At 37.6% G+C, this 63,433-nt stretch overlaps 1 protein-coding gene across 1 annotated transcript; it reads left to right on the top strand.

Moving 5' to 3' along the window:
• The first annotated feature begins 7,475 nt into the window (after positions 1-7,475).
• Positions 7,476-59,060, top strand: IFIH1 (interferon induced with helicase C domain 1). Its single transcript, XM_057746869.1, has 16 exons — positions 7,476-8,291; positions 14,602-14,770; positions 18,689-18,832; positions 30,619-30,723; positions 35,958-36,178; positions 42,842-43,052; positions 44,113-44,330; positions 45,506-45,622; positions 47,676-47,799; positions 48,348-48,617; positions 49,922-50,181; positions 53,095-53,244; positions 54,058-54,219; positions 57,413-57,603; positions 58,321-58,414; positions 58,515-59,060. The coding sequence occupies exons 1-16, from the start codon at positions 7,836-7,838 to the stop codon at positions 58,692-58,694; spliced, it is 3,072 nt and encodes a 1,023-aa protein (XP_057602852.1). The 5' UTR covers positions 7,476-7,835; the 3' UTR covers positions 58,695-59,060.
• The last annotated feature ends 4,373 nt before the right edge of the window (positions 59,061-63,433 follow it).

Here is a 63,433-nt window from a genome sequence, read left to right as displayed (position 1 = left end):
GTGGCCCGTGCTGCTCTGTGTCTGCCGGCTTGGCTCCGCTGGGTCATCGAGGTTCCAGGGAACTTAATAAGCCACAGGCAGTACTTGGCCCCACCTGAGACCCTGGGTCGGCCTTTAGAATTCATTTTGTAAGGAAGCCCAGGTTTTCTCTACAGTTCATTGTGATATTCTACAAACACTAAATGTTACAATTACCCTTAACATATTTTTAAATCAATCATTTGTAGGGACAGAATAATTTGGACCACGCTATCACTGAAATTTAAAACATTTCCCACATAGTACAAGATGTCCTTCTTGAGGTTTTTACTGCATTTGAGGGAGAAAGAATCAATGAAATGAAACTCTCTGTGCTAATTAAATTCTAAAATTCTGTACCAGTTCTGAGGGGTGGGAAGGACCATGCAAGCTCCCCTAGAGCTGTTGAATCTTTATACCCTCAACGCAAATGTGCATATAGACGCACGAAAGCAACGCACAGATACACACATTCTGATTAGGAGTTCAGAGGAGAAAAACTAAATTCTGTTAGGTGTAATCACGAAATAGTCTATTTAAAATATTTTAAAATATTATAAAATTTAATTTTCCCAGCTGAGGTTGAACAAGGGGATGCTCTACTTCTTGTTTCAGTTTTCATCTTGCAAACCAGTGTCCTTTTCATCATATGTCTAGTGCTAACTTTTCATATTTTTGTGCTTTTTGTTGGTGGTTTCACTGCTTAAAATGGCCCCAAGCATACTCCTGAAGTGTTATCTAGTGTATCCGAGCACTGGAAGGCTGTGATGTGCCTCGAAGAGAAATATGTGTTAGATAAGCTTCATTCAGGTGTGAGTTACAGTTTTGTTGACCCTGATATAACGTTAGTGAATTAACAATATATGTTAAATAAGGGGTCTTTAAACAGAAACACACACAAAGCAAGTTTCTGCATTCGCTGGTTTTAGAGATGTTGTGACTAGAGGCTCTCAGGAACCTAATTCCACACTTCCCCAGGAGCAGTGGTTCAGTATTTGTGAATTCAGTGTGACTTTATAGTGAATAATGAGACTCCACTGTACTCTCCATTGGCCCTGGGCTGGCAGAGGCCAAATTCCTAGTTCTCAACTCTGCTGCAAGTTCTGCTGCAAAACTCCTGGGACATTTTTTTTTCTTCACTGTTGGGAGAAAGCAAGTGGGAGAAACTATGTTCCATCCCCCTACAACCCGCTTTAAACTGGAGTTGTAGGAAGAAATGATGTTTGGAGCTCTAGTAGCCATTTTGCAACCAGGGGAGAAAAGCCAAGAAAATTACAGGACACGTCCCAGAGTTCTGACCTCAATGAATCATTCATTGGCTCTTCTTGTTATGTGAGAAAAGTCAATCCCTGTTGCTGGGCCACATTTACTCAGGCGTCGTCTTTACCTCGCAGCTGAAAGCATATCTACTGAGATGTCCCTCCGTATCCTGCAGAGCATGGTAAGTCTAGCACAGTTCCTAAGATGTTTGACAATTTCTAGAGGTTATATACTCTCATTGTCTCCCTTGGATGGAATTCTCAATCCATGCTCCCTGTTTCACTTTCTACAGATACTTTTCTTTCTGTGTAGCTCTGCTCCACCACATGGGGCCACTGCCTCTCCTTTATTAACCAAAACACCACAGCACAAACCTATTACACGTGGCAGACTTTCATGGAAGACCTGGGACTAAGACGGGTCAGTACAGCAAATGAAATACAGGAATAAACTTGTTATATCTTGGCCACCCCTGCCATAGGGAATTTCTTTCTCCTCTTGGAATGCCAATACGATCTACCTAGGGCGATCTCTTCCTTGGAGATCTCTTCCTCATTGTTGAGACCATCTCAGCTCACTCTGATGAACAGATGTTGAGTGTGTGTATGTATGTGGACACACATGCATTTACGTATATTTGTGCAATAAAATATTGGTAGGAAATACATTTGAGATATTAATAATGCCTATCTCTGGGTGATGGGATTATAAGTAATTCATATAATCTTCTTTAACATGATGTGATTGCCCCCTGAAATTTCTACAGTGAATGCAAACTATTTTTTAAATAAAAATAAATTTTATTACAATATTCAATTCAGGAACAATTCTGCTGGGCAGCATGTCTGGCAATAGGCTATGAACTATATTCAGGTTCAATGTGTTAACATACCTGCATTCGTCACAAAGAATAATAACACTAGCAATTTAAAATGTTCTGCTTCCAAGATCTAAACACTGAAATCTGTTTTCCTCCCAGAGCTCTCTCTGCTTTCACCTCCACACCTTCCTCCTTCATTCTTATTAATACTGCTCTTCAAATTTATCCCAATCTCTAGCCGTTGGGAGGCTCTCTAGAGCTATAGTCTCCAAGTACTTTGCTCTTGATGCCTATCAGCTAAAATATTTGAACACGGACCCCAATATGTATATACAGAAAATCTTTACAGGTACAAATATAATGACGTATCACAAAATACAAACAAAAACTTAAAAGTAAGGGATCAGACAAAGATCAAATAGACTTTAAAATGTAATTGATATAATCTACTGCATTAATAAAAACAATTTGTAATTGACAATGCTTTATTTTTTTTTTTTAAATCTTAGTGTAACCATGTGATTTAGCAATTAAAAAGTTAGGTTCAGGGACTTCCCTGGTGGTGCAGTGGTTTGAACTCTGTGCTCCCAATGCAGGGGGTCTGGGTTAGATTCCTGGTCAGCGAACTAGATGCCACATGCATGCCGCAACTGAAAGTGATAGGCCTGGGGCTTCTCTGGTGGTGCAGTGGTTAAAAGTCCGCCTGCCAATGCAGGGGACACGGGTTCGAGCCCTGGTGCGGGAAGATCCGTGTGCCACAACAACTGAGCCCATGTGCCACAACTACTGAAGCTAGAGAAAGCCCATGCACAGCAAAGAAGACCCATAGCAGCCTAAAATAAAATAAATAAATTTAAAAAACATTCACAGTCCACAAGGAGCCCATGTGCCACAACTAGGGAGCCGGTGAGCTGCAACTAAGGAGCCTGCCTGCCACAACTAAGACCTGGCCCAATCAAATAAATAAAACATTAAAAAAAAGTTTAGTTCAATTTATCTCAATATTTGATGTCAATAACTCATTCTACAGCCATAACTCATTCTACAGCCATAGCTCATGTCTCCTACTCCTACTTCAAGACTTTGTCAGCTATATTGGAGCAGAGGTGAAATGAAAATATTTAAGTATATGGGGTGGGTATTAAGCAACTAGAACAGCCACTCCTCAATCAGAATCAACACAGGCCAAGACATCTAACCCCACAGTGCTCACCAGCTAAATGTCAACCAGGATTTCAAGGAGAAAACAATGGCACTCTACCTACATTCGACTATAGTTTGCTCTTGAGCATTTATTATAAAATAAAGTAAAAGAAGCTCAGCTAATCTATGCCTTTGAGACAAACGTGTTGTTCTAAAGGTGTGCAAGTATACAAGTAACTGTTTTTAAAAGGACTTAGCTATGGAGGAAGCGTTTAGAAAAATGGATGTTTGGAAAATGTTTCACTGACACCTGATTTTTTGGCCAAAACTTTCCTTATGTAGAAAATCTTTCACATGTGCACTCTTAAAACCAAAAATATATAACTGAACTTTTGGAAGTAATTAAGAAATGGGTATCATGATCTAGTAAACTTAGAATGTTTTTCAATTTTCCACCTATTTATGTTTTTGAAATATAAACAGTATCCTTTTAAACTTTTCTGCTAAATCAGCCAGTTAGTTTCTGTTTCTCGCAAAAAGGGATCCTGTGTTAAGTATCAGTTAGATGGCTAGTTATTATATAATGTTTATGTGTATAACTAAGTTACATTCTTTAAGGGCTAGCACCATTCCTTACTCATCTTTTGTATAAAAATGCTGGCAGTCACGTATAGGGCAGGTATGACACGCCAGGATTAGTGCTAAGTGCTTCCAACAACCTTATGACATAGTACTGGTATCATAATCATTCTCATTTTACAACTGAGAAATTTGAGGTTATTTTCCTAAGATCACACAGCAATTAAGAGGCAGTACTGAGATGTCAGTCCTGATACGCTGAGCTTGCAGTCTCTAAGCTTAATCACAACTCTATTCTGCTAGTCAAAGGGCCTCTAACTGTAAATTACACAGAGTAGGCTCTTTATTGATGCAATTTAGTAAACAAGTGAAAAAACAGAATAAAAATTCTAGAAGCATTTCCTCATTGAATTAAATTTATTCTCATTTTCTTTGGAAAAAGTATTACTGTCATGTGTGGCCACTTAATTGTAGTTCTAGTTTGTCAAAGAAGTGGCAGTTATGATTTTTACTACTTCTTAATTGTAGAACACTCAAATGGTAAGTTTGATAACAGCAAGAATCTGTTATCTAGTATCTTCCTGAATTACTATTTAAAAAACAAAATGCTAAAAGGTGACTTTTAAAATTGATGGAGACAAATATTTCTTTGGGGCTTAAAAAGAAAAGGCAGCTCTAGAAAAAAGGAAAAGATATAGGTCAGTATGATTTCCTATGTCAAAGGAGAAAGGAAACAGAAACTAATGTTTAGAAGGGAGGATACTAATGAAAGTTAGCTGAAGAAGCTTGACAGGGGAAACCCCTATAAAAGCCAAAAACAGAAAATAAACTAAACGATGGTACAAAAATATAGATGAAGAAAAGGATACATTTCGAGAGACTGGCTTTCTTTTCCCTCAACTTCTTTCTTCCAGCAGTGGCCCTATCAAGACTATGGTAGCTTCCGGAGGGAAAAAAAAAAAAAAAAAAAGATTTCTTTCTATTTTCCCTCAGGATCAGTCCTCATCACTCAATCTTCATTCAGCAAAGGGACTCTTACCTGAAAGTAAATATATATTGATACTGTTATTGATGGGTATTATGTGATGCTAACGGTGCGGGTCGGGAGAGGGCATCTATATGGAAAATCAACTAGTGAAACTGCAACATGCATTATTATCTAGATCTTAGATCTAGATCTAGTCCTCATAGCACTTGGCCTTACCTGGCACACTGTATATTTTCTATTATTTATTTTCTGTCTTCCCACTCCTGTTAGAATATGAGATCCACAAAAGTAAGAATTTTGTTTAGATTTATAAACTGCCCCTAGCGCAGCACTGGTCACATAGAAGGTTCTTTTTTTAAAAAAAATAAATTTATTTACTTATTTTTATTGGTTGCATTGGGTCTTCGTTGCTGCATGCGGGCTTTCTCTAGATGAGAAGAGTGGGGTCTACTCTTTGTTGCGGTATGCGGGCTTCTCACTGTGGTGGCTTCTCTTGCTGTGAAGCACAGGCTCTAGGCGCACGGGCTTCAGTAGTTGTGGCACCCAGGCTCAGTAGTTGTGGCACACGGGCTTAGTTGCTCCACGGCATGTGGGATCTTCCTGGACCAGGGCTAGAACCTGTGTCCCCTACATTGGCAGGCTGATTCTTAACCACCGTGCCACGAAGGAAGTCCCACACATAGTAGGTTCTTAATAATTATTTTTTAAGTGACTGAATGAATGAATTATATAATCTAAGTACCAAACATTTAAACTTTCACTTTTGACCCTCTTTCACCAGGATAGTAATTCTGTGGTGTTAAGAAGATGACATGATTTCCCCATATTTAATCAGCAACGCCTTTTTATTCCCCAATGTTTGAAACTAAAGGACGGAAGGATGGGTACCAGGGGACAGAACATTTTTTGGTTTGTGTGTTTGTTTGTTTGTTTGTTTTTGCTTTAACCTACTGAATAAAACCTGCCAGCACCTGAGGGGGTGAAGGGGACTTTACCGTAACAGCCCTAACAGATATCTTTGTAGACACACAACTAAAATTAATCATTTGAATACTTCTGTAGAAATGCCTAATGTGGTTATCGTCTACCTACAAGACAAACTCCCCAAAGTAAGTAAAGAAATGGTAATATTTTATGAAGAGACAGCAAAGAATAGCATAAATCAGGCTCACCTGCAAGGCCAAGGTTCCATTTCACTTCAACAACTTTCACTGTGTGTTTGACATGAAGCCAGATGCTAGAGCCAAGGCAAATAAAATTCCCATTCAGGGGGAAAATCAGTAAGGGCTTACGACTTGTAGAGTACTGTACTGGTCCTGTGTAAATGTGTCCTTTCTTCAAGCAGCTTATAATCCTTGGGGAAGAAAAAAGGCTTAGCTACAGAATATAATTAGCAAATAAAATAAGACAATAGCTATAAAGTACTCAGTTGGGTATTTTCTATGCCTCTGGTAAATACTCACAAAGATTCTGTGTTTCTCTCATCCAGTCCCAAACACCACCAAGCTTCCCTGGCCTATCCAAACTGGTACACTGCGAACAGATTACTTTTCCTAAATATATCTTTTTGGTAGCCTAAATGATCCCTTCCTCCTCCATTTAATTCTGGACCATGAGGTTCTCATTATGAATCAGATAAACAACCACCCACAGTCCCCCAGGGCTGCAGGATGCCTGAGTGAGTAGCAACCTGAAGGACTCACACTCATGTGGCTTTTGTACTGAACCAGGGCTGCCATTTTTCAGTGTGGGTGTCTTTTTTTTTTCCCTCATGACATAGACAAATGTTGATGTTTACTACAAGTTGGTACATTAGTTGCTAATTAAGTTCCTAGCTGCTTCAGCCAAAACTTGCTGTATTGAATCCAAGAAAAGAATGGCAGCTACATCAAAAATAAGTTGGTGGGGATTTTGTTTTGTTTTATTAAAGGAAAGTTGTATATTAAAGAATAGGGAGAACTTACGCACTGGGAAATAGGAAACCTTCCGTCGTGGCTTCCTCCTAAGCTGATTGGTGCTTCAAGTCCTTCCACATCTATCACCAGGCCTTGGTCAAAGCCAAGTAAATACTACAGTCTATGCACGAGGCAATAAAGTTAACTGTTTATCATTACTTCCTCTTTTTCATACCCACCCACACATTCCCAAAGAGTTACTTCTTGGGGTCCCCCAGAAGGGCAAGTTTATTCTGGAAAGGGTACAGAGGTCACTTCATCCTGGGGCTCTGGACTTACACATCTCTGAAAAGACGCCGCCTTAGTTTCATCTCTTTGCCTGTCCCCTGTAATCTTACCACTCAGGCAAGGCCAGGGGCTGCCTGCCTTCCCCAGCCAGCGCTAACACCTTCCTGCAGACATCAGGGTCTGCGGCAGTTTCTCTGCCCCTCTGGGCTGGGAAGTCCCCAGTCACGCGCTTGGACGCCCTCCAACATCTCAGCTGACAAGGGGTGAGGCAAGACGGCCCTGGGAAAGAAGTCTGAATTTTAAGGCGGACCCCTGCAAGGTGGACAAAATCCTCGCCTGCATTGCTGGAGCGCTGCTCCTACCTCGGTGGAAGAGAGGATTCCCTTTCCTTTTCCCTTTCCCACAGGGCCCTTGACCAGCACCGACCAAAGGGTGCCTCCTCCTCGACCAGACACTCCCCGCCCAGCAGATTACGTGTGGAAACTCCAGAAGAAGAGAATCGAAACAGAAACCTAAGGCAGGCAAACTATATAACTGGCTGGCGGAAGGCTGGCCTTGAAGCTCCCATCGGAGTGCCCCCAGAGGCTGCGCCCTGCTCCCCGGCCCTGGCGAGGGCCCGCCGCCGCCGCGTCCGGCCCGCCTGCCCACCTGCCCACCTGCCCAGGTGCGGCCGCGCCCCCGCGCGCCCGCCCGGGGGTCCTGCAGGCAACCCCGTCGCTGTCGGGCGCATCGCTGCAGACCCTGCCGCTCCAAAGCAGTGGGACACACATCTCATCCCTTGAGCTGAGAACAGCGTCTTGTCCGTTTACTTGGGAGAATCTTCTCCCTCCTCTGGGAAGGAAAGATGTCGTCGGATGGGTATTCCGCGGACAAGAATTTCTGCTATCTCATCTCGTGTTTCAGGGCCAGACTGAAAATGTACATCCAGGTAGAGCCAGTATTGGACTACCTGACCTTTCTACCTGCAGAGGTGAAAGAGAAGATTCAGAGGATGGCCGCCACCACTGGGAACATGCAGGCAGCTGATCTACTTCTGAACACCTTGGAGAAGGGGGTCTGGCCCCTCGGCTGGGCTAGGATGTTTGTGGAGGCCCTCCAGCTAGCAGGCAACCCCTTAGCCGCCCGCTACGTAAACCCTGAGCTCACCGACTTGCCCTCTCCATCCTCTGAGAACGCTCACGATGAGTGTCTCCAACTGCTGAACCTCCTTCAGCCCACGCTGGTGGACAGGCTTCTAGTTACAGATGTCTTGGATGAATGTGTGGGGGAGAAGCTGTTGACAATTGAAGACAGAAATCGGGTAGGTGTCAGTTCAATGGAGCGGGAGTTTTAGGCAAATACAGGTATTGCAACTCCGGGTTGTTCCTCTATTTGGCCCATTTCAAGTGTTCTTTGATATCTTTGGGTAAATTTGGATCCCTCCTTTCTTGAGAAGAGAATATCTAGGCTTTTAAAAACATAATTTTGAAAATGGCTATTTTTCTAATTCTTTCACTGAAATAAACTAAAGAGGAGTTAACTCTAGAATAATAATGTATGCTAATAGACAACATTTATTAAACACATGTGTGCAATTAGTTTCATTTGCAAAATGTATTATCAGAGTTCATGCTCGCAATTATCTATTGAGGTTTTTTTTATGTTATTAACTGTGCCATTTTACAGATGACAAAACTGAGGCAGTTTAAATAACTTGCCCAGGGTTTCCCAGGAAGACAGTGGTAGAGCTAGGGATTTAGTTCCCAATGGTGTGAAATTTTATGTCTTATTTTATAAAGTTCCATAGAATAGGGGTCAGCAAACCATGACCCGTGGGCTAAATCCAGCTCGAAAGCTAAGAATGGTGTTCAAATTTTTAAATTTTCAGTTCATAAAGAAAGTTTTGTTGGAACACAGCCATGCTCATTCATTTACATGCTATGATTGCTCTTGTGCTTTCAGAGCATTTGAACAGAGACCATATAGCCCACAGCGCCTTAAATATTTATTATCCGGGCTTTAAGCAAAAATTTGCCAACCTCTGGCCTAAATTATGCACTATGCCATTTAATTTTGGTCCAAATGGGGAAATTACATAGTACACACACACAGACATACACGTGCTTTTTTGTTTTTTTCTTTAATCAAAGTTACAGAATTCTCTGGGAATGAAAAATTGGAGATAATTAATTGAAAAAAATATGTCGCTAGTTGCAGTTTTCCATATTAGTAAAAGAACAGTGGATTTTTCGGGTGGCATTTTGACAGGATGAATTTTACAGGTGACTTTACATTTAATGTTTGTTCATTGTTTTTTAATGAGTGAAGATGTACTGTAGAGTACAGAAATGCTGACCTCTTTGAATCTGACTTATTCAGAGTGTATATCGAAAAGTCTTATTTTGAAAGGCATGTAGATAAATAAACTCATTTTGGGGGTCAAAGTTTAACATGCTATATTTTTTGACATTTTCTTTCTTTCTCTCTTTCTTTTTAATTCATCAATTGTTTGTAACCTCGTTACAAAGTTCTGGGCACGGGACTCCTATCAGCCTATGATGTGACTTGGTCTTTAGTGACTAAAGTTAATGTTCCTTTGTCAACTTGACAGCCATAGGGCCTGTCCAAAGACCCAAGCGTGCATCTACTTTTGACGACTGCTTTTCCCAACAAGTAAATTACTTTACACTGTTGTCAGTAACGTTTATGTAGTTTTGTGTATTGAGAACCAGCTAGAACGCATTATAGTAGTCCAGCTGGATATGACAAATGTGTACATCACTGTGGCAGAATCTTAATTTGGAAGACAGTACGCAGCCTTCAAGCCAGCTGGAGATGGAAGATGGCATTTCCAGCCACAGTAGCTGTTAGGAAGTCCAGAAGCAACAGAGTCCAGTAACACCACAAAGCTGTTTATGTTTGGTGGGTATGATGTCCCGATTGCCAGCGAAACAGCACTTCTTCTTATTTACTCTAAATACGTCTGCCTATCAGCATCACTTTTGTCTTGCCTGGACTGAATTTCCGCCAGCTAGATTTTATCCAAGTTCTTGATTCTGGCAAGCTTGGAGGCAGCTAGCAGGAATGCAAGGGATTTGACACAAGAAGATATAGAGTAAAGGGACATTTGTGTACTGGTAGCAGTTAAGGCCTAAGCAACCCAAATTCTCCCTCAGATACATATTTCAAAGGAGGCTCTGAAAGCTAGAGGAGCTATGTATCTGAGGCTTTCTAAAGAGCTATAGTGTCTGCGTTAAATTCTGGAATAGTTTTTGTACACGTCATTTTACAGGTATCATCAGTCTGAAAAGTAAGCAATGGCGGATGATGGGAAGGGAGCACAAGGTTTAGAAGAATCCACAACACGTTGATATGGGGTCCTTGAGGAACGTTTATGTTATGATAGCCAAGTGTAGTGGGGAAAGCATGGGAATTTGGAATGGCAAGACCTGGATTTGAGATCTATCTCTGTTTCTTACCATCTGTGTTACTTTGGACCAAATTATTTAAGTTTCCTGATCCTAAGTGTACCCATGAAATTGGACATAATAATAATTTCCTCTCTCATTCACAGTATTTTATTGAACATGAGTGAGAAATAGTATTTATGAAAAAGAAAAGAGCTGTTTTGATAGGATGATGACTTCTATTATTTATTTGGTTACATTTCCTTGTGAATTTAAAGTTTCGGGTATTTAGGTAAATACCCCATGTTGAAATTGAGATCTGCCTCCTAAAGTCCCTGGATTAAACTGTGATATGAGGAAGAAACTATGTTTTTCATCTAAGGATGAAACCAGCACCTAGTTAGGACTAAGTATAACATTAGTGCTTAATAAGTGTTGATTGCTTGAATTTATTTCCAAGGAGTTGTCTGGAATAAGAAAGACGCTTGGTGTAATGCATTGCCTTGCTAGGCAGTGGGGAATGGATGGGTGGATGGTGAGTATAAGATCTCCAAATCTGCTTTTTTTGACGCCTTAAAATAGCATTTAACTAAGAAATCAGGACTTCTAAAAAATATTTTATTTTAATACTTTTCCTGTTTTCCAGACATTTTCTACTTGGTTTTGTGTTCCCACCTCGCCCTCCCAATCCCTGCCCCTCTTACATAAGCGCTTCTAAAAAAAGATCCTAGATTTAGTTTTGTGACCAGCAGGTACCCAAAGAAAAATTTATTTAATTGATTGATTATTCATTCATTTGGTTTAAATTTATGGAGTGGCACCTGGCACCATGCCAGTACTGAAAAGATTGGAGAATAACACAAATACTGTCCGTGCTTTCATGGAGTTTATGATGCAGTGTTGATCAGTGTTCATTCTTCTAACAAATAATTAATGTCTAGTATGTGTGAGGCACTACTGTAAACCCTGGAGATTCAGCAATAAATACAAGAATCCATTTATAGATCATTATAATAGAATGATCCTTAACGGTAAGGAGGTGCCCCTGTACCGACCTGCTTCTATTTAGGATGCTAAGTGACATCGTAGCACGTCCATGACAGACAGCCATGAACTCTGGAACATGTAAACATTTCCATAGTGTCTTAATATCAATCTGAACAGCTTAAGTAAAGCTGCATGTTTCAGCCCTGCCCAGTTCAACGCATTACATATCTATAGTCCTGGAAGACCCTCTACACCTTTCACTTACCCAGTAGAACCGGAGATAATGTCATCAAGTCCAGCTAGAAACCCTCCAGTTCTGTCTACATGAAGTTGAGTATTAGAGTTAGTCTCCTTCCAGCTCATTGTATTGTCAGATAAATTAGGATGGATAAGAATTTCAGTAGCAAGATAAAGTACTCATAAGAAATGTCAATGTGACAATACGTATTCATTTAGAAAGACATGAACTGTTGGAGGGAACTTGTTCTTTAAAATTCTTTGTTTTTAACATGAGTTTTGCTTCCCTGATTTTTGCTGAGTTTTGCTTTCTCTGATTTACTGGCACTGAGGGTTGAGCTCTGCTATGTGAAAAAGTCGCCATTATATTTAAATAGCAATCTAAGGTTATTCTGAGAGGGAGAAAGCATTTTTATCGAACTTTACAATTGCAGAGGCAAGCCAGTGCTTAAAAGAAATACCATTGATTTCTCTACTGATTTCTGTTAGAAAGAAAAAACATAGATCAAAGAATTCAGAATATGAAAGCATTGAACTGTATTACCCACAAATTCATATTTATTTTACACTCCATAAATTAGTTGACAATGTATCCATAGACATCTTTCACTTCATATTCAGAGAATACAGTCAGTGGAGAAGGAACATGAGTGGGAATCATTATATGTCCTGTTTCAGTCTCAAATCTAAATATTCACTTGCCAAGAATTTCTTATGGGATCTTATGTATAGGAGAACAGATTAAGTTAAAAAAATTGTGTGGTTGCTTTAAAGGGAATTAATATACTTTCTAGCACCCAAACGGGGAAGATTTTTTAAAAATTTAGAATCTTGAAGACACTGCTAAAATTACGCAGGTATTATATGTAGTTCCATATTCAAATAATAAAAATACTTATAGGAAATAATGGCATACTAATTCTCAAATGCCTGAACTCAGTAAGGACAAAGCAAGCTTGACAAGTACAATTCTACAGTAAAGATCAACTAACTGATTAACAGTCAAAGAAAATTTAGTGGATATAATATGCTTAGGTTTTTAAATACAGGCATTTATTACAGTGCTTCACTTGTTCATTAATGAAATGCTTTCGGATTACTACTTCTGTGGGATGAGTTTAAAGCTGATTAAAGGCTGAGATAATTAAAAATGGGAATGGTTGAATTAAAAGAAGGTGCTCAAACCAGTCTCATTTAGCATCTTTAGAGACTACTGCTTAAATTAGCAGATAATAATAAAGATGTTACAAACATCAGAGAAGACAAAGAATTTCCATTAGAAAATTAATGAAGTTAGAGAAAAGTAGAAAATGAGCAAGAATCTGCTTAGAAATGCTGTGGGGAGATGGACGGAAATCACCGAGATTTTATTAAGTCAAGTAGTCATTTTAACCACTTTTTGTCAGAAAGTGAACTTAAAATTGGAGACAATTACCAGCTATAATTATAGCTAGGTAAGGCAGTATTCAGTCTCTGAAGCCAATTGCCTGGGATCAAATTCTACCTCTACCATTTACGAGCTTTGTGGCCTTAGGGAGGTAACTGGACATCTCTGAGCCTTGGATTTCTGATCTGTAAAATGGGCTAATATCAGTATCTTCTTCAGAGTTTTTGGGTTGATATATGCAAAACCTTGATAATAACATAATTAACTATTAGCTAATGAAACAAACGTATCCTTGGGGTAGAAATCATATGGTATAATCTTGTACTAAGTAGTGTCTGCTGGTGAAATGTCTGTAAAGATAGATGCTTTTCCCAGTCAGCCATAATAATAGCTAACACTGAATTTGTCCCAGACGTTGTTCCAAAGATGCGAATTCCTAAGATTAAATGGCTATGGATATGTTTATAGGGCTAGAAAATACACAGATTTGCAGGAAACAAGTAATCTAACTGAATAGTCCATATTATACATGCGGAAAATAGGCAAATGTTGAGCATGATTTGAGAGTATGGAAGTTAGTATTTCTTACCTAAGCTGCTGATTAGAATCAAGAGGTGCTTTTGAAAAAAATTTCTGGTTTCCCACCATGGACAAATCAGAATCTCTGGGGGCAGATCTTAGACATCAGTATTTTCAAAGCTCTTCAGGTGATTTTAACATGCAGCTAGGATGGACAAACCCTGTCATTTCATTTCGGTCACTTCATTTTACACATGTAGAAACTGAGGTCTAGAGGGGAAGTATCTTACCTAAGGACACAGCAAGCTAATGGTGTCCTGCTTAATTTCTTTCTGGTCTAAATGTGATCTTTTCTCCAGATGTTTGGTACTGTATTAAGAACTGAGGAGATGCACAGTAATAATAATTACACAAATGATTCACATTGGAAAAGATTTACTAGATTAATCTAAAGGAAAAATTAAATGAAGGCTAAAATAGTAATAAACGGATATAGAAATACTTCTGCCCAATATTTAAAAAAAGGAATATAGAAATAAATTTGTCTTATGATATTAAGTAAGCACAAATTTAAGAAAAATTGTAACAGTAATAAAGAGTACAAATATTAAAGAATATAAATCTGCAATAGTAATTATTTACTCCATACTGCTAATAGTGAAGAAAGAGAGATCAGATAAGAAATGTTTGATTTCCCATATATAGACTTCATGAGTTGACAAGAAATAGCAAGCCTAGATATACAGAAAGAAATTGATGCAAAGAGACATAATGTGGCTAGAGATTAGAGACACCTTATTTTGCACAGCTTATTCGGAATGCCAGAGGTATGATATCTATTTCCTAAGTGTCAGGTTTGAATATCTCAATAGCTTAAAAAAATGATGTATGTTTAAAAGGGGAATTGGCCCAGGGATTTTTTTCCCCCACTAGAATCCAGAATTTCTGCAAGTGGCATTGCTGTTTTCTTTAGTATTTGAATATCAGCCTTTATACATATGCTTCATTGTTCAATTTTTCTAAAGGCTAGTTCCTGTTTAAATTTATTCATAAGATAGTTTGACTTCTTTAATTCTACTTTTCTCTTAAAACAGGTTTCAGCTGCAGGAAGTAATGGAAATGAAGCAGGGGTAAGAGAGCTACTGAAAAGGATCGTGCAGAAAGAAAACTGGTTTTCTACATTTCTGACTGTTCTGAGGCAAACTGGAAACGATGGGCTTGCCTGGGAGTTAACAGGCACCGATTGCTATGAAAGCAATGCAGGTATTGCTAATTCTGCAAAGGAAGGGTTTGTGCATTTTGCCTGGTGTTTGAGAGTTTAATGAAGCCTATAGATACAGTGCCAAATACTAGGATATTTAGAATCAAAATTTCAAGCAATTTGAGAGATCTGTTTTCTTCTCTTTACAAATGAGGAAACTGCTGCCTGGGAAGAGATGAACTGGGCTAGAACATTGGCAGCTGACTCCTCATCCAATATGTTTTCCATTTGCCATCTTATTTTGGAAACAAATTGTCTGAGATTTTTATCAAGATGAGTTTAACATTGTCTAGACAAATTGGAAGAAAATACTTTAGTGGTTATTACAACTCTGCTGCATAGTCTTCTGGACACATATACATTGTTAAGGTATTTATTAAATATTTGATAAAAGGTCTATAATTGCTAACATATCACAACATTACTTTCTGTGCATTTTTAAAAGTATTCAATTATAAAAATAAAAATAACATCTTATAGCTCTTTCATATATATCATTTGTAAATCTAATATAAGCTGCCCTCATTTTTTTTTTTTAATTTTTAATTTATTTTTGGCTGCATTGGGTCTTTGTTGCTACAAGCGGGCTTTCACTATTTGCAGCTACTGGGGGCTACTCTTCGTTGTGGTGCACAGGCTTCTCATTGCAGTGGCTTCTCTCGCTACGGAACACAGGCTTTAGGCGTGCAGGCTTCAGTAGTTGCAGGATGCAGGCTCAGTAGTTATGGCTCACAGACTTAGTTGCTCCGTGGCATGTGGGATCTTCCTGGACTGAGGATCAAACCTGTGATCCCTGCATTGGCAGGCAGATTCTTAACCACTGCACCACCAGGGAAGTCCCTTATTTTTCTTTACAGAGTATGTATCTATGTTTTCAAAAATATCATATGTAAGACAAATCGAAATTTAATTGGTGTTGAATGATTAGCAATTTATAATTGGTATAATTTATTCACAATTATATATAATTTAAATGATTGTAATCATTTCAAGCTTACTTTACTTCTTTTATTCAGTCAGTCATTCAGTCAACATGTAATGAGTACCAACAATATGCCAGACACTGTTCTAGGTGCTAGAGATATGGACTTAAATGAGGCATACAAAGTCCCTATTCCCATAAACCACACTTCCCAAATAAGAAACACAGTAAACAATTTTCTAAGTTACTTCTGCAAAAGAAGAACAGATAGTTACTAAATTATTAGAGTAAACAGCATATTATGATTTTATGCTGTATTATTAATGAAATAGCTTAATTTTGCTCCGTGGTTAGAAATACACACACTATATATATACACACACATATATTTTTGTGTGTGTGTGTGTGTGTGTGTAGAGAAAGAGACAAACACAAACACACACAGATATTTTTACTATGGAATATTAAAAAGCCCTAGAGAATTACAAAATGGTATTAATGGGCTTGTGTGTAAAGGAACCACAGGGAGTGACGTGTAGTCTACTTTTAGGGAAGGTCTTTTTGCTTCACCCCAAAGCAAGTGCTTTGAGATGGCCACAAAGTGAAAAGCTCAAGAGCCTCCCCCTTCTTTTTGAAATTATCTAGGGATTTGAGGGGGGTTTATTCAGCCAAAGGTGGTCAACCCAGCTTTCAAAAGCTAAGCAGTAATTCCGTGATCTGTCCACTGCAGACTCCCCAGTTTCTACTGTCATTGTTTCGATTTCCACAGCAAGGTGTAACCGTATAAAGAAAATCGCTCTCAGCAGGAAGCATCTTGATTTTGCTTCTGTTCTCTGGAATGGGCTTGGTGGTGCCCCTTGCTTGCACTATCAAGAGTATGGGTTCTTCTGCAAATGCACATGTATCGGCTGGCCAAGGCCAAGCACTTTATAAGAGGGATAAAGCCCTTCTGAAAAGAAAAAAGTGACATCGTTCTTTTTGTCCTCTCTGGTCCCCTGACAAGATCCTCTTACATTTGGGGCTTTTCCTTCTTTCAACCAAAGTGGGTGATGGTGGATGTTGCCTCAGATATGTGGGCTCTTACAAAGGCAGGGAGCGGAGAGAAAGGGGTTTCTAAGCTTCTTTTGAAGGTTGGATGGAAGATGCAATCACTGTCTGGGACTCAGAATCTATACACTCTCACCACCTCTACCAGCACTGAGGGGGCTTCTGATCAACTCATTCCAAATAAGTAGGGCTTACTTCTTATGTCCTCAGAAAATCCAATCAGTAGAGTCAGGAATTTAAATATTGTTTGCCGAACTGTACATTTTATTAGGGAAATCTAATCATTTTTCTAGCAGGTCTTGATGCCCAGAACAAAGTTAGCTGTGATTATTCATGTGGTAGGAGCTGTTGTGGACGGAATTGTCCCCTGTCTCCCTCCCCCCCGCCCCCCCCCCCCACAAGCCAAATTCATATGTTGAAGCCCTAACCTCCAGTGTGACTGTATCTGGAGCTAGATCTTTAGGAGGTAATTAAGGTTAAATGAGATCTGAAGGGTGGGCCCCAATCTGATAGGACTTAGGCCTTATAAGAAGAGAAAGAGAGATCTCTGTCTCTCTTTCTCTCCCTACCATGTGAGGACCCAGTGAAGAGGCAACATTCTGCAACCTCAGGAACATACTCTCACCAGACACCAACCTGCTGGCACGTTGACACTGACCATGGACTTCCAGTTTCTAGAGCTGTGAGACAATACTTTTCTGGGACTTAAGCCATTCAGTCTATGGTACCTTGTCATGCTGGCTCACGCTAATTAATACAGGAGCCTGGGCTCTGGATCCTGACACTTACTGAGTCCTGGCTCCTTCATGTGCCTGGATATGTGACTTTCACCAGGTACTTACCCTCTCTGTGCCTCGGTTTACTCCTCCGTGAAACAGGGATAATGATATGACTTATGACCTAGGATTATTTTGAGGATTCAATGATTTAACATTTGTAAAGCACAAAATAAATTGACTCTCATTATTATAAACCCCAGACGTACTTAATATATACCTACAAATATTGTCAAATCACCTCGTCTAAAGACAAACGCCAAAGTCAGAGCAGTTTTCTTCAGGAAATTCTCCATACAGCACGCGTTTTCTCCTTATTCTTTAAGATGGGTTAATCAAACATGATACTTAAAGAAATGTTTTTATGACATCAGTCTCTGACAGATTGTGCTTCAGAAGGGCAGACACTCCCGTTTTTCTTTGTAACCCACAAAAGTCCTTAAGAAAACACTCAGTACATGTTGGTTGAAGGGAAAAAGTCCAGATGAAAGAAATGGAGGGACGGAGAAAGGAAGGATTCAGAATATTTCATGAAATTTCTTAAAAATCTCCAGAAATTCAGAATACATGAATGTAGGCTGACATTAAAGCATATGTACATCTCGTGTAGAACACACAGTGAGAGAACAAAATGGCAAGAGCACAAGCTAAAGAAAAACTACCACCAAATTTGCATTTTCATTAATGCAGCCTTACATGTGACTTTGTATCCCTGAATAAGTGGCTTACTTCCTAAAGGTGATGGTCAGATAGGAAATCGTCACACTTGTCTTATGATTAGCATAATACTTATTCAGTTGGCTTTTTAGATAAAATTTAGTCATCACAAAAGAATTACTCACTGTGTTCATATTAAAAATAAAAATACCGTGTCAGAACATGAAAACATGTTCCAAGCCTTTTGAAATGTCAAAGTATTGAAGTATATTTAGGCAGATCTCTACCAGGGACCCCACTTGGTTTTCAAAATAAAAATAACAGCTCTTCATATTGTTTAAAAACTTGCTTTGCCATACAATTTACATTCTGTTTAGAATTTCAAAGTATTTAAGTATATTCAGGTTAATGTCTATTAGGAACCTCTATTTTGTTTTCAAAATAACAGTGACTGTTGTGTATACCATAGAAAAACCTGCATGGCACTGTTGTTTACATTCTAATACTCTAATTCACAGAGTCTGAGAATTTATCACAAGAAGATGGTCCTGAAGTCAGAGAGCCACCACTCCTTTTAGCTACAGATCAGCCCAGTCTGGAGGTCTGGGACATAAAGAATAATTCGTCGGAATCGTCTTTTGCAGATTCTTCTGTAGTTTCAGGTACTTGGAACACACACATACTTTACACGCGCTAATTAACTACTTATGGAAACATCAGTCATTGCATTGATGACATTAAGATCTATGCAACAGAGGGAAAAAATTGGGGCTTTGGGGTTTTGTATTTGTATGAAAATAATATTTCTGGAGGAGATTAAATGAAAATAATTGCTCTTTGTGGCTAAAAACGTTTTAAAACTAATGCAATATTAATAGGTTATGAATATGAACATGTTGGGTTCTAATTTTATTTTATGAGATATCCATGGTCCTTGTCACGTGCTAAAGGTCATAAGCATGTCCTGCATTTCATGATTTTCGAAGTACTTTCAAACACGAGTTGGTTTTTTTTTTAAAGATTATTTATGTATTTATGTATTTATGTATTTATTTTGGCTGCGCGGGGTCTTAGTTGCAGCATGTGGGCTTCTTAGTTGCACTATTCAGGATCCCCCACCAGGGATCGAACCCAGGCCCCCTGCATTGGGAGCTCAGAGTCTTACCCACTGGACCACCAGGGAAGTCCCCATGAGTTAATTTGACTCATCCAAATTTTTGAGAATTAAATGAGGCCATTCCTACCCCATCCTGTTTAATTCTTAAAAACACATTTCATAATTGAAATTTTGGGATCAAATGACTTCTACAGTTTTAAAACATTTGATACTTAATGTCATATTTCACTCCAGGAACTTGTACCAAATTACATGTCCTCTAACAGTATAGGAGAGTACTTACTGCCCTGAAGTCTCTTCTACAAGAATGGGTAATATTATTTTTGAACTTTGCCAATTCGGTGTTTTACTACTTGAACTTGAATTATTTTTTCTAATGAAAAATGTTTTTACAAATTCATTCTTTTTGTTGTTGTTGCTAATTGTCTATTTTTCCATTAGGGTGTTTATATTCTTCTTGATGGTTTATGTGAATTAGCTAAATACATAGGATAGCACTCCTTTGTCATAAATAGTATCAAGATTTTTTATAATTTGCCTGCTATTTATCCTTGTTTAAGGTGTTTGTTTTTTTAGTGGACTACTTCTGAAGCTTTAATCTGCTTATGAGTCACCTGGAAGCGGAGGTCTTATTGGAATGCAGATTTTGATTCAGGAGGTCCTATATGGAGCCTGAGATCCTGCCTTTCTCACTTGCTCCCAGGTGATGCTGCTACGGCTGGTCTTGGACCACACTTTAAGTAGCGAGGCTTAATGTACAGAATAGCAAAGCTTTTAAACCTGAATTCTAGAGGACCCCCCCTCCTCTTTTTTTTTCATCTGAGCAGCTGCACTTTCTTTCAGAAATCACGATAGTATAGGAATGCCAAAACTACTACCTGAATGTGGGTTTTTCACGTTTTAATAGACTTCCTTGGTAGGCTACCTGAGATCTCTGTGGGTTACTGGCTATTTTCTAAATTCACACTAGAAAGAGTTGAAGCCAGGACTGAGGCTGGGAGTTGATCCTGCATCTCAAATGAAGGTTTTTCATCACAGGTTGCCAGACTAATGCATCCTGTCAGCCTGTCGTTTATTTATCTATAGAGCATTCTGAGTCTCAACGAGGACAAAATTAAAGGCAACACTTAAAAAAAAAATCTATTTTCTTACTAAAAGTTGCATCATGTGAAAAAATCTGGATCTTAATAATGGCCTTAAGGGACAGAAAGGGGCTTGGTTTTCCCTCTTGCGGTCCCCTCCCTCCTTCTCACTTCTTTCGTTAAACAAATCTTTATGAAACTCTTATCGTGTGCCAGGCATGCACTATCCAGTGTTCAGCACTGTAAATTGTGGTGGAACAAAATAGAAGTGGCTTCTCTCCCCGTGGAGCTTTCAGCTGATGGGCTTGTCAAACAGTAGTCACAGGAAGCGCTGTGGAAGAAAAGTACAGGCTATTAAAATGTGTACTAGTCTGAGAACCTGTGCGAGTACAACAAAGTGTACAGTAATCTGAGGACTCCATCCAATTCACAGACTTTAACAATCTTCTAGTCGGTAGGGTTCTTGTGGTGTCTGGACTTCTCACGTGGATTTGGGAACAGGTTCGTCCAATCCGTTCTGGCCCTTTCCAGAGCAGTAAGAAAGGGTAACTGATCCGTGAAAATAGAGTGCCTTTGCTTTAGGCCTTTGACTCTGCTTCTGGCAAATGTTGTGGCTCATCCCAAGTATTTGCTTCTTTTCTTGCTGCTCTTCGGAACTAAGAATTACTGATGTAAATGACTTGTAAAGAAACATTAACCCAAAGAAGTTACTGGAGTTTTTTTGACTGAAGGTTTTGTTGTAAAATTAACTATAAAAGGATTTTGCCTGTGTTGGCATTCTTTTACAGGATTAACAATCAAAATAAATGTGAAAATATTTGATCATCTCTAATATTTGCATAGTTTTGTTTTGTGTATCATATTGATATTGACAACATATAATCTTTATTTTGAATTTCAGTACATCGGGTTAAGATTTCAAATACAGTTACCAAGGTAGCATTGAAAGAAATTTATTACTTAAGCTACACATGTTCTATAAATGTGAATTTTCATATGTAAAAAGAAAGTGACATTTCTAATTTTAAATTGACTTCTCTAATTTTTTATTTCCAAATCCGTTTCTGAAATAGTTTTTCAGTACATAATAGTCTTTGTGGATACAAATGTTATTTATAGTTTTAATGCAAAGATTCTTTATATGTTGTTTTTAGCCTTTTTTACTCCTTAACACACCTGACAGATAAGACACACTAGTATTAATAACAGTGGCCCACCCTGAAACCAGCTTTAATCACATCACTCCTTCAGCCTGCGAGTGATAGATCAGAATTCCCTAATGAGCAGCTCTGGCATTTCTTCTTCCTTTCTCCTTTCAACTGCCTCCCATTTAAAAGTGGTTAATAATTAAGATATACCCAAACTTTTTTTTTTTTTTTTTGCTTTTTTCCACATTAATACAATCATTTCTAAAGGACATTTGAATAGTTCTCAGACTATTCATAGAATTTTAGTGCTGGATGTAATAGTTCTGCTTTCTGAAGTCACTGGTCATTTTCTAACAAGAAATTATTGGAAAACTTCGGTGTTTCTACAGACCACACTTCTCTAGAAAACATCAGAGGGACGCAAAGCCCACATTCACTTTCTTCCATTAAAAATATTTTAATTATAGCAAATACACAGTTATCTGGTTTATGTTAATTCTGTAGGCTTACAGTAAAGTTGGTTGTGCAATCATTTTTAATTGTCTGCTACTGATGCTTTGTTAAAACAAGTGAGTGGTTATTTTACATTGACCTTTTAAATACACTGTTTTAGGAATTAATAAAATGAAAATAAAGCAAATGAGGTTCAAAACGAAATAATAAAATTTATCGTATTTGGAAGGAACTTACTTTTATGCAGAGTTCCGCAGAAAATCCCCCAAACTTCTTTTCTCATTCTTTGTTGGATCTCCCTGTCATGAAACTAGAAAATGCAAATACCTCAGATTGGCCAGCAGAGGGCGCTTTGACACTTATAAAGAGAATGGAATGTCACCGTTCCAGGGTGGACGATTATCACGTACGGGGTGAGTGTGCCGTGTGTGAATACACACTGCGCATGACTGTGAGTGCATGTGTATATTTTGATTTATATATTCGTTCACGTGAAGATTTTAAAATTCCACCCAAGCTAATGAGCTTACCAACCTGCTTGTTTTCAGACTTTAATACCTTCTTTTTCATATTCCCCCATATGTTCCACTCCTTAGGTTTATCCGGTGACATTATGCTTGGAATATATTGTGGATATATTTTGCATAGATCATGTTCTGTAGGAGGGGTTTAAAAATTGACCTTTATAAAACAGCCTCCTTCTTTCTGGCCCAATCTGTTAGTGCACTTTTTTTGTTGTTGTTTTGTTTTCCCTTTTTATAGACCAAAGTCCAATCTTAGATTTGGTCTATAGTAATCTCTGTAAAAATGCCACAAAATTTATCCTTGCACTTGAGGACCAGAATAATGTTCTATAGTACTAACCTCTAGAAATTTAGAGATTTTTAGAATCTCTAGAAATACATACCACATAGCCCTTGAGAGCTTAGCGGGAAAGATAATTGATACCGCAGTCTGCAATAATACTGTGAGAGATCACCATACTATTACAGCATTGCTCTGAATTAAGATAGCTCTCCTTTACATCTATATTTTCTTCTAAATTTAGTTACATTAATTTTGGGGAAGTAGAAATACTACTACGGCAATCCAAAAGGCAAATATTATTTTGAGCTGAGACAGAGAGAGAGAGAGAGAGAGGGAGGGAGAGATGCTGCTTCGGATGCTGATATCCGTGTTTGTTCAAGGATCACATAGGTTTGTATTTTATTTGAAACCCACCAAGAGCCATCTAGGTTAGTTATATGACCTCCAATCACGTAATAGTTCTAGGAGGGTGACTGTTCATATTTCAGGAGTGAGAACATAAGTATTTTGATGGCAAGAAACCTCCCTACTGTGCAGCTAATACATGTTGGATTTATTTTCATGACATCTTTTTATGACTTCAAGCCTAAAGCTTTTGTAGCAGGGTTTTAACAAAAGCGGTGGTTTTAATTTTATCATTAGACCTTACCTTCTCTATTTTGGCATATGAATGAGGACTAGAAGCTGAGAATGGGTTGGTCAGGTCATATTATTGAGAAAACCAAGCATTGAGGTATTGTCCTCACCCTCAGAGAGTTTATAATCCAGTTCAAGAAAACAAATTTCATGTCCTCAAAGAGAGACAGTAGTCTATCTCTAGCAAAGGAGAAACTATCAAAGGATGAGGGGAGAAGCCTGGGGAAAGAAGGAAGATTTAGAGAAAGCTGACCACAGAGGAGGAATGTGAAGTAGTTCATCTGTGCCTTAAGGTCCTGTGTTGGATTTGTAAGCAGAAGTGACAGCCAACACTTCCAGCTATATGGACACCATGAGCAAAAGTGCAGGTGAAGGAAAATTCAAAATGTGTTGTGTGTATTGAAGGGGGTGGATATTGATAACAGGGGAGGTTCTGCATACATGGGAGTGGGGGGATATGGCTAATCTCTCTGTCTTCTACTCAATTTTGCTACAAACCTAAAACTTCTAGAAAATAAAATCTATAAAAAATTCCCCAAGCTATAATAAACACATCAAAATCCAGCTGTAATAAACATAGCGAAGTTTTACAAAAAATGTAGGTAGGGGAACAGTTGGATTAGAGGGGAGCATTTATGGAGGAGGGAGGTGGGAGATAAGACTTCTAGGATCGATGAGAATTAGTGGATTTCTCTTACTTTGATTTTTACAAAGCCTTGTCTTAAGGCAAAAGAATACTCTTAAATGTTTATCATGCGTTGTTTGGACAATTATGGAATATTAGCCCAAAGCATGTGTGATTATTTCAGATGGTGTCTGCAGGAAAGTCCTTCGTTAGACGGATGTATCCATTGGGGTGCTGGAACGGGCTCCTTCCGGCTTGCAGGAGCCCAGTGTGCACATCTCTTCCCAGTTCCGCTCGGTGACATCACGCTGGTAGCTTGAAATCAGCCATGGTGGGAACATGAATACCATCCATATTGGCAAATACTTTAAAATTGTTGCTTTTTTCTCCCCAAGAGCTACTATTGAATATTTATCAGGATACGTTTAAATGAATCTCCCCCTACTTTCCTCAAGTCTACTTAACTTGAATAGCTCTTCCTGAAGGGTGCCTACCAGCCAAAGAGGTTTCCAGTTCATCACCTTCTATCTTGCCCTTCCCAATCCCTTGGATTGTGCAGACTTACTTCCCATGTGGTCATCAGGCTTGTCACTCATAACTGACTCTGCTCTCGGACTTGTTAGCCCCGCTGCTGACGAGCAGTGAGTGAATGGGTCACTCTCGTGGGTGTGGTTATCCCCCCCACCCTGTGCTTGAATCCCTTTCTTTCCCTTTGAGCCGCAAGTCGAAAGGCTAAAGGGCATAGATGGTACAATTGCAGCCAACATCAATATACACAATTCCAGTTTAATTCTGGCTGAAACATTTCAGCAGTGTGAATTCTATAAACAGGAGCCGAGGAGCTCCATGGATAGCCATGTGGGCCTGTGGCTCTAGGAGATTTTTTTTTTTTTTTCTTTGGGGAACTCATTTCCTAGAAGCTTGGATCCAGGAGAGAATATGCAAGGTGGGTGGAGGTGGCTTCTCTCCATTCTGCGGGAACACATGTTCCCTGGCACAGAGAGCAGAATCTGACAGACCAAAATGTGAGCGTGTGTGAGTGCGCACACACACACAAATCCATATACATGGAGCTGAAAATAAAAGTCCTCTATCTCCTCTCAAAAAAGATTAAGTTATTTCCAAAGAAAAGGAAATAGGTATTATTAGTAGTATGCCAGTAAGCACACTTGAGAACCTCAGGAGTCTGTGTGTGCGCCCATACGTGCACATGTATTGGAAGCTTTAGGGGTGGTCTTTGCTGTTCCAGACTGGGGGATGATGCAACTAGAGGGCAGGTGGGGATAGTTGAAGAACTGAAGCTCACGTGCTTCACAAGGTCAGAACTGGAACAAACAGTTATCTGGCAAGTGAAATTTGACTATTTGCAGACCCTGTAAGCACTGCCTCTCAGGAGCACGGATCTGTCGGTGCCCTTCTTCTTCCTCAGTAGCACAGAGGCTCTGGCCTCCTTCCTAATGGGATGCAAAACCATTTTCCAGCAAAGTGAACGGCAGCCTGAGGCAAGGGGTAAGAAAGGAGAAATCTTCTGTGGAGTGAGAAATGCATCTTAGGCTGAAAATAGGAGGGGACCCTACCTGGTAGGGGTAGAAGAACCACTTTGTATCTTATCTAATGAAGCTTAGTTCTTAGGTTGAATAAACATACTTATCAACTAATTGTTATAATCGCATTTTTCCAGCAGAGGGCATACTTTACATTAGAATAGGTCTAAAAATGCTTTCAACGAAGAGGCTTTTTTTCACTTGAAATTTTTTAACTTCAATTTTCTTTGGCTTCTAAATGGTTTAAAAATATTTGAAAGTATTTAAAGTTCCAGAGGATGTTAAATATAAAATTTCTCAGATTCAAGTTAATATTTCTGCCTTATTAGTAAACTACTCAAGACGTGATTGTAAAATGAGGCATTTTTTTTCCATGGCTTATGGACCGGTCTTAGACACTATTATTGCAAGCAAAGCTGTTCTGTATTGTGTTGTTTACAAAATTATTATAGAAAATCGTATCTTTTAACTGGAGGAGTATTGTTTTTCTTCGTTCCAATAGAGTTGGATAGGAACAACTGCTTTTGTTTAACAGAAATTACCAGCATTTTCTAATCCGTTTCATAGCTAGCTTTGATATTTTTCCTAGAGGAAGTGACACCTATCTAAAAGTTAACTAAACTTTTTATATAATCTAGCTCTAATATTCAAAGCTCATTTAAACAGCAACTTCATGAGAATTTAAGATGTTTCACTCAGATTTATTTCCTTGATCGAACAGAATCATTCTCACAATAAAGGAGAAAGTAGAAACTACTATCTATATTTTAAAAATTTTAAAGATTAAGTCACTTGTTAGCAGTGGCTGAGCTCAGATCTGGAGACTGATCTGTTTGACTCCACAGCCCATGTTCTTTTCATGGGAACACCCAATCTCCAACTGACTATTTATCTGATCTATTTTAAAATCATAGACACATGACTTTATTTGTTAGGGCATAAGTCCAGATTGAAACATGAAAAGTATTGATACAAAGAATGAAACATGATAATCCTATATAATCAATCGTAGAAATTCTTGGCTTATAAACTCAATAGGTTGATTTAATTTTGTCATCACATAACACTTTTTTGATCTGGCTTTGTGTGTATGTGTGTGTGTGTGTGTGTGTGTGTGTGTGTGTGTGCCATGATTTTTTTAGATGAATGCAGGAAGAAAGTCTCTGGGGAAGGCATTCTCAGTGTTACGAGAGATGAGAGATACAATATATTTTCTTTAAATGTTAGAATTATTTCCTTTAGTACTTCTATTTCTGTGAAATCAAAAAATATATCAAATGCATAGGAATTTGCTGCCACGGAAACAAAATTATTTTTGTGTTGAGAAACTGGAGATTTATATATCCTTAAAATGACAAAGAAATAGACCTCTATATGTTCACTTTAATTTTCATAATGATCTCTAGCAGAATTATTGCAGTTAATTTTATCCAAGAAGGATAGAAATGTTCTTCCCTTATTCGTGTGCAGAAAAAAGTTTAAAACTTAGTGTGGATGTTTAATCAACTGTATGCCAATATAAAATAAAAATTAAAAAAAACTGGATGTTTAAAAGTAAGGTAAAGGAAAGTTTGTGGATGAAATCAGAGATGTTAGTTAGCACAAGAAATCTCTAACTTTTTTCCCCTGGAAAGATAAGCTACTTCAGGATTGATAGAAAACTTGACATTCCAATGAAAATGTCTGTATGCTTTAAAAAAACAAAAAACAAACTTTCATTTCACTTAACACTATGGATAGGGTATTGTTTGTTTGTTTACAAAGCTTTGCAAAGGGTCGTCAGCCATGCTTGGCATTGGGCAAAAAGCACTGGAATATTAGACTTGAATTCAGAAAATGAGACTCCCAGCTCTGCTCCATTCTAGCTGTGTGATCTGGATAAATCATTTAACCTCTCTGAGACTTGACTTCTCACCTATGAAACTGTGGTGATAATGGCTATCTGCCGCATAGGATGTTGAGAGCTTAAAATATTACTTACATTGCATCTGTGAAAGCACTGAGCTCAGTGTCCTCTGACACACTGCAGATTTGTTTGCTAAATCAAAATAATCCAGATAATGAACTTAATTAATAATACTTTATTTTGGTAGTAACTTTCTTTAATAGTCATAAATTATTCATGCATATTGTATTAAGCAGCTCCCCCAAACCTTATGTATGTTAGAACAAAGCTTGGGGAAAATCCTGACTTTACATATACATGGAGTACGTTTAAGATAATGGTTTAACTGCTAGTGATTAGAAAATGAAATGAAAATCAAGTATAATTTCCATCTGGATTATACTTAGTAGAAACTTAAAGATACAGTGTTCGATTTTAGGTAATATTTGTTAGTATTTTTCAGTGCTTTTGGCATTGTCTTCAGTTCTCAATACCGCATTTAAAACAAGTGAAAAGCACGTCAAAATTCACTTTTTTTACCTTAAAAAGCTTGGTCTATCTTTCTAGATCCAGAATTATCCTCTCAATGACATTTTCCCCGTCTCATTTTACACCTTGCCTTTTCCTTACAACTCATATTCTCTTTTCATCAGTACATCTGCCCAAAACGCTCTTCTACTTGACAGTTCTATCCCACACTCGCCTCTGAGCTCCTAACAAGGCATACCTCTGGGAATTGCAAAGTGCCATATTTAAAATCTCTCAGTGAGATGTACAGGTTTTCCCGTGTGATCATAAGGGATTCCTCAAATCTGAGTTTCAGAGCTAATCTATGACAACTGATAAGCACAGTATTTTCACATGAGTATATTTGTGTTGTGCTAATATACTTAAACAGTATGCAAGTCCATTGAGAATTTTTTTTTTTTTTACAAATTTCTTATCAGCTTTCTGTTAACTTTTAAGAAAGCTGTCTTACATATTTAATTAGCATTGGCTGTAATTCCATTCTATTTCCCAAGCTCAAAGGGCTTACCCAAGTTGGAAGGGAGATGTCACAGACACACATCACAGATGCTCAATGGAATAGTAGTCGGCAGTAAAAAGGAACAAATTACTGATATAAACAGCCACGTGAACGCATCTTGAACATCTTATGCTAAGTTAACGAAGCCAAACCTAAAGGCTACATATTGCCTGAATGCATTAATATGACGTTCTGGAAAAGGCAAAACCCTAGGGACAGAAACTAAATCTGTCCAAGGGATTTGGACAGGGATTTGCCAGGGACAGCAGAAGGCAAGTGACAACAAAAGGGCTGGAGGGGATTTCGAGGTGATGGAAAAATCTTGATCGCGATGGCGGTTTCAAAACTGTGCATTTGTCAAACTCACCGAACTGTCCACCTAAAAAGAGGGGTTTTTACAGTATGGAAATTATACCTCAACATACCTGACTTAAAAAAGGGAACAACCAGTTAAAGAGAAAGAAGATACTTGGAATTTGAAGGAGTTGTATGTTGTCCCTTTCCAGAGACATTTCATTTGTAATATACTCTTTGTCTGTCTTTCACCCGTTTCTATTTCCCGTTTAAATAGGTGACACGCAGACTGGTTTTACATAGCTTAATACTTTAGTATAATTTATTTAGCACATTTGGGAGCTTTAGCATAAAATAATAATTATCTAACAAGTATAAATATTATAAAATAGTATTAATTGTAAAGATATTTTTATGCATTTATTTAGGCTACACCGCATGGCTTGTGGGATCTTAGTTCCCTGACCAGGGATTGAACCCAGGCCCTGGCAGTGAAAGCGAGGAGTCCTAACCACTGGACCGCCAGGGAATTCCCAAGAGATTTTTACATGACACTCTTGCCCTAGTCATCCACCAGCTGCTTGAATTTTATTTCATTTTCCAATCACCAGTGATTAAAGTGCAGCGAGCTTGTTGTCCCTAATATGACTCCATGGTTGTCAAGTCCTGTGAGGTAAATTATGTTAGCCCGATTTTATTTTTTATTTTATTCCCTTATCCTTACTTTATTGGAGTATCGTTGATGTACAATATTTGTATAGGTCACAGGTGTACACAGTTTTTAAAGGTTACACTCCATTTATAGTTATTATAAACTTTTAGCTCTATTCCCTGTGTTGTATAATATATCCTTGTAGCTTATTTGGTACATAATAGCTTGTCCCTCTAGCCCCATTTTAAATAAGAGGAAGCAAGTTAGGCGCAGAGCATTGCCAACAGCAAATATCACAAGCCTTTCTAATTCCAAAACCAACATCTGTAACCATCTTTCATGGATTTTTACCAGTTTAGCAATAGCTCTGATCCTTGCGGATGGGATTGCGTAAATCCTTGGAAATAAACTGTAAGGAGGGAAGTCTTCCCTTGAGGAAAGGAAGGTTTTCAAAAGGAATTGATACTGAGTACTGGAAAGAAAACACCAGGATTAATAAGTGACCAATATACCCTTGCCACTCATATTCACTCTGATTCTTTGATGGAAGCTTAGTTTAATTATAGTAAAGAGAAAAAAATATTTCCAACCTCATGGAAGCTTCTAGTGTCACTGCAAACGCCAGGTTTTCATGATATTCTTTCTGAGTAAATTCTTTGTGAGATTTTAAAGTTATGTGTATCACTGAACAGCTATTTTCCTAACCTATCAGTAGAACCATGTACTTCAGGAATTCATTAATCTTTTCTATAATTTATTAATTCTCTGCCATTTTACATGAAAAAGACTCGAGGGTTTCTATATAGTACTTTTGTTTAAATGACATTATCAGGCAGGCCTAGATCTTTTTTTTTTTTTTTTTTTTTGGACAAAATTTACCCATGGGGCATGACAAAAGTCATAAATTCTTAGGAATTTACATGAGCTCTCAAACTGGATTTGCGGTACTTTGAGTAGGTAGATAGATGTATTTGATTCAGTCCCCGACAGCTGCTCCTCCACAGTGGCGTTCTTAAGCATCGGGTGCCAGAAACTCTTACCTGTTATTCCTAATCGGCCGGGTGCGCCTTCTCCACTTCCACTGAACTGTATGTACTGTGTGCTGTAGAGGTGTGCCGTTAAAATACGTTTATTCTCAGAAATATTTTAAAAATATTTTAAAATGTTTTCCTTTGCAGAATCAGACACAAGTTTGGCAGAAGGAAGTGTCAGCTGCTTAGATGAAAGTCTTGGACATAACAGCAACATGGGCAGTGATTCAGGCACCATGGGAAGTGATTCAGGTACTGCCTAACTGTTGTGTAAACCTTAAAAAGTGTGAAATAAGACACCATATAGTGGAAAGCATGGGGGCTGTTCATACCCTCCCTAATGTACTTATGCAATTAAAGCAATTCTTTTCTACAGTTGAAGTAGTTTTGGAACTTTGCCATTCACTTTCTTTAAAAGTACAACTTACAAAAAAGTCTTAGAATCACGCTCTCTGATTTTGATCCAGTCCATGGCTTTTTGGTCTGGCATATGCCACGTTCCATAGAATCATGTAATCTATTTTGTTTATGTGATCTGTTTCAATTAATCTGACTGCTTTTATATTATGTACTCAATTCTGTACGTTTCTTTCCAATCCCTGCTTTTTTTTAAATTAAAATACATTATAATTAAAAAATACTATCAATAAGCTGAGTATGACTGTAGTTAATGGCATATAATGAGTCCCTCTTAAAATAGGAGCTGGTTTACACATGTAGTTAAAAGAATTTCAATTTGTATAAACATCTCTTTGAGTTCGCAAAATATTTTCATCACTAAATGAGAAATTTACTAGGTATTTCCCCAGTTGTTCTTCCTATCAGTTGAATATCCCACCAGCAATAAATGAGTACCTCTTCCCAATCTCCACAGTTTAGCAAAGCTTCCTGTTATCAGACTTGCTAACTTTTGTCAGTCTGATGGATTTCAAATCTCTTCTTTCTGTTCTTTGAATGCACATTTCCATTATTGTTACTGAGGTAAAATGTTAACATCTTTTAAGAATGGGTGATGAGTCTTTGGATGTCTGTTAACACAACTTTCTAATATATGTCTATATGTTTGAAATATAATTAAAATTAACAAATTAGCACAAACAAAAAACAATGTTTTGCAATGTGGCCAACTAAGAGGCAGTGGCAAAATGGCAAATTAAGAAACAAATTACCTTATTCTTCATTCATTCTGTGACTGAGTTGTAGAAAACACAGAAAATATTGTGTACTTCAGATTACCCTGCATTGTCAGAAGGATTATAGAAATTTACATCTGCGATAGGCTTAAAGGGGCAGAACAGTTTACATAAAGATGGGCATCTGCCCTACAAGCTTTCTCAATTGTAATGTACCACCTCTTTTATTTAAGTGCCCTTTTCTCTTAATAACACCACTGAATCTCTTAAAACAAGTTGGTTTGAGGAAACTCAGTTCACCAAATGTCAGTCATAACTTTAAGGTTAGTTAAAAAGGGTTAATTAATTTTCTGTTCAATTTAGTCAGTGTTTATTAAGTTCTTGCCATGTGCATATTTCTGTGGATTGTATTTGTTTTTTCCGTGCTTGTTATACAATCATTAAATTTAATAATTAACATTTTTATTAAATGCTATTGATACTAGAACTCAAAATACAATCTAGCTAATATTTAACTTCTTTATGGTTGCTTTAAGCTTCTGGACTGCATCCTAATTTTTGTTTGTCTAAGTAAGGGCTTTTCAACAATATTCATTCAGTTAATAAATATGTAATGGATATCCTCTATATGCAGGTCACTTTGTCTGTTTAAAGCTGTTAGCAAATGTAACTATTTACTGATTTTCAGTCTTCAGTGTGGCATGAAAGACATGATAAATCTGAATGCAACCTACTTTTAAAAAGCAAATACATTTTCAAAGGCAAATACATTTGAAGACAAACACATTTTTAAAGGGCACTCATTGAAACTCTGAATGGTCAGTGCTTAGGAACAAAGACTAGTGGATATAAAATTGCATGGTGGGTAGCAAAATTCTGAAGTTATAAAATTATGAAATTCCTTTCTCTCAGGCGCATGATATAGGCTGAAGTAGAAATCAATTCAAAAACAGGTTTATATAAACTGCAAACGGTTAAACACATTTTGAATCACTGAAAGCATTACAGTGTTTGGGATTATGTTTTAACTTCTGAGGTTGACATCAAAGAGACCCTATGTCACATGCCCTTCATCTACCTTCAAAGGTTGCATGATGGGCCATAAGGATCATGGACGTGACGTTATGTTCCTTCGTAGAAGTATTATTATGCCGTAGTAAAGCATAATTAGTGCTACTTTTAAAGTTTAAATATTCTAATTATACTATGGGAGGCTTTTTTGTTTTTCTGTTTCTCATTCTCAGAGAGATATAGTGCTTCTCACAGAGTGACAATATTTTTGGCAATGCACATTTGCCTGATATGTAGAAAGTGTTTCCTTACTATTTCCAGGTAATATCTATTAATATTTGTCCAGCTGGGATGGTGTATTTTTCTGAGGTTACATACTATAGGTAAAGGAATACTTTGTCAATTTCAAACACATGCAGTGACAGACCTTTTCTCTCCAAGAATAACTCAGCTGTCAAAATCAATGTGAGAATGAAATTTGCCACATGGTGTAGTTCCAATAGAATGTTATTATTTAAGCCCTATTTGATTTCGTATTTTGACCATTTGTATGGTATAGTATGATTTTAAGGTCTTTGATCAATATTTGCTGTAGAGGGTAGGCACAATGTTATTCAAAGCCTGTGTATGTTTTAAATACCATTTTCCTTATTGCATTTAATCGATTTTGCTTTTCAAAGAGAGCCAAAAAGAAACAAACAACAAACAAACAAAACCCAAACATTTTTTTTTTCGTACAAGAAATTGGCTCCTGGCTCCTTGACACCAGCCCAATTCTCTCCTTCTGGTGACAGAGAAGAGAAAATTCTCTCTTCGTTGCTTATGTGGATACATTCTTCCAGCCCTATGTCAGAGGATGTGATAAGGCAAGAATCAGGCTGAATATTTAGCACTCACCCAGCTCTTTTTCTTTGGATGCTATCCTCACAATGAATCCAACTCTAATTTTTTTCCATATTCACTCTGTGCCTCTCTTTTAAACTTGGGGCTACCCATCAAGTTTCCTAGACTTGACTCAAAAAAATATGGACAATATTGAGCTGTCTACTAGCCAGATATTTTCAGTGGCAGCAATGGAGTGCCCTAGCCTCTGAAGTCCTTCAAAACAAGGACTGTGTTCTTGGGAGTGCCTGGCATTTAGTAGGCACCCAGTAAATGTTTACTTCGGAATAAATTAGTGGTACGTGACTAGATAAGTAACAGGAAACATCGTGCATTTGGTTCTAGAATGAAATTTTGAACACGATAGCCCTATTAAATTCTTAACTCTTCTTAAGTGTATTAATACAGCAAATATCTAATATACATAAGTGATATTGATGTCTTACTCATTTGACTTCATTTTAGATTCCTGGAAAAGAGACTTAGAAAATTGCTCTGTTTCTCTTTTTAATTTTTGTTACCCAAGGATGTAGTAGTAAGCATGAAAAACAAAAGGGGAAAATGATTATTAAAAAAGTGCATGCAACTATTATGAGGGAAGCTGAATTTTATTATTTTTTAAATCTTTGAAAAAATATACCTACAGTGAAATTCAACAAGGAGAATTTGCAAATATCTTTTAAAAAATTTCCCACCTCAAATGGCAATTTAGGAAAAGTAAATTCCTGGATCTTGGTGTTAAAACACAATTTAAAACACGTCTTACTTTGCAAATATTCTGGCTCCTTTGGAAAAGTTAGGTGGCAAATGATCAAAATATAGGTGGAATATTAGAATTTTGATAATCTATAAAAGCTACTTAGCAGAGAAATAATGTTATCCTGAAGTCAGCTTGAATCTTACATAAACATAATAGAAGATGAATTATAACTGCTATAGAGTTCAAAACAAGCATGGAAAGAAAACTTGTCAATGTGTGTTTTTAAAAGCTGGTGATCTTGAATGAGTTTGTCCTGACAGTCATGGTAAATGAATCAGCAGATGAGCCAATGATAACGTGAACGTACTGCATATGTGTTTACTTATCCATACAGAAGGTAAATTTCCTGCCAGGTTAGTAGATGACTCTTACTAAGTGGTATTTGGTGTGAATTTTCCTACCTGTTCAGGTAGTGCTATCACAACAAGTTGAAACCCAGTTAAATAGAATCATCCAGTGGCTGAAATGACACAATCAGCATTTTTTTGAAGTTAATGGGATTATGTTAGTTTAGTTTTATTGCAGTCATTGATAAGAGAAAGAACACTTACTTCATGTGTAATGAAATACTGATAAGTGCTGTCATTTTATTTTTTCTTGTGATTACATAAAGCATAAGATGGGCTTTTAAATTGATGTAATATTTATTTTACTGCATTCCACATGATAAGCTATACATTTTTAGATCTTTTCCCCTGCCGAATATAGATAAATACGGTCACTTCTAAACAAAATATATTTAAACCAAGATACAGTGATTTTATTCTAGGGTTTGGAAAATTAATGTATGTTAGTACTTATTTTATCAGTATTTTAAATTTAGAAATCTATGTTAATTGGAAATATTTTTAATATATTGTGCTTTGAGTTTCAGGAAAATATGACTATGTGGAGACATACCTATAAGGAAGTGATAAAAATCACATTCAAAACTAAATGGCAAAATTAGTCACAATTCAGTTAAAACTAACAAAATCATTTTTCATCTTTCAGTGCAAACTTACAAATTTAAGGCTAGCGTGGGAGATTTTCTTTTTCCCTAAATATTGCTTCTGTTTAATCTGCTTGTCGTAAATGGCAAAAATGGGATTTAGGGGGAGCCATTTTTAGATATTTGAGATAGATGGTAGATAGAGAGAGAGAGAGATGTAGATGTGCTTTGTGGTATTTGGTTTGTCAGGTGCAGTTTTTCAAATGAAGGAAAGTAGCATCAGCTCTAATATTTCTTTGCAATAAAAAGTGAGGGGGAATACAGAACAAGGAGGACTAATGAGTCCGATATTCCCAGTTCCTTTTGGTTTGCTGGTGGAAAGGCTAAGAGAAATGAGTGGGGCAGAACGGTACCACGAAGAAATGGCGAGTCTGATGCGTTAGGAACCGTAAACTGCAAGCCTGTGCCACAGTCATCTCCATTTAGTTTTGCCCTCTCTGTGAAAAGACTCCTCTGTGTTGCCCCCTCCTAGGCCTGCATCCTGTTCATTCATTCCCTCTGTACCCCCACCCCCAGGCCACTTCCAGAGTGCTTGGGTTGTATCCTGCACCCGTGGAGAGCTGACACCCATTTGGTGCAGAGAATAGAAAATGGAATGGTTTGGACCACACATGAAAGCTACAAGAGGCCTATGTTCAGTTTCAGGCTTCCTAGCCTTAGTTATTTTCTTGCCTGTTTCCTTATTTTTCTTCCTTTTAACCTCCTTCAGATGAAGAGAATGTGGTACAGAGAGCATCCCCTGAGCCAGAAATGCATCTCAGGCCTTACCAACTGGAAGTGGCCCAGGCAGCCTTGGAGGGAAAGAATATCATTATATGCCTCCCTACGGGGAGTGGGAAAACCAGAGTGGCTGTTCACATTGCCAAGGATCACTTGGACAAAAAGAGAAAAGCATCGGAACTTGGAAAAGTTATAGTCCTTGTCAATAAGGTATGCAAACAGCACATAAATAGAACATGGTTTATTTTCATTTTATTTTTCTGAAGCATTTGTATAGTGACATTTGTAACAATGGATCACACAGATTTAGTTTAATTAGGAAAAATGTCAAAATAAGTAATTTATTTTAAATCTTTGCTTTTCTAGCTATATATAATACCTACGTTATTAGCTGTTAAAGTAGACTTTTTTTTCCTCTTAAACCAGAGCATTAAATCAAATAGCTGTAACTGATATATAAAGAGTATATTTACCAAGATTTTCTTTAAGGTGAACTGGTACTAATTTAAGTTATCACTGCGTGTGAACATAAATGACCTCAAAATATCACTGGAATCTAGGCTTAAACATTGTGTTCTAGAGTCTTTTTAACCACTGACCCTTAGTCAAAAATGGCAAGTGCTCATTATTCAGAATATATATAATTAGGTCTGAAGATGAAGAGAAAATTAAGTGAATATTTGGCTGATTTATATCATGTTAAATAGATAAATAATTTTCACATATTTTATATATGTTATATATATATCATTCAATGCAACTGAGAGTTTCTTTAATATTTATAGCAGGATTTTTGAAGCCTATCTTCATAAACAGGTATAGGTCTTCTTCATTTTAAACAAAATTTAGTTACTTGAGCTTTATTCAGGTATAGCAGAGTTTATTAATTTATAAATTTGCAAATCGGGGCTGTTAATCTTTACCAATTTATGGAGTAAAATTGAGTACATTGTTCCATGACCAGAAACAGTCTTTTTTCCCATTATTTATGGTAACTAGATTCTCATTTACTCCTTTACAGAAAATGTAGTAATAGACTATCTATGTAAATTTCCTCTATTTTTTGGATTTCTATCATGCTGAAAGTTTTAGTTGCAACCCGCTTTTCAGTTCTAAAGAAACATACTCGGAATCCATGATCGTAATGATTTCTGTCATGTAGCTCCAAATGCATCTCGTATGCACATGCTAAGCATAAAGACTGCTCCTTTATACCCACTGTTAGAACAGTTTCTGTGTGTGTGTGTGGGTGTGGGTGTGTGTGGTGGGGGGGGGCGGGTAATGGTGATACATTAGAATTTTTTTCCACGGCTTTTCATATATTTCATTTATTATGGATATTATCTTTTGGAATAAAAGAAATCTAGATGTGAATACTATTTCTACCTACCAGTAATTTGATCTTGGACGAATCACTAACTTCTCTCACTTTAGTTTCCTCATCTGTAAAGTGAATAAAATAATACTACCCTGTACAGGGTTGGAAGTTTAAATTGAATAATCTAAAGCCTAAGAGTGACTCAGTAAATATTATTTCTTTCTTCTATCCCTTCCTCCTCACCTTTATAGCCAATAAATTGGAATTCGTTAGTCAGTGAGCAGGGTTTTAAGTGCCAGGTGCAGAGACAAGAACAAAGTTAAATGGATTTGAAACCACTTAAGCTGATGCTTTTGATACCATTTGAACATCCTGCCATTTCCTCAAACTCATTCCCTTCATTTGCTCTCCCAAAGAGCTCTCCTTCTCTTCTTGTCTGTCTCTCTGTTGGTTATATTTCCTCCTCCAAAGCATGTAGCCTCAAAACCTATAAGTTATTTTTGATTCATCAGCTGCCTTTTCTTCCCTTATGGGGTCACAGCATCATAGACTATTAGAGTTGAAAGAGGTCTTCAAGATCCAGTTTTCATCCATTGCTGAGTGGTTCTCTCAGCTCTGCTGAGTAACTTCTAATATCAAGGAGGTCCTCCTAACAAGACCTCTCAATCTATTCTTTGTTTGCTTGTGTTTTTTTAATCTTTATTTATTTATTTATTTACTGGCTGTGTTGAGTCGTCGTTGATGCACATGGGCTTTCTCTAGCTGTGGTGAGTGGGGGCTACTCTTCGTTGTGCTGCGTGGGCTTCTCATTGCAGTGGCTTCTCTTGCTGCGGAGCTCGGGCTCTAGGCATGTGGGCTTCAGTAGTTGTGGCATGTGGGCTCAATAGTTGTGGCTCACGAGCTCTAGAGCACAGTCTCAATAGTTGTGGCACACAGGCTTAGTTGCTCTGTAGCATGTGGGATCTTCCCAGACCAGGGATTGAACCCATGTCCCCTGCATTGGCAGGTGGACTCTTAACCACTGAGCCACCAAGGAAGCCCTCAATCCATTCCTTGAACAACTGAGACTGTTAGAAAGCCCTACCTGTATTCACCAAAATCTGTTTCTCTGGAATCCGCATTTGTTGGTTAGCGTTCTTTCCTCTGTGATTGTACAGAGTAAGCTGAGTGTTAATTCTTCTGCCTATGACAGCCCTTCACATAGAGAAGGCAGCAAGCATCATGCGACTCTAAAGTGATTTTTCTTTTAGTTTCCTGGGATAAATACTTCCAGTTCCTTTATACATTCTTCATATAACATGGTTTCCATATGTTTCATCATCCTGAGAGCTCATACTTTTCCAGACATTATCTAGGACCCTGTTAAAACACAGTGTCCAGGGCTGGGCAAAATACTCTAGATATAGTCTTAGTGCAGAGAATGGGAGAGATGAGATGTGACACTTGGTCCGTGATGGGGTTTGCCTTTGTCACCAGTGCCGGCACCCACAGACTCATGTGGAGTTTTCCATAACCTAAGAGGTCTCCGCTCCTTTTCATTTGGAAACCTAGACCTCTAAACTAGACCTCTCAAGTTATTTTTGTGCAGTTAATTTTGAGCCTAAATGTAAATACTTATGTGTGTTTCTTCACATTATTCATCTTGATTGATCTTTTCTGGTCTCATGTTTTTGTATGCATCTCACGCACCTTCCTTTTTATATAACTCCTTATCCTCTCAGTGCTGTATTCTGGTTGCGAATCTTTCATCCCATTGGATCGAGGTGATACTTACAAATTCACATTTGCAGCCATGTTTAAATGTAAAATTATCTTCATTAGTTACTCATATTCATTGCATTGTTGTGTAGACATTTAAGGACATGGGTCTAATTCCTGATCTGCTGCCCTGTTGTTTTTCCCTAAGAATTACTAGAAATCCCTCCACTAGATCTTCCATCTATGTCATAATCGTTTACTTTATTATCCCATTTCTTTGCATTTTAAAGTAATTTGAGCTTTAGTTCTTTTTGATTCAGTCAGGTAATCTCAGGCCCAGAAAGTCAACATAACCTGCATTCTGTATTTGGCGCAATGGTAAGGTATTATAACCCTTGATCTAGGAAGGAGAAATCCTCTTCCCTAACACCATTTACTTTTATCTCCCTTCCTCCATCCTTTCCAAAGTTATCGCCTTTAGATGCAGGGAGAAATGAAAACACCACCTGTGTTCCCAGACTTTCTATTTCCTATCTAGGCTTCAAAATCATGAGAGAGAAATCCCAGGTTCCTTCAGATGCTATAATGCAGCCCCATATGATTCAGCAGAAGTGGGTAGCAGTTGGGTTTGATTAGTCTTGGCAGGCACTCTGTCACATCTCAGGAAAAGGCTCCAAGAGGACCACACACCTCCCAATTAGCCATGTCAGACTTGCATCTGGCTCTTTCTGTGTCCTTCAGAAGGAAGTCAACGCCACCCAAAGTGAGTCTCAGGATTTCCAACACCTGCTACCTCCTGTGACAACATCTTTTTGTGCTGTAGACCAGAAGATGCGGCTTCTTTGGAGGATCTTGGCCCACCCTTTACGGGCAGAACCTCAGGTTTTTATGCCACTCCATTGTATAGAGATTCTTAAATCATTCAGCAACATTAGAGTACTTAAAGACAAATCAAATGCAGATCCTGCCTTCAAGGAATCTATGGTCTAGGAAATGAGAGATGTGTATTAATGTAATAATGAATATTGTATTACACTTTGCATTATCTCATTAAAACCACACAGCTGTTCTTTGAAGTAACCATAATTATCTCCATTTTACCAGTCAGGAAGTTGAGGCTTTGAGGCTTTAATTGGCCTGTCAGGGGTCATCCAGCCAATAAGCAGCAGAGCTGAGACTTGAGCCTTATTCTTCTGCAGTGAACTGGTCTTCCCTTCTCCCATTCTCTACTGCTAGAATGAAAGGATGGGGAAATACCAGGGAAGTTTTCTGAGTACTGGCACTTTGTCAGCCTCTATTTCATTTAATTTTCATAACAAGTCCACCACAGGTTAATATTTCCCTAACTTTATTGATGTGGAAATTGAAGTGATTAAGTGACGTGTCCAAGGTCACACAATAAGCAAGTAGCTGGAGTAGTTGTTTTCAGAGCTCAGTTTCTCTCCTGAGGAGTGTGCTATCTCCACTAAATTTAATCTTCCTCCTCTTCCTCAGAATCTTTTTTTGCTGACTTCCTTCTTAGACTATTTCCTCTGTCTTGTATAAGTAGAATGAAAAAAATAGTCTGGAAAAGTGAATTGGAGATGACTTTGTGGAAGAAAGAGAAGAGCTGTGGTTCTCAAATTTTCAAAAGACCTCAGTGTCTTATTGGAAGCTTCGTAAAAGTACAAGCTTCAAGACTCAGTTCCCAGAGACGGTTGGTCCCTAGATTCAGTAATTCTTGGATGGAGCTCGGGAGTCTGTATTTTCCAAATCTCTCCATTGATTTTGTGGCAGGTAGACCAGAGACTTCACTTTGGCAAGGGGGAGCCACTAACTGAAAATTTCTCTTTCTACCCTGTGTTATGTTCTTTCACTTACCAAACGTGATTATTGATTCACTTTGTTTCCTTGGAATTCATGGATTCCATTTAACCCCTTCTCTGCTCCACATTCACTCTTAGAAGCCCTTACCATTTCTACTAAATAATAATACGAAAAAAGTGTTCTTCATACATGGTTTTCTCCAGCTAGGAGGATCAGCCAGCCCTTATTTTTCACATAAGTGGAGCTCATCTCAAGTAAAAAAAAAAAAAGAGTAATGCATACCTTGCAGACCAGTGGAAAGATACCCACTGATCACATTACCAGGTAATTAAATTATTAGGAATATAATGCACATTCTTTGATGTTTGCCCTTGAAATTCCTCCTGCCAACTCTATTTGCCATACTGCATACGGCTGGGCTTCCATTTTACAAATTCTCCTAGGATATGACCTTTAAGATGGCCTGGTTATTCCTTTCCCCAGTATAGGAGTTATTCTGAATGACTGGTGATGTATAGCCTTGAGGTGTCAACTCAGCCACCTTCAGTAGACACTACAACATACAGAGTCAGCTCTTTTTTTCTCTACCATGCAACAAAACCTTTATTAACACTTTGAACAAGTTCGGCTATTACCAAAGCTGGTAATTTCTTTTTTTTTTTTTTCTCTGCTTGTATTTTTTTTTGGGGGGGGTACACCAAGTAAAGCTGGTAATTTCTAAATGTCAGTTGGGGTAGAGTGCAGAGTAATGCCATCAGTGGGCATTGTGAATGCAAGACTGAAGAACTGACAGCGGACCAGGTGCAGGGGCAACATTTTCTGGAGGTTGTAGTCAAATGGAGTAAGGCCATCTTCTCACTGCTTGCCTGTAGAGATGAGCCTCTTCTGGCCAGATGGGATGCCTTCTTTATTCTGGATTTTAGCCTTCATTTTTATTCTCCACAATATCACTGGGTTCCCCTCCAAGGTGATGGTCCTGCAGGTCAGGGTCTTCACGGAGATTTGCATTTTGACCTGTTTAGCAAATGTGAAAATACTGTGAGTCACCTGTTGGAGGCACCTCAGCACCAAGAGACTCTCAGTGGACAACATCTCTGAAAGAGTTTTCACTGATTTGGCCGAGCCTGTTTGCTGTGCTTTTTTTGTTTTTGTTTTTAATTGAAGTATAGTTGATTTACAGTGTTTCAGGTATACGGCAAAGTGATTCAACTGTGTATGTTTTTGAGATTCATTTACTTTATAGATTATTACCAGCTATTGAACATAGTTCCCTGTGTTATACAGTAGGTCCTTACTGTTTATCTATTTTATATACAGTAGTGTGTATCTGTTAATCCCAAATTCCCAATTTATCCCTCCTCCGCCTTTTCCCTTTGGTAATTATAGGTTTGCTTTTATTTTCCTTTTTGTTTTCTTTTTCTTTTTTTCCTTTTTGACTGCACCGTGCAGCTTGTGGGATCTCAGTTCCCAACCAGGGATTGAACCTGGGCCATGGCAGTGAAAGCCCAGAATCTTAACCACTAGGTCACCAGAGAACTCCCATAAGTTTGTTTTCTATGTCTGTGAATCTATTTTTTAAATAAGTTCATTTGTATGATTTTTTTAGATTCCTTATATAAGTGATGTCATATAATTATTTGTCTTTGTCTGACTTACTTATTCCTTCTAAAGCCTTCTTTGAGGGGTCAATTGCTTCTTCCATTTTGCTGTCACTTTCTATGTGTTTCCATGGGAGAATTATCACATTGTGTTGTGATAATTTATTTTGTTTTGTTGAGTCTTGGTCCATGTGCTCAGCTAGAATGAGTTCCTGACAGTTATCAGCCATAACTTAAACATCTTTGTGTCCCAGACACAATGTCTATACATAACAGACATTCAATAAATGCTTATCGACATGTGAATGAATGGAATGATGGATAGGTTGTTATGCCTGAGTAACTGATAACGCAAACATCTCTGTTAATTCTTGACATATAGTAGGCCTTTGATCAATACTCCTTTTGTTTGACAATGCTCTTTCTCTCTTTTTAATTTTGGCATTTTTAAAGGTACCGTTAGTTGAACAGCTCTTCCGCGAAGAGTTCAAACCATATTTGAAGAAATGGTATCATGTTACCAGATTAAGTGGTGATACCCAATTGAAAATAACATTTCCAGAAGTTGTCAAGTCTCATGATGTTATTATCAGTACAGCTCAAATCGTTGAAAACTCCCTTTCGAACTCAGAAGAAGGTGAAGATGATGGTGTACAGTTGTCAGGTTGGTTAAAATGTTTATTTTGTAAAAAGAATTAGTAGTAATATTAACGGTAGTAACAGAAGCTGTATTAGTTAAATAATTTTTAAAATCTTGATTACAAATTAATTTTGATTTATTATTTTTTAAGTTTTAACTGAAGTATAGTTGATTTACAATGTATTAATTTCTGCTGTACAGAAAATGATTTATTTATACATATATATGCATTCTTTTTTTAATATTCTTTTCCATTATCATTTATCGTAAGATATTGAATATAGTTCTCTGTTCTAAACAGTAGGACCTTGTTGTTTATCCATTGTGTATATAAAAACTTACATCTGCTAACCCCAACCTCCCACTCCATAATTTTGACTTAGATTGTCTTCTATTGCTTAAGTTTTCATTAAAACCCTTCTTCCTTGTGGATGCAAACGAAAAGTTGGATAAGTTTTGAATTAGATCACTTTATTCTGCATAAGAATATCAATATTAAATCAAACACTTATTGGACTTTTCATTTACTCTGTATTTCTAAGTACCAACAGGTCCTTTTTACATATTAATGGATCCTGTTAGATATGCCTTCTGCGCCACAGAATAAATACAGTCCTTTCTGTTTTGTGGGAGATGGGAATAAAAGGTAGGAGATGTAGGAAAAGAAGAATATATAATCATAATAATTAAATGCAATGTTAAAACAAGATAAAAATTCTTCCTCTTTAAATAGTATTCTTCATTTGATAGAATGAAAGTAAAATTCACCAACTTAAAATTATTTTATTAAAGAACAAAAATATAATCCTGAGAGTTTTGGGGAATAAGCCAGCTTTTGAAATCGACCCCGTAACACTTTTTAGATCCATAAATTTTCCATAACTCGTCTATTAAATGGGGGGGATCTACAGGGATAGTGTCATGATTAATATACACGAACATCTGCGTATACACGTGGCTAGGATAGTTACATTTCCCCTTAAAAAGCACGAGAAGCTTGGCTGCTCAGTTTACTAGCTTAAAGGTACTTTTTCCCTATGCTTTGCCAATATGGACAAATGAACCATTTGAATTTTCTTTTAAGACTTTTCTCTCATCATCATTGACGAATGCCATCACACCAACAAAGAAGCAGTCTATAATAACATCATGAGGCGTTATTTGAAACAGAAGTTGAAAAACAATAGACTCAAGAAGGAAAACGAACCGGTGATTCCCTTGCCTCAGATACTGGGACTAACAGCATCACCAGGTGTTGGCGAGGCCAAAAAGCAAGCCAAAGCTGATGAACACATTTTAAAAGTAAGTCACTAACTTTATGCATAGCCAAAAAAAAAAAAAAAACAAAGTTAAAGCAAGTGCCAGTGCTTCTTGGGTAAGATTAAGTCCAAGTGCCATGGAATGCATGAAAGAGGTTTTCCATGGTCATTAGTTAAATGAAATCTGTATACTTGAAAGTAAATACACTCAATCTTCTACAAAACAGTAAGTGCCTTAATAAATAACTATGACACGGGACAATATCACAAAAATTATGGAGAGCAAACGTAATTAGTGAAAAATTGGGACAAATGAAATACCTTCCTTTAAATATCAACACCTATCATTAAACTTAACGATCTACTTGATATAGAATTATGCATAGGCTATGAAAGTTTCTAGTTTTCATACATATTCTGTGGGTTTCAAAATTGCATATATTCTTCTGTGCTTTTCTTAGTTTTGTGTGATACCCAGATTCTGGGTAATTCAAATTAATTGGGAAAACGGAGATATGAGAATCTTTAGTTAACGGCGTATTTCTTGCCGGCTGTCCCCAAATGGTAACAACACATAAAGTGCTATTACTCTTGATCTCAACCAGGGAGTGAATTCACAGAAACTCGCAGAGTATGTGCCACCAAGCCATCGCATTTGCATTTTAAGTCCCTTACATTGAGCTGAAGCCACTAAAAATCACATAGAATAGACAAAAGCACAATTGCAGGTTCCAACATATAGTTTATTAGAGTTAAGGACTAACTCCAATCCAAATTCAGGCACATAGGCTTTGGCTGTTTCTATCTTTGCTCTGTCCCCTTTTTTGTGTAATATGACCCATGGATTTCGAGATGACCCTTAAAATGCCCCACATAATATGATTAGCCCATAACCATTCTCTTCCCATCTCTGCAATTTTCTGTACTCTCCATGTCAGTTTTTGCAGCTGGGAAATGGAATGTAAGGAATGAAAATAAGTACTTTTTTTTTTTTCTGGAATCTCCCACCAACTTGACTTAGACGTTCTTTTTTTCTCTATCAGGATAAATGTTAGTGGTTATTCATATCCACAGTAAAGCAATACTAAAATGCTATGTTTTAGCATAGGTAAAATAGGTAGCAAATCATGCTACCTATTTCTTATATGAGAAAGAATTCTACATTGAATCAATTGAAAGGGAAAAGTATCTGAAAATTGAAAAATGTCTCTTTTTCAGATATGTGCCAATCTTGATGCAAGTACCATTAAAACCGTGAAAGAAAATATTGATCAACTTAAAGACCAAATAAAGGAGCCATGTAAAAAGTTTGTAATTGCAGATGACACCAAAGAAGTATGTGCTTAAATTTTTATATTTATTTGATGGATGATACCGTACTCAACTGAAAGATGCAAAGATTATTTATACTGACCATCTGAAGAATATTATTTTAAATTTTTAGCAAAAAAGTTACAGTTTTATTCCTTTTTTATTGATATTGGGCAACAAAGCACTGCTGTGAATTCTCTCTTCAATTCTTTTAGTTTTCTAATTTATATGAAGAGCAGCTCAGTAATTGGTTGACTGCATATGAGCCGTGGCCGGGGGAGAAGGGGTATGGGTGGGAAGGGTTGTAAAGCTAAACTAGAGGGATTACTAGAGTTTCTTTTATTCTTTTTATTTTCTTGATGAATTCCAGAATTGATGTCCTGACATTGAACAGAGCCAACAGGTTACAGTTGGCAATGATAATGGGACTCCTACCTAATTGACATATTTACTTTCTTAGGAAAATACTTATGGTAAAGCAGTGAAATATTTACTTTCATGGGGCTTTTGTGATGAATATCTTCACTGATTATAAAAACCAACTGAAAGTCAGTTGGAAACTTATAACCAGTACATTATGTCAATACTTTCTTTTGTAAATTATAAAAAGCATCATAAATTTTAGCTGTGTGTACTTGACGATAAGTGTAATCTTTGCAAATCTACCTCCTAAGGATGTTGAATTATGAAATATGCATAATAGATAATATTGTGTTTGAAATGTAGGCATCGAACTAATGTTAGCAACCAATCTCCATAGGTCATTCTTTTTCGGAAATTCTAAACAAAAGCACTGTATATTGCAGCTGAACTAGCAAGTTTGAATGTACTTTATTTGTCTTCACTTTTGGTTACTTATTTAGTTTTACTTAATAAATTTAAATGCATGCTTCTAATCCTAATCATTAAAAAACCCCACAGCATCCTCAGAGTATATTTTATTTTATTTATTTTTTTAAAAGATTTGTTTATTTATTTATTTTGGCTGCGCTGGGTCCCAGTTGTGGCACATGGACTTCCTAGTTGCGGAATGTAGACTCTTAGTTGCGGCCTGCGTGCAGGATGCATGCGGGGTCTCGTTCCCCGACCAGGGATCAAACCCAGGGCCCCTGCATTAGGAGTGCAAGAGTCTTCCCCACTCGATCACCAGGAGAGCCCCCTCAGAGTATATTTTAAAAGAATTTGCCATCTTACCTTTCAATGTAATCAACTTTGGGTAATACTTTTTATTGAGGTATAGACACGTACAGAAAAGTACAAATTCATAAGTGTAAAGATTGAGGAATTGTCACAAACTGAACACACCTGTAAAACCAAAATCCAGATCAAGGGACTTCCCTGGCGGTCCAGTGGTTAAGACTCTGCCCTTCCAATGCAGGGAGTGCCAATCCCTGGTCAGAGAACAAAGATCCCACATGCCACACGGTGCAGCCAGACCAAAAAAAAGAAAAAAGAAAAAATCCAGAGCAAGAGACTGAACACTGTCACAACCCTCAGAACGTCTCATTCTCCCCTGCAGTCACCCACCCCCGGGAGGATAACTACGACCCTGACTCCCAACACCAAAGCTGGCTTCAGATTGTTTTGAATTTTATATAAATGCAATCCTATAGCACGTACTCTTCTGTGTCTGGCTTTTTTCAAAACTCTACCTTTTAACTTTTTATTTCGGTAGAAATAATACTGAAACCAGTTCTTCAAAAATGGAATGTTTCTTAAATTAAATGACAGGCTTTCTAAATAATTGGGGCATTACTTTAATACCTATTTTTAAAATTAATATTAGCATTCAAAGTGTATTTCATTCATTAGTTTTATTTTTGTGAACTTTTAAATTGGAGGTTCCAGCAGGGATACCTGGTGTTGGTGTAGTGTGGCTGGAGGGTGGAGATAAAAGAGAAGCTGATAAAAAAAAATCAGCGTACAAAGAGGTGATCAGAGAAATTTGTTTCTTTGTCTGGACAAAGATTCTCAATCAAATTTTTTATAACATGATAATGTTAACAGAGATAACAAAGATAATGTTATTCATTCAACAATATAAACATGTAAGAATAAGTGTATACTTTATTTTTAGGATCCCTTTAAAGATAAACTTCTAGAAATAATGACAAAGATTCAAACTTTCTGCCAAATTAGTCCAATGTCAGAATTTGGAACTCAACCTTATGAACAATGGCTCATTCAAATGGAAAAAAAAGGTAATTTGGGTTTGGACATAACACTTAATTTATCCCGTATTTGTGCCAAGATTCCAGATCACATATTCCCAAGCAAACTGAAAGCAAATATAATAGCAAATGGAATTTCTGTGTTCTAAGCAGGACAGGATAAACATGTTCTAATGGCTTATCTAAGGAAAGAGGCACCAAGTTATCCATTCCTCCTTTATCTCCAGAGTCTTTCACTTATTATATATTTAAAATATTGAGATAAATATGAGCATCTCTGTTTCCAAATGTAAACTCACCTAACATGTTTTTCATGCCATTCCTCTGAGTCAGCATGAATCAAGTATATTTTCTTGCTGATGCAGAATACAAGTAACAAGTCTAGGAGTCAGAAAACTTGTCCCCTTTCAGTGCTTATGGCACATTTTGAGCCTTAATTTGTTCATTTTAAAAACAAGGTGAGGCCTATTTTCGAGTCAGTATCATTAACATATTCAAGTCCATAGCACAGTTGCAGGGTGGGGGGCAGGGGTGGGTGTTCTATCATTATTTCACTATATATAACATATTCTTCATAGCTGCAAGAGAAGGAAATCGCAAAGATCGTGTCTGTGCAGAACATCTCAGGAAGTACAATGAGGCCCTACAAATTAATGATACAATCCGAATGATTGATGCATACAATCACCTTGAAACTTTCTACAATGACGAGAAAGAAAAGAAGTTTGCAGTCCTAGGAGATGACAGTGATGAGAGTGGTGACGATGGTGATGATGAAGATGTGGGTGATAAAAAGAAACCTTTGATGCTGCATGAGACAGATGGATTTCTCATAGCTTTATTTTTGGGTAAGAATCAGTGTAACATTTTTTCATGATCTTCTGCATTTACCTCTTTGGCATGAACCCACTGCTTCTCAAGAGCTCTCCAAAGGCCCTCTTAAAATAATCTTTCATTTTGAAAGAAGAAATCCCTCTCATGTTAGGGCTATTTCTGATTGATGGGATTCACTAGCCATGAGTTGCATGATCATAATTAATCATTTGGTCATCTGGTTTTACTCTCAAGATGACTGCAATAAATTTATCTTAAAAACTAGCCTAATTATTACATACGGCACAAGATTAACTGTACTTGAACATCTTCGTACTTCATTATAAGGTCTTCCAATTACTTATTCACATATTTTACTAATTTAAACTAATTATTTCTTGCAAATCAAAACTGTAATGGGGTATCACCTCACACAGTCAGAATGACCATCATTAAGAAGTCTACAAATAGTAAATGCTGGAGAGGTTGTGGAGAAAAGGGAGCCCTCCTACACTGCTGGTTGGAATGTAAATTGGTGCAGCCACTACGGAGAACAATATGGAGGCTCCGTAAAAAACTAAAAACAGAGTTACTATAGGATCCAGCAATCCCACTCCTGAGCATATGTGCAGAGAAAACTCTAATTAGAAAGATGCATGCACCTCAGTGTTCATTGCAGCACTATTTACAATAGCCAAGACATGGAAGCAACCTAAATGAATGGATACAAAAGATGTGGTGTATGTATGTATGTATATATGTATAGATAGATAGATAGATAGATAGATAGATAGATAGATAGGTAGATGTATATATATATATAGTGGAATATTACTCAGCCATAAAAAAGAATGAAAAATGCCATTTGCAGCAACATGGATGGACCTAGAGATTACCATACTAAGTGAAGTAATCAGACAAATACAAACAATTATATGGTATCAGTTATATGTGGAATCTCAAATATGATACAAATGAACTTATTTATAAAACAGAAACAGACTCAGACATAGGAAACAAATGTATGGTTACCAAAGGGGAAAGGCAGTGGGAGAGGGATAAATTAGGAGTTTAGGATTAGCAGATACAAACTACTATATATAAAATAAATAAATAACAAGGTCCTACAGTGTAGCATAGGGAACTATATTCAATATCTTGTAATATATCAGTACCTTGTAATAAACTGTAGTGGAAAATAATCTGAAAAAGAATATACATATAAAAGAATATATATATATATATCTGTATCACTTTGCTGTATACCTGAAAGTAACACAACATTATAAATCAAGTATACTTCAATAAAAAAAGAAAATAAACTAATTATTTCTTAAAGAAAATAAGAAAATGTTGAAAAAGCTGGCTAAAAACTCAGAATATGAAAATGAAAAGCTGACCAAATTGAGAAACACCATCATGGAACAATATACAAGGACCGAGGAGTCAGCACGAGGAATAATTTTCACAAAAACACGACAAAGTGCATATGCCCTTTCCCAGTGGATTACTGAAAATGAAAAATTTGCAGAAGTAGGAGTCAAAGCCCACCATCTGATTGGAGCTGGACACAGCAGTGAGTTCAAGCCCATGACACAGGTGAAAACACCCTTTTTGATTTTTTTTTCTTATGCTGCTATTTCTCTTGCCAGTTTAAGTTGTAGTCTGTTTTTCATCAATCTTCTCACCAACCCACAAATACTTTAATGGATTGAAACACTTGTTCTTGAAAGAAAGTTGTTTAATAGCAATCAATCTGTGGTATTTGATAGGCTAAGCATTGTTCTAGGAATCATTTTTTCCACATTCTTGGAGAAATTTTCTAAATTGAGCTTCCTTTGCAAAAATGATTGACATTCAAACTTAGTAACAAAATGGGAAAACAGTTACAATATAATATCAAGTGGAAAAATCAAATTCCCACAAAATGTGTGCATTATAATTAGAATTATGTAAAATATGTTTGCATAGGATGAGATCTTTAAGGGAACTTGGAAAAATTAAGATATTTGACATGTTAGAGATTTGGGACTATGAGAGATTTTCTTTTCCCTTTTAAGATTTTTTTGTTTTGTTTTGTTTTCAATTCATTATACTACTTATGTGCACAGTAAAAAAACACTTGGGAAAGAAAAAAGACACTCATAGAGTTTATAAGCATTGGTGAAATAAGGATGGCTTGTTAGAGTAAAATGTTCTTCTGAGGTCATATCGGTCCTGAGTCTTGTTGGACAGAGGGACACTTCAGTTCTGTTATGGTTTCATCATTTGGTCCACTGGAGCAAATTAAAATTTTTTTAATATTTGCTGAAAAGAAGTCATTCTTGAAATTGTCCGCCATAACTCTCGATACACTCTCTACATGTACTCATGTTAAAGTTGCCTCTAAAGTTTATGCCAGAGAAAGCACTATTTTCCTTGGGTAAAGAGTTTACATCCTTCTTTATAATGAGAGCTGGTTTACTTAATATGTTTCCCTTTTTGCCCTGGCTTCCAGGAAGCTCACAGGCAAAATTGAAGTTCATTCTCTCAGCCTCTGTGTTAATCCTTGCAAATAATACACCTATACCCTTTCACTTTTGGTCCTGTTTTTTTTTTTTTTTTTTTAAATTTTATTTATTTATTTATTATTTTTTGGGGGGTACACCAAGTTCAATCAACTGTTTTTATACACATATCCCGTATTCCCTCCCTTCCTTGACTCCCCCCCTCGAGTCCCCCCCACCCTCCCGCCCCAGTCCTCTAAGGCATCTTCCATCCTCGAGTTGGACTCCCTTTGTTATACAACAACTTCCCATACAGTTGGTAGTATATATATGTCTGTGCTACTCTCTCACTTCGTCTCAGCTTCCCCTTCACCCCCCGCCCCCTCCCATACCTCGAGTTCTCCAGTCCATTCTCTGTATCTGCTTCCTTGTTCTTGTCACTGAGTTCATCAGTACCATTTTTAGATTCCGTATATGTGAGTTAGCATACAATATTTGTCTTTCTCTTTCTGACTTACTTCACTCTGTATGACAGACTGTAGTTCTATCCACCTCAGCGCAGCTCAGCGTTCCTGGACCGAGACGTCGGTCCTGTTTTTAAGTTTTTGTTCTACTAGCTTTAGAGTTAAGACTTTGATTTTCTGTGGCTTCAGCTTCTCTTTGAAAGGAGATGGGGTACAAATGGAAAGTATGCATTCAAGCTACTTTTTGCTCCTTATGCATTTCGGACGTGGTGGCTGCATGTCAAAATTTAGAACCCACCCCCTTTCTCACTCCCCCCATCCTCACCTGTAAACTGAGTTGGACTTACTCATTAGAAAAGAAGTTAGGCATGTAACGTGATATGATTTGAGGGTCTAACCCTGTGTCTGAAATTTTCCTTATTAAAGTTACTCCTTTGAATGAAGGCACAAACATGTGCTAAACTCCAAGGACATGTAAGTTTTTAATCAGTGGATATGAGTGCAAGAAGGAAAATTTATCCGAGAAGACTGGAGAGAGATCTTTCTGCAGGATTCTCCAGTAGTTAGGACTCAAATAAAGACACATGACATGCTGCCTTTGAGAAGAAGGGGATGGGAATAGGAGAACATACAGTTTATCTGACAGGTGTATTTTTGTTTAATGTTTGGGGACAAAAGATAGGGTGAATGTACACCAAAGGCCACTGGACCAACAGCTTTGATAAGAATGGTTATGAAAATAAAACTCCACTGGCCACGTCAAGGTAGGATTAGTGCTCACTCATTCCTCCTATGCAAGGGCCAGATTGCGTATTTGATTTCTTTACCTATATTAACTTACAAAATTCAGATTTTTTTCACTTAAATTTAGCTTTTGTAATTATGCTTTTAACTTATTCTTTCATTTTTATTTATATCCTCCTTTTGAACAGATAATATATTTACCTCTTTCAAAATTAATAAGGTACAAGGCACATCGCTATCCTCCATCTCCCAGCTGCCCTCCCTGGAGGCAGCCAATGTTTTCAGTTTCTTCCAAGAATATTTCCTTTGTTTTTTTTTTTGCTTGAATAACTTAAAGTGACCACATGCAGTATACAGTGTGTATTTTCTCTGTGACTCAAAATTCGACTATCTTTAAAAGTGTCACTGCATCTTATCCTCTGACTGTTAAAGATTCTGAAATTAATGTAGCAATAGTAAAAAGCAAAACCTATTTTAGTTTCTCACTGCTGTATCCTCTTCTCAACTGAAAGCATCTCCTCCTTTCTTCCTCCCAAGTCACTCAACAATTTGTTTCCTTGGCATAAATGATGGCCTTCCCACCTCCAGACTGGAGGATGGAAATATTTTGCTATTGTGCGGTAATCCCAGATTGGAAATCAAATGTTGTCTCACCATCATGTCTTTGTTCAATGCCAAAAACAGATGGCAGCAAATCCGTGTATGATCTAATCCTTTAATTTACACTGACCAGTTGCAATTTAGTATTTCTTTTCCTAATTAGAAGATTTTAATGTGTTTAGCATTACAACATTTAATTTACTAAAATGTTTCTACAGAATGAACAAAAAGAAGTCATTAGTAAATTTCGCACAGGAAAAATAAATCTGCTTATCGCTACTACAGTGGCAGAAGAAGGTCTGGATATTAAAGAATGTAATATCGTTATCCGTTATGGTCTCGTCACTAACGAAATAGCCATGGTCCAGGTACATTCAAATACCTCGAATATGTTAATTTTTGATTTTGTGTTCTTGTTTTGTTTTCTTTTAGTAAAACAGCACACATAGTTTTAAAAATATATCTAATTTCCTACTAGAAGAGAAATCAACCAGATAACCTGACAGCCCCCAAATTAAGGAATACTTGAATTTCAGGAGTCTATGTGTTATTCAGTGCCCTAGTACTCAGAATGCATTTTTCACGAGGATGATAGTATAGTTGATAGTGAGGTTCCTGGGCAAGGCCATAACATTTTCTGTCACTGAAAATGTGCCTAAATATTATCACTTTATAGAAAAGACTATAGAAATGTATCATCACGTTGAGCAGATTTTCATGGAAACGTGGGCAACATTGAAGGTAGGATGCCAGAAACAGAGCGCCACTCTCCACAGTTCTGTTGTCAAGGTCAGAGATGCCCTTCTCCCCATTCATCTCTCCTACCAGATGGAGGGAGTGGGGCTCCCCCGGCCCAAATCACTGATGATGGTTCACAGGGTTCAAGAGGGGGCCCCTGGGGAACAGAAAGGTGGGACAGGGTGACCTTGTGCTATTGAGGCTTTGAAGGGCTGGTGTGGGGACTTAACCATCCTCATTCTAGAACACCGTTTGTATATGAAGGTGCATCTTGAGTTTTAAATAGCCAACTTATAAAGAATGAGTAATAATGAACTTTGCAGAGAATAGAGGGACCATTTGAAGACTGGGATACTGAGCAAGGAATATCATTCCAGAACAAACACGGGAGTATTCATAGCAAGGTGTGGTCCTTCATTGACTTGATTTCTTTCTGTTCTCAGGCCCGTGGTCGAGCCAGAGCTGACGAGAGCACCTATGTCCTAGTTGCCCAAAGCGGCTCAGGAGTTTTTGAACGTGAGACAGTTAATGATTTCCGAGAGAAAATGATGTATAAAGCTATAGACCGTGTTCAAAATATGAAACCAGAGGAGTATGCTCACAAGGTATTGTTTGGGGCCAACTCTCAATTTAGTTTCCCCTTTAAAATGGTTGTCTGTGGTTGCCACTGATATCTCTGTGGCTAAGTCACCAGACAGAAATTGTGCTGAATTATAAATTCCAGTTCGATGAGTTGTGCTGAGTCCAGATTCACATACAAAGAATCAAGATCCATGGTGGGCAGAGATTGTCAGGGAGCCATTCTATAAACTTTGATAATATAAATTTAGGTTGTCCCTTATCCGGGAAGATGAGTGCAACTCACTCGTTCAACCCAACCTGGTCATTTTGGTCTGGTCTAATCTGTACAGGCACGTCTTTTTCATTCCAGAAATATTTGTGACGTGCCTACTGTGTGCCAGGCAATGTTGTAGAAACAGAACAGAGTGGCATAGACCCCTGCTGTGTGAAACTTATATTTGAGTATGTACACGGTAAGATTTGAGGAGAAACAACAGAAATAAAGCAAGTAATACATCGAATGGAGAGGAGAACTGGAGAATTAGAACAGGACAATGTGAAACAAGCCTCTGGATGGGCACTTTAGGTTGGGTGTTTGAAACGGCCTCTTAGAGGGAGAGACATTGAGGCTAGCCCCGAATGGTAAGAAAATACATCGTATATCATCTAGCTGCATCTCAGTGTACTAACATAGAGTCTTTTGAGTTGCGAGAGGAATGCAGTGAAGGAAGAATGTATTTCTACAACGTTTCAGGAAATCCCCCATACCACTGAATTAAAGACTGTAACTACTATAATAGCAAACAATCCATTTAGAAGAAAATTCACACCCTTGCATATGGGTGTGAATGTTAGTTTCTTAACATTGGAATTGGCTCTACCCTAAATAGAGTTTCACGAAAGGGATGCTTTCAAATTGGTGTGCATTGCTATAACCAACTCCAAGGTTTCCTGGCCAGGTTTCTACACGAATTTATATTTTAAAACCCCTTTAAATATAAGGCAAACCAAACATCTTGTGGTGTCAGATCAAACATTTGTGGCCACATAATACCGCTGGAAAGTTATCGCTTTACACTTAAAGTCCTAAATGAATAAGTCAAGTCGGATGTTTTCAGATGGATGTTTCAAGACCAGTTGTTTTGTATAAACTCTAGAACCATCTCTGGAGTTTATGAGTCACATTTTCCCAGATAATCTCTAGAGAAAGACACAGTCCCTTTGGGGGCCCCAGAATGGACTACATCTTTAGGTCTCCTTTGGCTAAGAGACCTACTCTCCGAAAACTACTCCAGGTAGACAGAATCAGAGGAGGGATGGCAGTGATGTGGGGTACACGCCACAGCTACTCTGTTCAAAGCCCCAGCACCCGTTGCCACCAGGTCAAAGCACTCCTTTCTTCTGATTTAAGAATCCTTCTCAACACAGCGTTCGGGCCACCACTCATGGATGGCGAGAGCTGACACATAAGGGGAGGTCTATTTTCCATGTCATATACTGAGTTCATACATAACCCAAAGCTGCTTCAATCAAATCAGACTTCTAGGAGCAAGTTGAAGACATTAAACATTTTCCTTGGCTTTGACCCAGCAACATTTGCCACATTATTACGTTTTACTTGGACTCAGACTGGTTATAGCTATGCCTCCCGTATATTTGCTATGATTCCTTTTTTCGCCCCTCTAATTGTTTCGTATTCTTTACTATTTCAGAGCTACTCTTTTGGTGTCTGGTGTCCCGATTACACATCCAAACACTGACCTTGGTTTTTTTGTTTGTTTGTTTGTTTTTTATGTCACATTCATACATGTTTTTTAATTGCCCACACGTACCTGCTCCTATGCCAAATCATCTTTTCGCCAGCTCACTGAACTGTAAATATCTTGCAAGAACAACCTAGTCAAACTTTTAAAGAACAGAATACTTCATTATACTGCCGTAATTTACATGGGAAAATTAGTCTTCATACTTTTCTGATTAAACTGTTATAGCCCGGAGGTTCACTGGCAAGGTTTTGCTCTCTCTTCTATGCTCCATATGGCTGCCTCGAATCAAGTTCTAAAACACAGAGGTGAGAGCCAGAGAGATGGGCCAGTCAGCTTTGTTCCTCAGCACTGATAGTTTACTTTTACTGAAAACTTTCTTTCCATCTTAAGGAAAACAGTGGCTTTCTCCACAACTTAATATAAATTTGCATCTCTGAGTGGTTTAGTTTGGAGGCAAATTATTTAAGAACTGGGTTTTCTACTGTGAAGTTGTATAGGCATGAGAACTGGCCAGTCAAGTTTTATATCACTCATAAACTAAATTGTCTCTGTTATGAAATATTGATAAGTTTCTCCACTAGCCACAGAATCAGGAATATACAAATTTAAGGGCTTATTCTCTCATATAAAGAATGTGGGCAATCTAGACCCATACAATAGCTCTATGACCTCATGAGGAAGCCAAAACTCCTCTCTCTCTTTCTTCTCTGCCCTTTGATTATGGGGCTTCCATTCTCAAGGTCAAAGCTTTTAGAATTTCGGCTGCTGCATGTTCACTCCAAGAAGGAAGGAGGAGGAAGATGAAAAATTGCCCATGCCAATTATCTGATACTTAGGGAACCTTTCTGGAAATTTCACTCAACATCTTATGTCTCAAAGGCCACTGGCTTGGAAATGTAGTCCTTTAGCCAGCATGTTTCCACTCAGAATAAAATTATAGTTCTGTTCCTACGGAGAATGGCTGCTGGGTGGGAAACTAGTGTTTTCTGTCACAAATGTATAGAGGAGATTAAGATAGTGAAGAGTCTGGAAATCACAACATATGAAGAAAAATGAAAGAAACTGGGGGCCTATCATGGATAAGAAACAACTAAGGGTGATGAAGTAATAATGTTTAATTCTTTAAAGGACTCCATGTGGAAGAAAGATTAGACTTATGAGACAGTTAAAACTAACAGAGGTGGAGATTAGAGGGATTTTTAAAAAAAATATTGTCAAAGACTTTCTCACAACAGAACCTTTCTAAAATGGAATGGGCTATGTTTTGAACACCTGAGGATTCCACATTTCCATGATTACAGGAGAAGATTCTATACTAAATTCTTTGGGGGCCATTGCCTCATTACTTTTATTTCTAGACCACGAGTCAAATGTACATTTCCATAACTTTCTAAGATCTCTGAATTCCAGGAGACTTACTTAGGTGAAACTATGAAGAAAGACCACACTGAGTATTCTTTTCTCGATGCAGATTTTGGAATTACAGATGCAAAGTATAATGGAAAAGAAAATGAAAATCAAGAGAAGTATTGCAAAGAAGTTCAAGGACAACCCGTCATTAATAAGTTTTCTATGTAAAAACTGTAGTGTGGTAGCCTGCTCTGGAGAAGATATCCATGTAATTGAGAAGATGCACCATGTCAATATGACACCAGAATTCAAGTAAGTCCAGGAAGACTTAATTTTAAGTTTCTTTATAAGGGATGAAACAGGTTGTATTATAAATGTTCTTCCAAAATGGTACAAATGAGAGTCATTGTTTTTTCAGAACTTTCCCTTCTTAGCCCCCAAATTATAAACTTTATTTCAAGTGTCCAATTTTCAAATATATGCACTGGGGCAGGAAGGGAGTCCTGTAAGACCCAAAGCCATTTTTTATCCAAAGCACATCAGGTTTTTTTGGGGGGGGGGGGGGGGGGCGGAGTTAAGATTCTTTTTTTGGATGTGGAACTTTTTTTGTGTGTGTCTTTATTGAATTTGTTACAGTACTGCTTCTGTTTTATGTTTTGGTTTTTCGGCCCCGAGGCGTGTGGGATCTGAGCTCCCTGACCAGGGATCAAATCCTCACCCCCTGCATTGGAAGGCAAAGCCTTAACCACTGCACCGCCAGGGAAGTCTGCAAGGCACATCAGTTTGTGAATGCTCATATTTGTTCTCAACTTCTTGAACAACTTAAGTCTAGTGAAAATAATCAGCAGACTTGAAAGAAGCCACAAAAGGCAACATAGGCCTTGAGAGGCGTGCGCCTGAGGATCTGGCAGGAGGGATGAGGCGTGGGATGGTGCGTGTATGTGGGTGAGGCCAGCAGCACCTACCAGGGGCTGCTTACTGGTCCTATGTGGATTCTCAAGGATGATTCTGACTCCTTGATAATTTTAGGGAACTGTACATTGTGAGAGGAAACAAAGCACTGCAAACGAAGTTTGCTGACTATCAGACAAATGGCGAGATCATCTGCAAAACATGTGGTCAAGTAAGTAAATTGCTGTGGGCTTAATTTTACTTTGGCCAAAAGGAATTCTTAATTGAGTGTGCATTTAATTTTTCCTCTCGTTCTCTCTTTTGTTTTCCAGGCTTGGGGGACGATGATGGTGCACAAAGGCTTAGATTTGCCTTGTCTCAAAATAAAGAATTTTGTAGTGGTTTTCAAAAATAATTTACCAAGGAAACAATACAAAAAGTGGGTAGAATTACCGATGACATTTCCCGATCTTAACTATTCAGAGTATTGTTTGTTTAGTGACGAGGACTGACATCTCTTTCAAGATTCTTTTAAAATATTAACGTGACATTGAACATGATTTTGACTGTTGTTTTCATTTACTGCAGAACTGATGTGAGAAGTGATAGCAATCCTTGCTTCCCTCTGTATTGAGCTGTATGGAAGAAGACAATATATTATACTCTCAATTTCTACCTTGTTAGTGGGCAGAGGTAAAGAAAAGCTGCCTGTAAAACTCTTTAGTGTGGAGACTTATAGAACAGTGGGAAGAATGCTCAGTTATAAATGAGGATCTGAGGTACCAATCTCAGTCCTGTCACTGATTTTCACAATAAAAATTAAGCAAATCCATTCATCTTTCTGAACCAGTCTCCTTATTGGTGAAATGATTATGGTATTATCTGACTTTGCTTTTATTAGCTTTGTATTGCTGCATAATAAATTACCATAAATTTAAGGGCTTGAAACAACACCTGTTTATTATTGCACATTTCCATGGGCCAGATGTCGGGGCAAGGTCCTCTGTTCTCTGTCTCAGAAAGCTGAAATCAGGATGTCAACCACATGATATTCACATCCAGATACCCTGGGGGAAGAGTCACTTCCAAGCTCATTTCCTTGCAGCTGAAGACTGGGATTCCTGTTTTCTTGCTAGCTTGTGTGCTGGGGATCACACTAAGCTCCGAGCGCCACCCTCACCATGTGGCTTGCTCACGGGACCTTTCTCAGCCGTGTGCTTCTTCACAGCCAGCAGGAGGCTCTCTCAAGTGTGCTACGGCAGTCTTAACTGTAATCCCATCATACCCACAGGTCCTGCCCACACTCAATTCGGGGGAATTTTCAGGGAATATACATGGCAGGTGGAGATCTCAGAAGCCTTCCTAGAATTCTGCTTCCTACACCACTTGCCCAGTTTTTGTGGTTAAGTAGTATATGTGTATATATGAAAGCACTTTGAAAAATAGAAGTGCTGTGAAAGGCGTGGTATTAGTAAGAGGCAGCCGCCTTCACTTGGGTGAAGGCTTACCTCCACAGCTTCCCCTCCATGAACGTAACACTATGCTCAGAAATTACCTAACAGGAATGGATGCTAAATCCAGACTAGTTAGGAATACGTACACGATTACCCGTCTCAGTGGTGACGTCCAGGGTTCACACGGGGTTGAGCAGGCAGCAGACGCTGGATGTCACGAATGGGAAATGTCTACCTCCACCACTCCCCAGTCCTAAGCAGAAGAGTAACCTCTCTGTGTCTGGGACATTTTCAGTGTTCCTGAACTAAGTGTGATCATTTAGAGATGGACACAGGGCCCAGCACAACAGAACCTTCTCCCAATAGACAAGCAGCCTCTTTTGTCACGGATCAAGACAGAACCACAATGGACCATTTTAACCCACACTTACCCAGTCTCACAGACGGTCTGCTCCATAGAAAGTTACCTCCTGTGACTAAGGAGAAGCACAATGTTGGAGGGAGTAAAAAGTAAATTCTTCTGCGGTTTTTGGGTTAAATTCAATCTAACAGTAGCATTGAATCTTTTGATTAAGACCTAAGCAAAGATAAATATGAACCAATCAGAGATCTTCAGAATGTAAGAGGACCAAAGAAGACTGTGGTTTTCTTAAAATATTTTTTTAAAACTCCAGCTGAATCCATTTAAAGTATTGCTGTCTTCTAGAATATTTTGGAAATTATGCAAGAAACTAAATGCACACAATAACTAAATGTACTACCATAACATAGGTAGACTGTTGTTGAGGTGTCAGCAAATATCAGGTGTTTTTCCAGTAATTTTTTTCAATAAAGAGGTATTATTTCTACTGTGAAGTTTTAAAATACGTTTCAAATAGCATAAAACTTAATATGCAATTGTACCTAAGAACTCAAACTACGATGCATTCAAAAACAATTGTAATCTTTGTAACATTTTGATTGTTAATGAACAGTTTAATACTCATAATATTTGAAGGTCATTTACAGAAAATGCTCATGACAGATAGACATCATGTTAGATGCCTCAGTTTCAGTCCGCACAAAATCTTCCATTAGTTGGGTGTCTGAGCAACCTCATTTCACAGGGCTCCTGTTTGCTTTGCTAGAAAATCAGAGATTGTATTAAATGGTATCAAAGTTTCCTTACAACTCTAACATTCTCATAGTTCATGCTTCTGGCTCCCTGACTCCTTTCGTTTGGAGACCTTATTTAGTGATTCGTGGTAGTGTCAGCTGTGGGCTAAATATCTACTGAATACATTATATGTTTGAAGGTAGCTCCTATTTGCTAAAGGGGCTACCTTCAGCAGGGGTCTCACAGAACAGGGACACTGGCTGGAGTCATGCATTTTAAGGCAGATTCGAAAGGCCTGAAAGGGTCAGGAAATGTTAGAACAACAAGCATTTCCAAGCCAATAGATCATTGGCCAACCTTGAGGATAAGAAATATAAAGACTTACTACCAGAAGTTTGAGATCATTTCAGACCACATGAAATTAAGATACAGTAATTTATAGTTTACATAGATATTTTGAACGTAAGGCATTGAGGCAACACAAAAATGGGTAAGAAATGGTTTTGCACAGGATGATTAGTGCATGTCATAAGCAATTGTTGAAAATGAAAAACACTATAAGAGAGGTGAATATTTTCTTCTCTGCATTTTAATAGTGCCTATATCAGAGCGTTATGCCTTAGGGAAAGGAAGGTTTCTGGCATTGTTTCCAGTTGGTTGAAACTAAAGCCAAAGGGGATCTGTTGTTTCTTGTTGTCATTGTTGCTTTTAAGATGTAAGAGACTTGAACACATTTATGTGCTAACAGGAAAGAACAATAGGAAGTGAGAAAATTAGCAAGGTTCAGCCCCAAAGTAAATTGCTTATTGGGTGTTACCGATCTTTTCTACAAAATATTCTTGCTACAGAATTTTCTGGTCACCCTGATGCTTTCTCATCCTGATGCCTTTCCACACAGGCAGAAGCCCTTCTTTGCCACCTTTTCAGCAGACATCCTTTATGTTTTTCAAAGACAAAATCCACGTGTCACTTCCCAGTTCATGTTTTCAGAACTAGAATGGAGAGCACATCCAGGGAAAGTGACGTTCACGCACCCTGAGCGTGACAAAGTGCTCATTTCCAAAATGTGGTAAACAATTATATGAATCATAGCAAGAAAGGAAAAACAAGAAAATTATTTTATTTTCTTCTAAGAGTTATGAAGTTAATTTGAAGTGACTGTAAGTTTGTCTTTTTTCAGCTTGTGAATTTCTCCTTAATTAGTCTTACCAGATATACAGTTTTATATCTTTGTCTTTATGGGAGAGCATGGAGTGAGGCAAACTTGGGTTTGGATCCTCGCTAGCGTTGTGATTTGAGCAAGTCATTTAATCTCTCTGAGACCGTAGGAGGTTAATACTAACCAGGGATGTCCCCTTCTGCTGTTTTTAATGAGCGCTTGTATTTTATTGTACACACGTAGGACGAAGGGACTGTTGGATGGTTAGTTCTTTCATTCTGAATCTCTTAACAGGCATGGAAGTGATCTTCATTCATTAAGCTGTAAGGATCCATATAGCACTAAAATGATGAGGACAACTGAGTTAGTGTTATCTTGGACAGGATTGCCCACCTGAGATTAATATCAATTAAGTAGCACACCAAGGTTTCTACTGCTAAATTTACTTCTTTCCTTAGCATTTGATCCAGATTTATAATTTCATGACCTGACCTTGCACAATTCATGCTAAATAACCTGTCGAGTTCAAAATTGCAACTTAACATAACTTTCAAAGCATTTATTACATTTGACAAGTAAATCCCAAATCTTTCTCTTAATCATTGATGTTTCTTGTGTTTAATTAGACTAAATAGTTTTTTCTATTGAAAGCCACTAACTTCATGGGGAAAGATCAGTTAAGTTTCTCCAAATTTTGTAATAAACACCTTAGTTTAGTGTTTTATTTTTATCACTCATTTGTTTTGAGATAAAATGCAGAACTTGAATAACTGCAAGAAACAAACAAAAATAATGTTTCATTCTATTTAAAATGATGTCTTCCAAGCAGGAGAGGAAAAAAGAAGAGAAAATGAAGGTAGAAAGGGAATAGAAACTAAATGAACAAAACAATAGAAACAGAAGCAAAGAGGATAGACACCCCCATTAAAACACGTAGACAAAGAAATGAGAAAAGAAGAAGGAAAAATGAATTTACTGAGGGATATGTATAGTTTTAATAAATGGCCAATTATTTCTTTATTTACTCATGAAATATTTTTAAGCCCTACTGTCTGTAAGGTACTGTATTTTAGGCACAGAGATCAGTGAATAAAATAAGGATCTTACCCATAAAATCTTTTACCCAATAGTAAGGATCTTTTACTCTATAATGAGTAAAATAAGGATTTTGCTTTTAATATTCACTTGCAGAGATTAGCCATGTTCATAAATAATAATATGTGAAAGACCGTGATCAATGCCATAAAAGAGGGGAAAGAGAGATTACTTCCAACCAGGATAGAAGATAGAAGATTGCATTGTATTGTAGAGTGTCCAGGAGATTTCTCAAAGTCCTTTTGGGGGTAATCCTATCTCACAGAGTGTGTGTGTCAAGGATAGTGTAGAGATAAGAAAAAAGGAGAACGTGTAACAATTCAGAAAAGAAAATTTTACCATCAAATATGGTTAGATAACCTCCCATTAGAAAAGGAGAAGTTGTTCCAACTATGTTTAGGATAAAATATTTTTGGTTTAAAGTGTATAATAAGTTTAAGATAGTTT

Source organism: Hippopotamus amphibius, chromosome 8, assembly GCF_030028045.1.
Source record: "Hippopotamus amphibius kiboko isolate mHipAmp2 chromosome 8, mHipAmp2.hap2, whole genome shotgun sequence".
In the NCBI taxonomy this organism is placed as follows: Eukaryota; Metazoa; Chordata; class Mammalia; order Artiodactyla; family Hippopotamidae; genus Hippopotamus; species Hippopotamus amphibius.
This window is presented reverse-complemented; position numbering and strand designations above follow the sequence as displayed.

Bases quoted from the DNA above. Each gene is read 5' to 3' on its own strand.
- IFIH1 (XM_057746869.1), top strand. From the start codon at position 7,836: ATGTCGTCGGATGGGTATTCCGCGGACAAGAATTTCTGCTATCTCATC. The intron at 54,220-57,412 runs GTATTGTTTGGG...TTCTCGATGCAG, and splicing joins CAGAGGAGTATGCTCACAAG to ATTTTGGAATTACAGATGCA. The intron at 58,415-58,514 runs GTAAGTAAATTG...TTTGTTTTCCAG, and splicing joins TCTGCAAAACATGTGGTCAA to GCTTGGGGGACGATGATGGT.